The sequence below is a fragment of the Nerophis ophidion genome, linkage group LG23 (genome assembly GCF_033978795.1).
Source record: "Nerophis ophidion isolate RoL-2023_Sa linkage group LG23, RoL_Noph_v1.0, whole genome shotgun sequence".
Taxonomy (NCBI): Eukaryota; Metazoa; Chordata; class Actinopteri; order Syngnathiformes; family Syngnathidae; genus Nerophis; species Nerophis ophidion.
In genome coordinates this window covers 23853109-23925197 of record NC_084633.1, presented here as the reverse complement: position 1 = coordinate 23925197, position 72089 = coordinate 23853109, and positions in this window count along the sequence as shown.

Here is a 72089-nt window from a genome sequence, read left to right as displayed (position 1 = left end):
AAAAATGTATTCCAACATAATTCCTAATCCAAACGTGCAAAGTGTCTAAAAATGCCTGTGATATTGAATACATGTGAGTTTTACTAGATACAGTTGTTTTTCTATGGTTTGCAAATACAAAAATGAGGTATTACTCAATATGACTGTATACTGTAACACTCAATATGACAGTTATTTAAACATAACTCCTACACCACACATGGAAAATGGCTAATAATGCCTGAAATAATGCATCTTTGGGAGTTTTACTCGAAACATATGCTTTTTTAAATCTTGCAAATGCAAAAAGTAGTTTTTTACTCAATATGACTATAATGTTCTTAGAATCCTGAGATAATGCGAAAAAAGCAATAAAAATGTATTCAAACATAACTTCTAAACAACACATGCAAAATGGCTAATAATGCCTAGAGATATGTATTTTTGTTAGTAGTACTAGAAAAATGATCTTTTGTAAGGTTTCTAAAGACACAAGTTAGCTTTTTTATTCAATATAACAGTGTGACTGTCAACCTAAATATGAAAGGTTTATAATCATAACTCCAAAACCAAACATGAACTTTGTCTAAAAAAGCCTGTAATATTGAATTTATGTGAGTTTGACCTGAATCAGGTATTTTGGAAAGGTTCAAAAATACAAAAATCAGGTTTTACTCGCCTCATATTGGTCAAACTCAAAATGTCAGTTTATGAAACATAACTCCAAAAAGACACATGCAATATGTCTAATAATGCCTGAAGAAATGCATCTTTGAGAGTTTTCCTGAAAAAAAAACATTTGGTACCGTTTGCAAAAACAAAAAGTAATGTTTTACTCAATTTGACAGTAATGTACTTAGAATCCTGAGATAATGCGAATAAAGCAATAAAAATGTATTCCAACATAATTCCTAATCCAAACGTGCAAAGTGTCTAAAAATGCCTGTGATATTGAATACATGTGAGTTTTACTAGATACAGTTGTTTTTCTATGGTTTGCAAATACAAAAATGAGGTATTACTCAATATGACTGTATACTGTAACACTCAATATGACAGTTATTTAAACATAACTCCTACACCACACATGGAAAATGGCTAATAATGCCTGAAATAATGCATCTTTGGGAGTTTTACTGGAAACATATGCTTTTTTAAATCTTGCAAATGCAAAAAGTAGTTTTTTACTCAATATGACTATAATGTTCTTAGAATCCTGAGATAATGCGAAAAAAGCAATAAAAATGTATTCAAACATAACTTCTAAACAACACATGCAAAATGGCTAATAATGCCTAGAGATATGTATTTTTGTTAGTAGTACTAGAAACATGATCTTTTGTAAGGTTTCTAAAGACACAAAGTAGCTTTTTTATTCAATATAACAGTGTGACTGTCAACCTAAATATGAAAGGTTTATAATCATAACTCCAAAACCAAACATGAACTTTGTCTAAAAAAGCCTGTAATATTGAATTAATGTGAGTTTGACCTGAATCAGGTATTTTGGAAAGGTTCAAAAATACAAAAATCAGGTTTTACTCGCCTCATATTGGTCAAACTCAAAATGTCAGTTTATGAAACATAACTCCAAAAAGACACATGCAATATGTCTAATAATGCCTGAAGAAATGCATCTTTGAGAGTTTTCCTGAAAAAAAAACATTTGGTACCGTTTGCAAAAACAAAAAGTAATGTTTTACTCAATTTGACAGTAATGTACTTAGAATCCTGAGATAATGCGAATAAAGCAATAAAAATGTATTCCAACATAATTCCTAATCCAAACGTGCAAAGTGTCTAAAAATGCCTGTGATATTGAATACATGTGAGTTTTACCAGATACAGTTGTTTTTCTATGGTTTGCAAATACAAAAATGAGGTATTACTCAATATGACTGTATACTGTAACACTCAATATGACAGTTATTTAAACATAACTCCTACACCACACATGGAAAATGGCTAATAATGCCTGAAATAATGCATCTTTGGGAGTTTTACTGGAAACATATGCTTTTTTAAATCTTGCAAATGCAAAAAGTAGTTTTTTACTCAATATGACTATAATGTTCTTAGAATCCTGAGATAATGCGAAAAAAGCAATAAAAATGTATTCAAACATAACTTCTAAACAACACATGCAAAATGGCTAATAATGCCTAGAGATATGTATTTTTGTTAGTAGTACTAGAAAAATGATCTTTTGTAAGGTTTCTAAAGACACAAGTTAGCTTTTTTATTCAATATAACAGTGTGACTGTCAACCTAAATATGAAAGGTTTATAATCATAACTCCAAAACCAAACATGAACTTTGTCTAAAAAAGCCTGTAATATTGAATTTATGTGAGTTTGACCTGAATCAGGTATTTTGGAAAGGTTCAAAAATACAAAAATCGGGTTTTACTGGCCTCATATTGGTCAAACTCAAAATGTCAGTTTATGAAACATAACTCCAAAAAGACACATGCAATATGTCTAATAATGCCTGAAGAAATGCATCTTTGAGAGTTTTCCTGAAAAAAAAACATTTGGTACCGTTTGCAAAAACAAAAAGTAATGTTTTACTCAATTTGACAGTAATGTACTTAGAATCCTGAGATAATGCGAATAAAGCAATAAAAATGTATTCCAACATAATTCCTAATCCAAACGTGCAAAGTGTCTAAAAATGCCTGTGATATTGAATACATGTGAGTTTTACTAGATACAGTTGTTTTTCTATGGTTTGCAAATACAAAAATGAGGTATTACTCAATATGACTGTATACTGTAACACTCAATATGACAGTTATTTAAACATAACTCCTACACCACACATGGAAAATGGCTAATAATGCCTGAAATAATGCATCTTTGGGAGTTTTACTGGAAACATATGCTTTTTTAAATCTTGCAAATGCAAAAAGTAGTTTTTTACTCAATATGACTATAATGTTCTTAGAATCCTGAGATAATGCGAAAAAAGCAATAAAAATGTATTCAAACATAACTTCTAAACAACACATGCAAAATGGCTAATAATGCCTAGAGATATGTATTTTTGTTAGTAGTACTAGAAAAATGATCTTTTGTAAGGTTTCTAAAGACACAAGTTAGCTTTTTTATTCAATATAACAGTGTGACTGTCAACCTAAATATGAAAGGTTTATAATCATAACTCCAAAACCAAACATGAACTTTGTCTAAAAAAGCCTGTAATATTGAATTAATGTGAGTTTGACCTGAATCAGGTATTTTGGAAAGGTTCAAAAATACAAAAATCAGGTTTTACTCGCCTCATATTGGTCAAACTCAAAATGTCAGTTTATGAAACATAACTCCAAAAATACACATGCAATATGTCTAATAATGCCTGAAGAAATGCATCTTTGAGAGTTTTCCTGAAAAAAAAACATTTGGTACCGTTTGCAAAAACAAAAAGTAATGTTTTACTCAATTTGACAGTAATGTACTTAGAATCCTGAGATAATGCGAATAAAGCAATAAAAATGTATTCCAACATAATTCCTAATCCAAACGTGCAAAGTGTCTAAAAATGCCTGTGATATTGAATACATGTGAGTTTTACTAGATACAGTTGTTTTTCTATGGTTTGCAAATACAAAAATGAGGTATTACTCAATATGACTGTATACTGTAACACTCAATATGACAGTTATTTAAACATAACTCCTACACCACACATGGAAAATGGCTAATAATGCCTGAAATAATGCATCTTTGGGAGTTTTACTGGAAACATATGCTTTTTTAAATCTTGCAAATGCAAAAAGTAGTTTTTTACTCAATATGACTATAATGTTCTTAGAATCCTGAGATAATGCGAAAAAAGCAATAAAAATGTATTCAAACATAACTTCTAAACAACACATGCAAAATGGCTAATAATGCCTAGAGATATGTATTTTTGTTAGTAGTACTAGAAAAATGATCTTTTGTAAGGTTTCTAAAGACACAAGTTAGCTTTTTTATTCAATATAACAGTGTGACTGTCAACCTAAATATGAAAGGTTTATAATCATAACTCCAAAACCAAACATGAACTTTGTCTAAAAAAGCCTGTAATATTGAATTTATGTGAGTTTGACCTGAATCAGGTATTTTGGAAAGGTTCAAAAATACAAAAATCAGGTTTTACTCGCCTCATATTGGTCAAACTCAAAATGTCAGTTTATGAAACATAACTCCAAAAAGACACATGCAATATGTCTAATAATGCCTGAAGAAATGCATCTTTGAGAGTTTTCCTGAAAAAAAAACATTTGGTACCGTTTGCAAAAACAAAAAGTAATGTTTTACTCAATTTGACAGTAATGTACTTAGAATCCTGAGATAATGCGAATAAAGCAATAAAAATGTATTCCAACATAATTCCTAATCCAAACGTGCAAAGTGTCTAAAAATGCCTGTGATATTGAATACATGTGAGTTTTACCAGATACAGTTGTTTTTCTATGGTTTGCAAATACAAAAATGAGGTATTACTCAATATGACTGTATACTGTAACACTCAATATGACAGTTATTTAAACATAACTCCTACACCACACATGGAAAATGGCTAATAATGCCTGAAATAATGCATCTTTGGGAGTTTTACTGGAAACATATGCTTTTTTAAATCTTGCAAATGCAAAAAGTAGTTTTTTACTCAATATGACTATAATGTTCTTAGAATCCTGAGATAATGCGAAAAAAGCAATAAAAATGTATTCAAACATAACTTCTAAACAACACATGCAAAATGGCTAATAATGCCTAGAGATATGTATTTTTGTTAGTAGTACTAGAAAAATGATCTTTTGTAAGGTTTCTAAAGACACAAGTTAGCTTTTTTATTCAATATAACAGTGTGACTGTCAACCTAAATATGAAAGGTTTATAATCATAACTCCAAAACCAAACATGAACTTTGTCTAAAAAAGCCTGTAATATTGAATTTATGTGAGTTTGACCTGAATCAGGTATTTTGGAAAGGTTCAAAAATACAAAAATCAGGTTTTACTCGCCTCATATTGGTCAAACTCAAAATGTCAGTTTATGAAACATAACTCCAAAAAGACACATGCAATATGTCTAATAATGCCTGAAGAAATGCATCTTTGAGAGTTTTCCTGAAAAAAAAACATTTGGTACCGTTTGCAAAAACAAAAAGTAATGTTTTACTCAATTTGACAGTAATGTACTTAGAATCCTGAGATAATGCGAATAAAGCAATAAAAATGTATTCCAACATAATTCCTAATCCAAACGTGCAAAGTGTCTAAAAATGCCTGTGATATTGAATACATGTGAGTTTTACTAGATACAGTTGTTTTTCTATGGTTTGCAAATACAAAAATGAGGTATTACTCAATATGACTGTATACTGTAACACTCAATATGACAGTTATTTAAACATAACTCCTACACCACACATGGAAAATGGCTAATAATGCCTGAAATAATGCATCTTTGGGAGTTTTACTGGAAACATATGCTTTTTTAAATCTTGCAAATGCAAAAAGTAGTTTTTTACTCAATATGACTATAATGTTCTTAGAATCCTGAGATAATGCGAAAAAAGCAATAAAAATGTATTCAAACATAACTTCTAAACAACACATGCAAAATGGCTAATAATGCCTAGAGATATGTATTTTTGTTAGTAGTACTAGAAAAATTATCTTTTGTAAGGTTTCTAAAGACACAAGTTAGCTTTTTTATTCAATATAACAGTGTGACTGTCAACCTAAATATGAAAGGTTTATAATCATAACTCCAAAACCAAACATGAACTTTGTCTAAAAAAGCCTGTAATATTGAATTTATGTGAGTTTGACCTGAATCAGGTATTTTGGAAAGGTTCAAAAATACAAAAATCAGGTTTTACTCGCCTCATATTGGTCAAACTCAAAATGTCAGTTTATGAAACATAACTCCAAAAAGACACATGCAATATGTCTAATAATGCCTGAAGAAATGCATCTTTGAGAGTTTTCCTGAAAAAAAAACATTTGGTACCGTTTGCAAAAACAAAAAGTAATGTTTTACTCAATTTGACAGTAATGTACTTAGAATCCTGAGATAATGCGAATAAAGCAATAAAAATGTATTCCAACATAATTCCTAATCCAAACGTGCAAAGTGTCTAAAAAATTCCTGTGATATTGAATACATGTGAGTTTTACTAGATACAGTTGTTTTTCTATGGTTTGCAAATACAAAAATGAGGTATTACTCAATATGACTGTATACTGTAACACTCAATATGACAGTTATTTAAACATAACTCCTACACCACACATGGAAAATGACTAATAATGCCTGAAATAATGCATCTTTGGGAGTTTTACTGGAAACATATGCTTTTTTAAATCTTGCAAATGCAAAAAGTAGTTTTTTACTCAATATGACTATAATGTTCTTAGAATCCTGAGATAATGCGAAAAAAGCAATAAAAATGTATTCAAACATAACTTCTAAACAACACATGCAAAATGGCTAATAATGCCTAGAGATATGTATTTTTGTTAGTAGTACTAGAAAAATGATCTTTTGTAAGGTTTCTAAAGACACAAGTTAGCTTTTTTATTCAATATAACAGTGTGACTGTCAACCTAAATATGAAAGGTTTATAATCATAACTCCAAAACCAAACATGAACTTTGTCTAAAAAAGCCTGTAATATTGAATTAATGTGAGTTTGACCTGAATCAGGTATTTTGGAAAGGTTCAAAAATACAAAAATCAGGTTTTACTCGCCTCATATTGGTCAAACTCAAAATGTCAGTTTATGAAACATAACTCCAAAAAGACACATGCAATATGTCTAATAATGCCTGAAGAAATGCATCTTTGAGAGTTTTCCTGAAAAAAAAACATTTGGTACCGTTTGCAAAAACAAAAAGTAATGTTTTACTCAATTTGACAGTAATGTACTTAGAATCCTGAGATAATGCGAATAAAGCAATAAAAATGTATTCCAACATAATTCATAATCCAAACGTGCAAAGTGTCTAAAAATGCCTGTGATATTGAATACATGTGAGTTTTACCAGATACAGTTGTTTTTCTATGGTTTGCAAATACAAAAATGAGGTATTACTCAATATGACTGTATACTGTAACACTCAATATGACAGTTATTTAAACATAACTCCTACACCAGACATGGAAAATGGCTAATAATGCCTGAAATAATGCATCTTTGGGAGTTTTACTGGAAACATATGCTTTTTTAAATCTTGCAAATGCAAAAAGTAGTTTTTTACTCAATATGACTATAATGTTCTTAGAATCCTGAGATAATGCGAAAAAAGCAATAAAAATGTATTCAAACATAACTTCTAAACAACACATGCAAAATGGCTAATAATGCCTAGAGATATGTATTTTTGTTAGTAGTACTAGAAAAATGATCTTTTGTAAGGTTTCTAAAGACACAAGTTAGCTTTTTTATTCAATATAACAGTGTGACTGTCAACCTAAATATGAAAGGTTTATAATCATAACTCCAAAACCAAACATGAACTTTGTCTAAAAAAGCCTGTAATATTGAATTTATGTGAGTTTGACCTGAATCAGGTATTTTGGAAAGGTTCAAAAATACAAAAATCAGGTTTTACTCGCCTCATATTGGTCAAACTCAAAATGTCAGTTTATGAAACATAACTCCAAAAAGACACATGCAATATGTCTAATAATGCCTGAAGAAATGCATCTTTGAGAGTTTTCCTGAAAAAAAAACATTTGGTACCGTTTGCAAAAACAAAAAGTAATGTTTTACTCAATTTGACAGTAATATACTTAGAATCCTGAGATAATGCGAATAAAGCAATAAAAATGTATTCCAACATAATTCCTAATCCAAACGTGCAAAGTGTCTAAAAATGCCTGTGATATTGAATACATGTGAGTTTTACCAGATACAGTTGTTTTTCTATGGTTTGCAAATACAAAAATGAGGTATTACTCAATATGACTGTATACTGTAACACTCAATATGACAGTTATTTAAACATAACTCCTACACCACACATGGAAAATGGCTAATAATGCCTGAAATAATGCATCTTTGGGAGTTTTACTGGAAACATCCATCCATCCATCCATTTTCTACCGCTTATTCCCTTTCGGGGTCACGGGGGGCGCTGGCGCCTATCTCAGCTACAATCGGGCGGAAGGCGGGGTACACCCTGGACAAGTCGCCACCTCATCATATGCTTTTTTAAATCTTGCAAATGCAAAAAGTAGTTTTTTACTCAATATGACTATAATGTTCTTAGAATCCTGAGATAATGCGAAAAAAGCAATAAAAATGTATTCAAACATAACTTCTAAACAACACATGCAAAATGGCTAATAATGCCTAGAGATATGTATTTTTGTTAGTAGTACTAGAAAAATGATCTTTTGTAAGGTTTCTAAAGACACAAGTTAGCTTTTTTATTCAATATAACAGTGTGACTGTCAACCTAAATATGAAAGGTTTATAATCATAACTCCAAAACCAAACATGAACTTTGTCTAAAAAAGCCTGTAATATTGAATTTATGTGAGTTTGACCTGAATCAGGTATTTTGGAAAGGTTCAAAAATACAAAAATCAGGTTTTACTCGCCTCATATTGGTCAAACTCAAAATGTCAGTTTATGAAACATAACTCCAAAAAGACACATGCAATATGTCTAATAATGCCTGAAGAAATGCATCTTTGAGAGTTTTCCTGAAAAAAAAACATTTGGTACCGTTTGCAAAAACAAAAAGTAATGTTTTACTCAATTTGACAGTAATGTACTTAGAATCCTGAGATAATGCGAATAAAGCAATAAAAATGTATTCCAACATAATTCCTAATCCAAACGTGCAAAGTGTCTAAAAATGCCTGTGATATTGAATACATGTGAGTTTTACTAGATACAGTTGTTTTTCTATGGTTTGCAAATACAAAAATGAGGTATTACTCAATATGACTGTATACTGTAACACTCAATATGACAGTTATTTAAACATAACTCCTACACCACACATGGAAAATGGCTAATAATGCCTGAAATAATGCATCTTTGGGAGTTTTACTGGAAACATATGCTTTTTTAAATCTTGCAAATGCAAAAAGTAGTTTTTTACTCAATATGACTATAATGTTCTTAGAATCCTGAGATAATGCGAAAAAAGCAATAAAAATGTATTCAAACATAACTTCTAAACAACACATGCAAAATGGCTAATAATGCCTAGAGATATGTATTTTTGTTAGTAGTACTAGAAAAATGATCTTTTGTAAGGTTTCTAAAGACACAAGTTAGCTTTTTTATTCAATATAACAGTGTGACTGTCAACCTAAATATGAAAGGTTTATAATCATAACTCCAAAACCAAACATGAACTTTGTCTAAAAAAGCCTGTAATATTGAATTTATGTGAGTTTGACCTGAATCAGGTATTTTGGAAAGGTTCAAAAATACAAAAATCAGGTTTTACTCGCCTCATATTGGTCAAACTCAAAATGTCAGTTTATGAAACATAACTCCAAAAAGACACATGCAATATGTCTAATAATGCCTGAAGAAATGCATCTTTGAGAGTTTTCCTGAAAAAAAAACATTTGGTACCGTTTGCAAAAACAAAAAGTAATGTTTTACTCAATTTGACAGTAATGTACTTAGAATCCTGAGATAATGCGAATAAAGCAATAAAAATGTATTCCAACATAATTCCTAATCCAAACGTGCAAAGTGTCTAAAAATGCCTGTGATATTGAATACATGTGAGTTTTACTAGATACAGTTGTTTTTCTATGGTTTGCAAATACAAAAATGAGGTATTACTCAATATGACTGTATACTGTAACACTCAATATGACAGTTATTTAAACATAACTCCTACACCACACATGGAAAATGGCTAATAATGCCTGAAATAATGCATCTTTGGGAGTTTTACTGGAAACATATGCTTTTTTAAATCTTGCAAATGCAAAAAGTAGTTTTTTACTCAATATGACTATAATGTTCTTAGAATCCTGAGATAATGCGAAAAAAGCAATAAAAATGTATTCAAACATAACTTCTAAACAACACATGCAAAATGGCTAATAATGCCTAGAGATATGTATTTTTGTTAGTAGTACTAGAAAAATGATCTTTTGTAAGGTTTCTAAAGACACAAGTTAGCTTTTTTATTCAATATAACAGTGTGACTGTCAACCTAAATATGAAAGGTTTATAATCATAACTCCAAAACCAAACATGAACTTTGTCTAAAAAAGCCTGTAATATTGAATTTATGTGAGTTTGACCTGAATCAGGTATTTTGGAAAGGTTCAAAAATACAAAAATCAGGTTTTACTCGCCTCATATTGGTCAAACTCAAAATGTCAGTTTATGAAACATAACTCCAAAAAGACACATGCAATATGTCTAATAATGCCTGAAGAAATGCATCTTTGAGAGTTTTCCTGAAAAAAAAACATTTGGTACCGTTTGCAAAAACAAAAAGTAATGTTTTACTCAATTTGACAGTAATGTACTTAGAATCCTGAGATAATGCGAATAAAGCAATAAAAATGTATTCCAACATAATTCCTAATCCAAACGTGCAAAGTGTCTAAAAATGCCTGTGATATTGAATACATGTGAGTTTTACCAGATACAGTTGTTTTTCTATGGTTTGCAAATACAAAAATGAGGTATTACTCAATATGACTGTATACTGTAACACTCAATATGACAGTTATTTAAACATAACTCCTACACCACACATGGAAAATGGCTTAATGCCCGAAATAATGCATCTTTGGGAGTTTTACTCGAAACATATGCTTTTTTAAATCTTGCAAATGCAAAAAGTAGTTTTTTACTCAATATGACTATAATGTTCTTAGAATCCTGAGATAATGCGAAAAAAGCAATAAAAATGTATTCAAACATAACTTCTAAACAACACATGCAAAATGGCTAATAATGCCTAGAGATATGTATTTTTGTTAGTAGTACTAGAAAAATGATCTTTTGTAAGGTTTCTAAAGACACAAGTTAGCTTTTTTATTCAATATAACAGTGTGACTGTCAACCTAAATATGAAAGGTTTATAATCATAACTCCAAAACCAAACATGAACTTTGTCTAAAAAAGCCTGTAATATTGAATTTATGTGAGTTTGACCTGAATCAGGTATTTTGGAAAGGTTCAAAAATACAAAAATCAGGTTTTACTGGCCTCATATTGGTCAAACTCAAAATGTCAGTTTATGAAACATAACTCCAAAAATACACATGCAATATGTCTAATAATGCCTGAAGAAATGCATCTTTGAGAGTTTTCCTGAAAAAAAAACATTTGGTACCGTTTGCAAAAACAAAAAGTAATGTTTTACTCAATTTGACAGTAATGTACTTAGAATCCTGAGATAATGCGAATAAAGCAATAAAAATGTATTCCAACATAATTCCTAATCCAAACGTGCAAAGTGTCTAAAAATGCCTGTGATATTGAATACATGTGAGTTTTACTAGATACAGTTGTTTTTCTATGGTTTGCAAATACAAAAATGAGGTATTACTCAATATGACTGTATACTGTAACACTCAATATGACAGTTATTTAAACATAACTCCTACACCACACATGGAAAATGGCTAATAATGCCTGAAATAATGCATCTTTGGGAGTTTTACTCGAAACATATGCTTTTTTAAATCTTGCAAATGCAAAAAGTAGTTTTTTACTCAATATGACTATAATGTTCTTAGAATCCTGAGATAATGCGAAAAAAGCAATAAAAATGTATTCAAACATAACTTCTAAACAACACATGCAAAATGGCTAATAATGCCTAGAGATATGTATTTTTGTTAGTAGTACTAGAAAAATGATCTTTTGTAAGGTTTCTAAAGACACAAGTTAGCTTTTTTATTCAATATAACAGTGTGACTGTCAACCTAAATATGAAAGGTTTATAATCATAACTCCAAAACCAAACATGAACTTTGTCTAAAAAAGCCTGTAATATTGAATTTATGTGAGTTTGACCTGAATCAGGTATTTTGGAAAGGTTCAAAAATACAAAAATCAGGTTTTACTGGCCTCATATTGGTCAAACTCAAAATGTCAGTTTATGAAACATAACTCCAAAAATACACATGCAATATGTCTAATAATGCCTGAAGAAATGCATCTTTGAGAGTTTTCCTGAAAAAAAAACATTTGGTACCGTTTGCAAAAACAAAAAGTAATGTTTTACTCAATTTGACAGTAATGTACTTAGAATCCTGAGATAATGCGAATAAAGCAATAAAAATGTATTCCAACATAATTCCTAATCCAAACGTGCAAAGTGTCTAAAAATGCCTGTGATATTGAATACATGTGAGTTTTACTAGATACAGTTGTTTTTCTATGGTTTGCAAATACAAAAATGAGGTATTACTCAATATGACTGTATACTGTAACACTCAATATGACAGTTATTTAAACATAACTCCTACACCACACATGGAAAATGGCTAATAATGCCTGAAATAATGCATCTTTGGGAGTTTTACTGGAAACATATGCTTTTTTAAATCTTGCAAATGCAAAAAGTAGTTTTTTACTCAATATGACTATAATGTTCTTAGAATCCTGAGATAATGCGAAAAAAGCAATAAAAATGTATTCAAACATAACTTCTAAACAACACATGCAAAATGGCTAATAATGCCTAGAGATATGTATTTTTGTTAGTAGTACTAGAAAAATGATCTTTTGTAAGGTTTCTAAAGACACAAGTTAGCTTTTTTATTCAATATAACAGTGTGACTGTCAACCTAAATATGAAAGGTTTATAATCATAACTCCAAAACCAAACATGAACTTTGTCTAAAAAAGCCTGTAATATTGAATTTATGTGAGTTTGACCTGAATCAGGTATTTTGGAAAGGTTCAAAAATACAAAAATCAGGTTTTACTGGCCTCATATTTGGTCAAACTCAAAATGTCAGTTTATGAAACATAACTCCAAAAATACACATGCAATATGTCTAATAATGCCTGAAGAAATGCATCTTTGAGAGTTTTCCTGAAAAAAAAACATTTGGTACCGTTTGCAAAAACAAAAAGTAATGTTTTACTCAATTTGACAGTAATGTACTTAGAATCCTGAGATAATGCGAATAAAGCAATAAAAATGTATTCCAACATAATTCCTAATCCAAACGTGCAAAGTGTCTAAAAATGCCTGTGATATTGAATACATGTGAGTTTTACTAGATACAGTTGTTTTTCTATGGTTTGCAAATACAAAAATGAGGTATTACTCAATATGACTGTATACTGTAACACTCAATATGACAGTTATTTAAACATAACTCCTACACCACACATGGAAAATGGCTAATAATGCCTGAAATAATGCATCTTTGGGAGTTTTACTCGAAACATATGCTTTTTTAAATCTTGCAAATGCAAAAAGTAGTTTTTTACTCAATATGACTATAATGTTCTTAGAATCCTGAGATAATGCGAAAAAAGCAATAAAAATGTATTCAAACATAACTTCTAAACAACACATGCAAAATGGCTAATAATGCCTAGAGATATGTATTTTTGTTAGTAGTACTAGAAAAATGATCTTTTGTAAGGTTTCTAAAGACACAAATTAGCTTTTTTATTCAATATAACAGTGTGACTGTCAACCTAAATATGAAAGGTTTATAATCATAACTCCAAAACCAAACACCAACTTTCCTAAAAAAGCCTGTAATATTGAATTTATGTGAGTTTGACCTGAATCAGGTATTTTGGAAAGGTTCAAAAATACAAAAATCAGGTTTTACTGGCCTCATATTTGGTCAAACTCAAAATGTCAGTTTATGAAACATAACTCCAAAAATACACATGCAATATGTCTAATAATGCCTGAAGAAATGCATCTTTGAGAGTTTTCCTGAAAAAAAAACATTTGGTACCGTTTGCAAAAACAAAAAGTAATGTTTTACTCAATTTGACAGTAATGTACTTAGAATCCTGAGATAATGCGAATAAAGCAATAAAAATGTATTCCAACATAATTCCTAATCCAAACGTGCAAAGTGTCTAAAAATGCCTGTGATATTGAATACATGTGAGTTTTACTAGATACAGTTGTTTTTCTATGGTTTGCAAATACAAAAATGAGGTATTACTCAATATGACTGTATACTGTAACACTCAATATGACAGTTATTTAAACATAACTCCTACACCACACATGGAAAATGGCTAATAATGCCTGAAATAATGCATCTTTGGGAGTTTTACTCGAAACATATGCTTTTTTAAATCTTGCAAATGCAAAAAGTAGTTTTTTACTCAATATGACTATAATGTTCTTAGAATCCTGAGATAATGCGAAAAAAGCAATAAAAATGTATTCAAACATAACTTCTAAACAACACATGCAAAATGGCTAATAATGCCTAGAGATATGTATTTTTGTTAGTAGTACTAGAAAAATGATCTTTTGTAAGGTTTCTAAAGACACAAGTTAGCTTTTTTATTCAATATAACAGTGTGACTGTCAACCTAAATATGAAAGGTTTATAATCATAACTCCAAAACCAAACATGAACTTTGTCTAAAAAAGCCTGTAATATTGAATTTATGTGAGTTTGACCTGAATCAGGTATTTTGGAAAGGTTCAAAAATACAAAAATCAGGTTTTACTGGCCTCATATTTGGTCAAACTCAAAATGTCAGTTTATGAAACATAACTCCAAAAATACACATGCAATATGTCTAATAATGCCTGAAGAAATGCATCTTTGAGAGTTTTCCTGAAAAAAAAACATTTGGTACCGTTTGCAAAAACAAAAAGTAATGTTTTACTCAATTTGACAGTAATGTACTTAGAATCCTGAGATAATGCGAATAAAGCAATAAAAATGTATTCCAACATAATTCCTAATCCAAACGTGCAAAGTGTCTAAAAATGACTGTGATATTGAATACATGTGAGTTTTACTAGATACAGTTGTTTTTCTATGGTTTGCAAATACAAAAATGAGGTATTACTCAATATGACTGTATACTGTAACACTCAATATGACAGTTATTTAAACATAACTCCTACACCACACATGGAAAATGGCTAATAATGCCTGAAATAATGCATCTTTGGGAGTTTTACTGGAAACATATGCTTTTTTAAATCTTGCAAATGCAAAAAGTAGTTTTTTACTCAATATGACTATAATGTTCTTAGAATCCTGAGATAATGCGAAAAAAGCAATAAAAATGTATTCAAACATAACTTCTAAACAACACATGCAAAATGGCTAATAATGCCTAGAGATATGTATTTTTGTTAGTAGTACTAGAAAAATGATCTTTTGTAAGGTTTCTAAAGACACAAGTTAGCTTTTTTATTCAATATAACAGTGTGACTGTCAACCTAAATATGAAAGGTTTATAATCATAACTCCAAAACCAAACATGAACTTTGTCTAAAAAAGCCTGTAATATTGAATTTATGTGAGTTTGACCTGAATCAGGTATTTTGGAAAGGTTCAAAAATACAAAAATCAGGTTTTACTGGCCTCATATTGGTCAAACTCAAAATGTCAGTTTATGAAACATAACTCCAAAAATACACATGCAATATGTCTAATAATGCCTGAAGAAATGCATCTTTGAGAGTTTTCCTGAAAAAAAAACATTTGGTACCGTTTGCAAAAACAAAAAGTAATGTTTTACTCAATTTGACAGTAATGTACTTAGAATCCTGAGATAATGCGAATAAAGCAATAAAAATGTATTCCAACATAATTCCTAATCCAAACGTGCAAAGTGTCTAAAAATATCTGTGATATTGAATACATGTGAGTTTTACTAGATACAGTTGTTTTTCTATGGTTTGCAAATACAAAAATGAGGTATTACTCAATATGACTGTATACTGTAACACTCAATATGACAGTTATTTAAACATAACTCCTACACCACACATGGAAAATGGCTAATAATGCCTGAAATAATGCATCTTTGGGAGTTTTACTCGAAACATATGCTTTTTTAAATCTTGCAAATGCAAAAAGTAGTTTTTTACTCAATATGACTATAATGTTCTTAGAATCCTGAGATAATGCGAAAAAAGCAATAAAAATGTATTCAAACATAACTTCTAAACAACACATGCAAAATGGCTAATAATGCCTAGAGATATGTATTTTTGTTAGTAGTACTAGAAAAATGATCTTTTGTAAGGTTTCTAAAGACACAAGTTAGCTTTTTTATTCAATATAACAGTGTGACTGTCAACCTAAATATGAAAGGTTTATAATCATAACTCCAAAACCAAACATGAACTTTGTCTAAAAAAGCCTGTAATATTGAATTTATGTGAGTTTGACCTGAATCAGGTATTTTGGAAAGGTTCAAAAATACAAAAATCAGGTTTTACTGGCCTCATATTGGTCAAACTCAAAATGTCAGTTTATGAAACATAACTCCAAAAATACACATGCAATATGTCTAATAATGCCTGAAGAAATGCATCTTTGAGAGTTTTCCTGAAAAAAAATCATTTGGTACCGTTTGCAAAAACAAAAAGTAATGTTTTACTCAATTTGACAGTAATGTACTTAGAATCCTGAGATAATGCGAATAAAGCAATAAAAATGTATTCCAACATAATTCCTAATCCAAACGTGCAAAGTGTCTAAAAATGCCTGTGATATTGAATACATGTGAGTTTTACTAGATACAGTTGTTTTTCTATGGTTTGCAAATACAAAAATGAGGTATTACTCAATATGACTGTATACTGTAACACTCAATATGACAGTTATTTAAACATAACTCCTACACCACACATGGAAAATGGCTAATAATGCCTGAAATAATGCATCTTTGGGAGTTTTACTGGAAACATATGCTTTTTTAAATCTTGCAAATGCAAAAAGTAGTTTTTTACTCAATATGACTATAATGTTCTTAGAATCCTGAGATAATGCGAAAAAAGCAATAAAAATGTATTCAAACATAACTTCTAAACAACACATGCAAAATGGCTAATAATGCCTAGAGATATGTATTTTTGTTAGTAGTACTAGAAAAATGATCTTTTGTAAGGTTTCTAAAGACACAAGTTAGCTTTTTTATTCAATATAACAGTGTGACTGTCAACCTAAATATGAAAGGTTTATAATCATAACTCCAAAACCAAACATGAACTTTGTCTAAAAAAGCCTGTAATATTGAATTTATGTGAGTTTGACCTGAATCAGGTATTTTGGAAAGGTTCAAAAATACAAAAATCAGGTTTTACTGGCCTCATATTGGTCAAACTCAAAATGTCAGTTTATGAAACATAACTCCAAAAATACACATGCAATATGTCTAATAATGTCTGAAGAAATGCATCTTTGAGAGTTTTCCTGAAAAAAAAACATTTGGTACCGTTTGCAAAAACAAAAAGTAATGTTTTACTCAATTTGACAGTAATGTACTTAGAATCCTGAGATAATGCGAATAAAGCAATAAAAATGTATTCCAACATAATTCCTAATCCAAACGTGCAAAGTGTCTAAAAATGCCTGTGATATTGAATACGTGTGAGTTTTACTAGATACAGTTGTTTTTCTATGGTTTGCAAATACAAAAATGAGGTATTACTCAATATGACTGTATACTGTAACACTCAATATGACAGTTATTTAAACATAACTCCTACACCACACATGGAAAAGGGCTAATAATGCCTGAAATAATGCATCTTTGGGAGTTTTACTGAAAACATATGCTTTTTTAAATCTTGCAAATGCAAAAAGTAGTTTTTTACTCAATATGACTATAATGTTCTTAGAATCCTGAGATAATGCGAAAAAAGCAATAAAAATGTATTCAAACATAACTTTTAAACAACACATGCAAAATGGCTAATAATGCCTAGAGATATGTATTTTTGTTAGTAGTACTAGAAAAATGATCTTTTGTAAGGTTTCTAAAGACACAAGTTAGTTTTTTTATTCAATATAACAGTGTGACTGTCAACCTAAATATGAAAGGTTTATAATCATAACTCCAAAACCAAACATGAACTTTGTCTAAAAAAGCCTGTAATATTGAATGTATGTGAGTTTGACCTGAATCAGGTATTTTGGAAAGGTTCAAAAATACAAAAATCAGGTTTTACTGGCCTCATATTGGTCAAACTCAAAATGTCAGTTTATGAAACATAACTCCAAAAATACACATGCAATATGTCTAATAATGCCTGAAGAAATGCATCTTTGAGAGTTTTCCTGAAAAAAAAAAACATTTGGTACCGTTTGCAAAAACAAAAAGTAATGTTTTACTCAATTTGACAGTAATGTACTTAGAATCCTGAGATAATGCGAATAAAGCAATAAAAATGTATTCCAACATAATTCCTAATCCAAACGTGCAAAGTGTCTAAAAATGCCTGTGATATTGAATACATGTGAGTTTTACTAGATACAGTTGTTTTTCTATGGTTTGCAAATACAAAAATGAGGTATTACTCAATATGACTGTATACTGTAACACTCAATATGACAGTTATTTAAACATAACTCCTACACCACATTGAAAATGGCTAATAATGCCTGAAATAATGCATCTTTGGGAGTTTTACTCGAAACATATGCTTTTTTAAATCTTGCAAATGCAAAAAGTAGTTTTTTACTCAATATGACTATAATGTTCCTTAGAATCCTGAGATAATGCGAAAAAAGCAATAAAAATGTATTCAAACATAACTTCTAAACAACACATGCAAAATGGCTAATAATGCCTAGAGATATGTATTTTTGTTATTAGTACTAGAAAAATGATCTTTTGTAAGGTTTCTAAAGACACAAGTTAGTTTTTTTATTCAATATAACAGTGTGACTGTCAACCTAAATATGAAAGGTTTATAATCATAACTCCAAAACCAAACATGAAATTTGTCTAAAAAAGCCTGTAATATTGAATTTATGTGAGTTTGACCTGAATCAGGTATTTTGGAAAGGTTCAAAAATACAAAAATCAGGTTTTACTGGCCTCGTATTGGTCAAACTCAAAATGTCAGTTTATGAAACATAACTCCAAAAATACACATGCAATATGTCTAATAATGCCTGAAGAAATGCATCTTTGAGAGTTTTCCTGAAAAAAAAACATTTGGTACCGTTTGCAAAAACAAAAAGTAATGTTTTACTCAATTTGACAGTAATGTACTTAGAATCCTGAGATAATGCGAATAAAGCAATAAAATGTATTCCAACATAATTCCTAATCCAAACGTGCAATGCGTCTAAAATGCCTGTGATATTGAATACATGTGAGTTTTACTAGATACAGTTGTTTTTCTATGGTTTGCAAATAAAAAAATGAGGTATTACTCAATATGACTGTATACTGTAACACTCAATATGACAGTTATTTAAACATAACTCCTACACCACACATGGAAAATGGCTAATAATGCCTGAAATAATGCATCTTTGGGAGTTTTACTGGAAACATATACTTTTTTAAATCTTGCAAATGCAAATAGTAGTTTTTTAATCAATATGACTATGATGTTCTTAGAATCCTGAGATAATGCAAAAAAAGCAATAAAAATGTATTCAAACATAACTTCTAAACAACACATGCAAAATGGCTAATAATGCCTAGAGATATGTATTTTTGTTAGTAGTACTAGAAAAATGATCTTTTGTAAGGTTTCTAAAGACACAAGTTAGTTTTTTTATTCAATATAACAGTGTGACTGTCAACCTAAATATGAAAGGTTTATAATCATAACTCCAAAACCAAACATGAAATTTGTCTAAAAAAGCCTGTAATATTGAATTTATGTGAGTTTGACCTGAATCAGGTATTTTGGAAAGGTTCAAAAATACAAAAATCAGGTTTTACTGGCCTCATATTGGTCAAGCTCAAAATGTCAGTTTATGAAACATAACTCCAAAAATACACATGCAATATGTCTAATAATGCCTGAAGAAATGCATCTTTGAGAGTTTTCCTGAAAAAAAAAACATTTGGTACCGTTTGCAAAAACAAAAAGTAATGTTTTACTCAATTTGACAGTAATGTACTTAGAACCCTGAGATAATGCGAATAAAGCAATAAAAATGTATTCCAACATAATTCCTAATCCAAACGTGCAAAGTGTCTAAAAATGCCTGTGATATTGAATACATTTGAGTTTTACTAGATACAGTTGTTTTTCTATGGTTTGCAAATACAAAATGAGGTATTACTCAATATGACTGTATACTGTAACACTCAATATGACAGTTATTTAAACATAACTCCTACACCACACATGGAAAATGGCTAATAATGCCTGAAATAATGTATCTTTGGGAATTTTACTGGAAACATATGCTTTTTTAAATCTTGCAAATGCAAAAAGTAGTTTTTTAATCAATATGACTATAATGTTCTTAGAATCCTGAGATAATGCGAAAAAAGCAATAAAAATGTATTCAAACATAACTTCTAAACAACACATGCAAAATGGCTAATAATGCCTAGAGATAGGTATTTTGTGTTAGTAATACTAGAAAAATGATCTTTTGTAAGGTTTCTAAAGACACAAGTTAGTTTTTTTATTCAATATAACAGTGTGACTGTCAACCTAAATATGAAAGGTTTATAATCATAACTCCAAAACCAAACATGAAATTTGTCTAAAAAAGCCTGTAATATTGAATTTATGTGAGTTTGACCTGAATCAGGTATTTTGGAAAGGTTCAAAAATACAAAAATCAGGTTTTACTGGCCTCATATTGGTCAAGCTCAAAATGTCAGTTTATGAAATATAACTCCAAAAATACACATGCAATATGTCTAATAATGCCTGAAGAAATGCATCTTTGAGAGTTTTCTGAAAAAAAACAACATTTGGTACCGTTTGCAAAAACAAAAAGTAATGTTTTACTCAATTTGACAGTAATGTACTTAGAATCCTGAGATAATGCTAATAAAGCAATACAAATGTATTCCAACATAATTCCTAATCCAAACGTGCAAAGTGTCTAAAAATGCCTGTGATATTGAATACATGTGAGTTTTACTAGATACAGTTGTTTTTCTATGGTTTGCAAATACAAAATTGAGGTATTACTCAATATGACTGTATACTGTAACACTCAATATGACAGTTATTTAAACATAACTCCTACACCACACATGGAAAATGGCTAATAATGCCTGAAATAATGCATCTTTGGGAGTTTTACTGGAAACATATGCTTTTTTAAATCTTGCAAATGCAAAAAGTAGTTTTTTACTCAATATGACTATAATGTTCTTAGAATCCTGAGATAATGCGAAAAAAGCAATAAAAATGTATTCAAACATAACTTCTAAACAACACATGCAAAATGGCTAATAATGCCTAGAGATATGTATTTTTGTTAGTAGTACTAGAAAAATGATCTTTTGTAAGGTTTCTAAAGACACAAGTTTGTTTTTTTATTCAATAAAACAGTGTGACTGTCAACCTAAATATGAAACGTTTATAATCATAACTCCAAAACCAACATGAAATTTGTCTAAAAAAGCCTGTAATATTGAATTTATGTGAGTTTGACCTGAATCAGGTATTTTGGAAAGGTTCAAAAATACAAAAATCAGGTTTTACTGGCCTCATATTGGTCAAACTCAAAATGTCAGTTTATGAAACATAACTCCAAAAATACACATGCAATATGTCTAATAATGCCTGAAGAAATGCATCTTTGAGAGTTTTCCTGAAAAAAACAACATTTGGTACCGTTTGCAAAAACAAAAAGTAATGTTTTACTCAATTTGACAGTAATGTACTTAGAATCCTGAGATAATGCGAATAAAGCAATAAAAATGTATTCCAACATAATTCCTAATCCAAACGTGCAAAGTGTCTAAAAATGCCTGTGATATTGAATACATGTGAGTTTTACTAGATACAGTTGTTTTTCTATGGTTTGCAAATACAAAAATGAGGTATTACTCAATATGACTGTATACTGTAACACTCAATATGACAGTTATTTAAACATAACTCCTACACCACACATGGAAAATGGCTAATAATGCCTGAAATAATGCATCTTTGGGAGTTTTACTGGAAACATATGCTTTTTTAAATCTTGCAAATGCAAAAAGTAGTTTTTTACTCAATATGACTATAATGTTCTTAGAATCCTGAGATAATGCGAAAAAAGCAATAAAAATGTATTCAAACATAACTTCTAAACAACACATGCAAAATGGCTAATAATGCCGAGAGATATGTATTTTTGTTAGTAGTACTAGAAAAATGATCTTTTGTAAGGTTTCTAAAGACACAAGTGCGTTTTTTTATTCAATATAACAGTGTGACTGTCCACCTAAATATGAAAGGTTTATAATCATAACTCCAAAACCAAACATGAAATTTGTCTAAAAAAGCCTGTAATATTGAATTTATGTGAGTTTGACCTGAATCAGGTATTTTGGAAAGGTTCAAAAATACAAAAATCAGGTTTTACTGGCCTCATATTGGTCAACCTCAAAATGTCAGTTTATGAAACATAACTCCAAAAATACACATGCAATATGTCTAATAATGCCTGAAGAAATGCATCTTTGAGAGTTTTCCTGAAAAAAAACAACATTTGGTACCGTTTGCAAAAACAAAAAGTAATGTTTTACTCAATTTGACAGTAATGTACTTAGAATCCTGAGATAATGCTAATAAAGCAATACAAATGTATTCCAACATAATTCCTAATCCAAACGTGCAAAGTGTCTAAAAATGCCTGTGATATTGAATACATGTGAGTTTTACTAGATACAGTTGTTTTTCTATGGTTTGCAAATACAAAATTGAGGTATTACTCAATATGACTGTATACTGTAACACTCAATATGACAGTTATTTAAACATAACTCCTACACCACACATGGAAAATGGCTAATAATGCCTGAAATAATGCATCTTTGGGAGTTTTACTGGAAACATATGCTTTTTTAAATCTTGCAAATGCAAAAAGTAGTTTTTTACTCAATATGACTATAATGTTCTTAGAATCCTGAGATAATGCGAAAAAAGCAATAAAAATGTATTCAAACATAACTTCTAAACAACACATGCAAAATGGCTAATAATGCCTAGAGATATGTATTTGTGTTAGTAGTACTAGAAAAATGATCTTTTGTAAGGTTTCTAAAGACACAAGTTTGTTTTTTTATTCAATAAAACAGTGTGACTGTCAACCTAAATATGAAACGTTTATAATCATAACTCCAAAACCAAACATGAAATTTGTCTAAAAAAGCCTGTAATATTGAATTTATGTGAGTTTGACCTGAATCAGGTATTTTGGAAAGGTTCAAAAATACAAAAATCAGGTTTTACTGGCCTCATATTGGTCAAACTCAAAATGTCAGTTTATGAAACATAACTCCAAAAATACACATGCAATATGTCTAATAATGCCTGAAGAAATGCATCTTTGAGAGTTTTCCTGAAAAAAACAACATTTGGTACCGTTTGCAAAAACAAAAAGTAATGTTTTACTCAATTTGACAGTAATGTACTTAGAATCCTGAGATAATGCGAATAAAGCAATAAAAATGTATTCCAACATAATTCCTAATCCAAACGTGCAAAGTGTCTAAAAATGCCTGTGATATTGAATACATGTGAGTTTTACTAGATACAGTTGTTTTTCTATGGTTTGCAAATACAAAAATGAGGTATTACTCAATATGACTGTATACTGTAACACTCAATATGACAGTTATTTAAACATAACTCCTACACCACACATGGAAAATGGCTAATAATGCCTGAAATAATGCATCTTTGGGAGTTTTACTGGAAACATATGCTTTTTTAAATCTTGCAAATGCAAAAAGTAGTTTTTTACTCAATATGACTATAATGTTCTTAGAATCCTGAGATAATGCGAAAAAAGCAATAAAAATGTATTCAAACATAACTTCTAAACAACACATGCAAAATGGCTAATAATGCCGAGAGATATGTATTTTTGTTAGTAGTACTAGAAAAAATGATCTTTTGTAAGGTTTCTAAAGACACAAGTGCGTTTTTTATTCAATATAACAGTGTGACTGTCCACCTAAATATGAAAGGTTTATAATCATAACTCCAAAACCAAACATGAAATTTGTCTAAAAAAGCCTGTAATATTGAATTTATGTGAGTTTGACCTGAATCAGGTATTTTGGAAAGGTTCAAAAATACAAAAATCAGGTTTTACTGGCCTCATATTGGTCAACCTCAAAATGTCAGTTTATGAAACATAACTCCAAAAATACACATGCAATATGTCTAATAATGCCTGAAGAAATGCATCTTTGAGAGTTTTCCTGAAAAAAAAAACATTTGGTACCGTTTGCAAAAACAAAAAGTAATGTTTTACTCAATTTGACAGTAATGTACTTAGAATCCTGAGATAATGCGAATAAAGCAATAAAAATGTATTCCAACATAATTCCTAATCCAAACGTGCAAAGTGTCTAAAAATGCCTGTGATATTGAATACATTTGAGTTTTACTAGATACAGTTGTTTTTCTATGGTTTGCAAATACAAAAATGAGGTATTACTCAATATGACTGTATACTGTAACACTCAATATGACAGTTATTTAAACATAACTCCTACACCACACATGGAAAATGGCTAATAATGCCTGAAATAATGTATCTTTGGGAGTTTTACTGGAAACATATGCTTTTTTAAATCTTGCAAATGCAAAAAGTAGTTTTTTAATCAATATGACTATAATGTTCTTAGAATCCTGAGATAATGCGAAAAAAGCAATAAAAATGTATTCAAACATAACTTCTAAACAACACATGCAAAATGGGCTTATAATGCCTAGAGATATGTATTTTTGTTAGTAGTACTAGAAAAATGATCTTTTGTAAGGTTTCTAAAGACACAAGTTTGTTTTTTTATTCAATATAACAGTGTGACTGTCAACCTAAATATGAAACGTTTATAATCATAACTCCAAAACCAAACATGAAATTTGTCTAAAAAACCCTGTAATATTGAATTTATGTGAGTTTGACCTGAATCAGGTATTTTGGAAAGGTTCAAAAATACAAAAATCAGGTTTTACTGGCTTCATATTGGTCAAACTCAAAATGTCAGTTTATGAAACATAACTCCAAAAATACACATGCAATATGTCTAATAATGCCTGAAGAAATGCATCTTTGAGAGTTTTCCTGAAAAAAAAAACATTTGGTACCGTTTGCAAAAACAAAAAGTAATGTTTTACTCAATTTGACAGTAATGTACTTAGAATCCTGAGATAATGCGAATAAAGCAATAAAAATGTATTCCAACATAATTCCTAATCCAAACGTGCAAAGTGTCTAAAAATGCCTGTGATATTGAATACATGTGAGTTTTACTAGATACAGTTGTTTTTCTATGGTTTGCAAATACAAAAATGAGGTATTACTCAATATGACTGTATACTGTAACACTCAATATGACAGTTATTTAAACATAACTCCTACACCACACATGGAAAATGGCTAATAATGCCTGAAATAATGCATCTTTGGGAGTTTTACTGGAAACATATACTTTTTTAAATCTTGCAAATGCAAAAAGTAGTTTTTTAATCAATATGACTATGATGATCTTAGAATCCTGAGATAATGCAAAAAAAGCAATAAAAATGTATTCAAACATAACTTCTAAACAACACATGCAAAATGGCTAATAATGCCTAGAGATATGTATTTTTGTTAGTAGTACTAGAAAAATGATCTTTTGTAAGGTTTCTAAAGACACAAGTTAGTTTTTTTATTCAATATAACAGTGTGACTGTCAACCTAAATATGAAAGGTTTATAATCATAACTCCAAAACCAAACATGAAATTTGTCTAAAAAAGCCTGTAATGTTTAATTTATGTGAGTTTGACCTGAATCAGGTATTTTGGAAAGGTTCAAAAATACAAAAATCAGGTTTTACTGGCCTCATATTGGTCAAACTCAAAATGTCAGTTTATGAAACATAACTCCAAAAATACACATGCAATATGTCTAATAATGCCTGAAGAAATGCATCTTTGAGAGTTTCCCTGAAAAAAAAACATTTGGTACCGTTTGCAAAAACAAAAAGTAATGTTTTACTCAATTTGACAGTAATGTACTTAGAATACTGAGATAATGCGAATAAAGCAATACAAATGTATTCCAACATAATTCCTAATCCAAACGTGCAAAGTGTCTAAAAATGCCTGTGATATTGAATACATGTGAGTTTTACTAGATACAGTTGTTTTTCTATGGTTTGCAAATACAAAATTGAGGTATTACTCAATATGACTGTATACTGTAACACTCAATATGACAGTTATTTAAACATAACTCCTACACCACACATGGAAAATGGCTAATAATGCCTGAAATAATGCATCTTTGGGAGTTTTACTGGAAACATATGCTTTTTTAAATCTTGCAAATGCAAAAAGTAGTTTTTTACTCAATATGACTATAATGTTCTTAGAATCCTGAGATAATGCGAAAAAGCAATAAAAATGTATTCAAACATAACTTCTAAACAACACATGCAAAATGGCTAATAATGCCTAGAGATATGTATTTTGGTTAGTAGTACTAGAAAAATGATCTTTTGTAAGGTTTCTAAAGACACAAGTTTGTTTTTTTATTCAATAAAACAGTGTGACTGTCAACCTAAATATGAAACGTTTATAATCATAACTCCAAAACCAAACATGAAATTTGTCTAAAAAAGCCTGTAATATTGAATTTATGTGAGTTTGACCTGAATCAGGTATTTTGGAAAGGTTCAAAAATACAAAAATCAGGTTTTACTGGCCTCATATTGGTCAAACTCAAAATGTCAGTTTATGAAACATAACTCCAAAAATACACATGCAATATGTCTAATAATGCCTGAAGAAATGCATCTTTGAGAGTTTTCCTGAAAAAAAAAACATTTGGTACCGTTTGCAAAAACAAAAAGTAATGTTTTACTCAATTTGACAGTAATGTACTTAGAATCCTGAGATAATGCGAATAAAGCAATAAAAATGTATTCCAACATAATTCCTAATCCAAACGTGCAAAGTGTCTAAAAATGCCTGTGATATTGAATACATGTGAGTTTTACTAGATACAGTTGTTTTTCTATGGTTTGCAAATACAAAAATGAGGTATTACTCAATATGACTGTATACTGTAACACTCAATATGACAGTTATTTAAACATAACTCCTACACCACACATGGAAAATGGCTAATAATGCCTGAAATAATGCATCTTTGGGAGTTTTACTGGAAACATATGCTTTTTTAAATCTTGCAAATGCAAAAAGTAGTTTTTTACTCAATATGACTATAATGTTCTTAGAATCCTGAGATAATGCGAAAAAAAGCAATAAAAATGTATTAAACATAACTTCTAAACAACACATGCAAAATGGCTAATAATGCCGAGAGATATGTATTTTTGTTAGTAGTACTAGAAAAATGATCTTTTGTAAGGTTTCTAAAGACACAAGTTAGTTTTTTTATTCAATATAACAGTGTGACTGTCAACCTAAATATGAAAGGTTTATAATCATAACTCCAAAACCAAACATGAAATTTGTCTAAAAAAGCCTGTAATATTGAATTTATGTGAGTTTGACCTGAATCAGGTATTTTGGAAAGGTTCAAAAATACAAAAATCAGGTTTTACTGGCCTCATATTGGTCAAGCTCAAAATGTCAGTTTATGAAACATAACTCCAAAAATACACATGCAATATGTCTAATAATGCCTGAAGAAATGCATCTTTGAGAGTTTCCCTGAAAAAAAAAAACATTTGGTACCGTTTGCAAAAACAAAAAGTAATGTTTTACTCAATTTGACAGTAATGTACTTAGAATCCTGAGATAAAGCGAATAAAGCAATAAAAATGTATTCCAACATAATTCCTAATCCAAACGTGCAAAGTGTCTAAAAATGCCTGTGATATTGAATACATGTGAGTTTTACTAGATACAGCTGTTTTTCTATGGTTTGCAAATACAAAAATGAGGTATTACTCAATATGACTGTATACTGTAACACTCAATATGACAGTTATTTAAACATAACTCCTACACCACACATGGAAAATGGCTAATAATGCCTGAAATAATGTATCTTTGGGAGTTTTACTGGAAACATATGCTTTTTTAAATCTTGCAAATGCAAAAAGTAGTTTTTTAATCAATATGACTATAATGTTTTTAGAATCCTGAGATAATGCGAAAACAGCAATAAAAATGTATTCAAACATAACTTCTAAACAACACATGCAAAATGGCTTATAATGCCTAGAGATATGTATTTTTGTTAGTAGTACTAGAAAAATGATCTTTTGTAAGGTTTCTAAAGACACAAGTTTGTTTTTTATTCAATATAACAGTGTGACTGTCAACCTAAATATGAAAGGTTTATAATCATAACTCCAAAACCAAACATGAAATTTGTCTAAAAAAGCCTGTAATATTGAATTTATATGAGTTTGACCTGAATCAGGTATTTTGGAAAGGTTCAAAAATACAAAAATCAGGTTTTACTGGCCTCATATTGGTCAAACTCAAAATGTCAGTTTATGAAACATAACTCCAAAAATACACATGCAATATGTCTAATGATGCCTGAAGAAATGCATTTTTGAGAGTTTTCCTGAAAAAAAACAACATTTGGTACCGTTTGCAAAAACAAAAAGTAATGTTTTACTCAATTTGACAGTAATGTACTTAGAATCCTGAGATAATGCGAATAAAGCAATACAAATGTATTCCAACATAATTCCTAATCCAAACGTGCAAAGTGTCTAAAAATGCCTGTGATATTGAATACATGTGAGTTTTACTAGATACAGTTGTTTTTCTATGGTTTGCAAATACAAAAATGAGGTATTACTCAATATGACTGTATACTGTAACACTCAATATGACAGTTATTTAAACATAACTCCTACACCACACATGGAAAATGGCTAATAATGCCTGAAATAATGCATCTTTGGGAGTTTTACTGGAAACATATGCTTTTTTAAATCTTGCAAATGCAAAAAGTAGTATTTTACTCAATATGACTATAATGTTCTTAGAATCCTGAGATAATGCGAAAAAAGCAATAAAAATGTATTCAAACATAACTTCTAAACAACACATGCAAAATGGCTAATAATGCCGAGAGATATGTATTTTTGTTAGTAGTACTAGAAAAATGATCTTTTGTAAGGTTTCTAAAGACACAAGTGCGTTTTTTTATTCAATATAACAGTGTGACTGTCAACCTAAATATGAAAGGTTTATAATCATAACTCCAAAACCAAACATGAAATTTGTCTAAAAAAGCCTGTAATATTGAATTTATGTGAGTTTGACCTGAATCAGGTATTTTGGAAAGGTTCAAAAATGCAAAAATCAGGTTTTACTGGCCTCATATTGGTCAACCTCAAAATGTCAGTTTATGAAACATAACTCCAAAAATACACATGCAATATGTCTAATAATGCCTGAAGAAATGCATCTTTGAGAGTTTCCCTGAAAAAAAACATTTGGTACCGTTTGCAAAAACAAAAAGTAATGTTTTACTCAATTTGACAGTAATGTACTTAGAATACTGAGATAATGCGAATAAAGCAATAAAAATGTATTCCAACATAATTCCTAATCCAAACGTGCAAAGTGTCTAAAAATGCCTGTGATAATGAATACATGTGAGTTTTACTAGATACAGTTGTTTTTCTATGGTTTGCAAATACAAAAATGAGGTATTACTCAATATGACTGTATACTGTAACACTCAATATGACAGTTATTTAAACATAACTCCTACACCACACATGGAAAATGGCTAATAATGCCTGAAATAATGCATCTTTGGGAGTTTTACTGGAAACATATGCTTTTTTAATCTTGCAAATGCAAAAAGTAGTTTTTTAATCAATATGACTATAATGTTCTTAGAATCCTGAGATAATGCGAAAAAAGCAATAAAAATGTATTCAAACATAACTTCTAAACAACACATGCAAAATGGCTAATAATGCCTGGAGATATGTATTTTTGTTAGTAGTACTAGAAAAATGATCTTTTGTAAGGTTTCTAAAGACACAAGTTAGTTTTTTTATTCAATATAACAGTGTGACTGTCAACCTAAATATGAAAGGTTTATAATCATAACTCCAAAACCAAACATGAAATTTGTCTAAAAAAGCCTGTAATATTGAATTTATGTGAGTTTGACCTGAATCAGGTATTTTGGAAAGGTTCAAAAATACAAAAATCAGGTTTTACTGGCCTCATATTGGTCAACCTCAAAATGTCAGTTTATGAAACATAACTCCAAAAATACACATGCAATATGTCTAATAATGCCTGAAGAAATGCATCTTTGAGAGTTTCCCTGAAAAAAAAACATTTGGTACCGTTTGCAAAAACAAAAAGTAATGTTTTACTCAATTTGACAGTAATGTACTTAGAATCCTGAGATAATGCGAATAAAGCAATAAAAATGTATTCATACATAATTCCTAATCCAAACGTGCAAAGTGTCTAAAAATGCCTGTGATATTGAATACATGTGAGTTTTACTAGATACAGTTGTTTTTCTATGGTTTGCAAATACAAAATTGAGGTATTACTCAATATGACTGTATACTGTAACACTCAATATGACAGTTATTTAAACATAACTCCTACACCACACATGGAAAATGGCTAATAATGCCTGAAATAATGCATCTTTGGGAGTTTTACTGGAAACATATGCTTTTTTAAATCTTGCAAATGCAAAAAGTAGTTTTTTACTCAATATGACTATAATGTTCTTAGAATCCTGAGATAATGCGAAAAAAGCAATAAAAATGTATTCAAACATAACTTCTAAACAACACTTGCAAAATGGCTAATAATGCCTAGAGATATGTATTTTTGTTAGTAGTACTAGAAAAATGATCTTTTGTAAGGTTTCTAAAGACACAAGTTAGTTTTTTTATTCAATATAACAGTGTGACTGTCAACCTAAATATGAAAGGTTTATAATCATAACTCCAAAACCAAACATGAAATTTGTCTAAAAAAGCCTGTAATATTGAATTTATGTGAGTTTGACCTGAATCAGGTATTTTGGAAAGGTTCAAAAATACAAAAATCAGGTTTTACTGGCCTCATATTGGTCAAACTCAAAATGTCAGTTTATGAAACATAACTCCAAAAATACACATGCAATATGTCTAATAATGCCTGAAGAAATGCATCTTTGAGAGTTTTCCTGAAAAAAAAAACATTTGGTACCGTTTGCAAAAACAAAAAGTAATGTTTTACTCAATTTGGCAGTAATGTACTTAGAATCCTGAGATAATGCGAATAAAGCAATAAAAATGTATTCCAACATTATTCCTAATCCAAACGTGCAAAGTGTCTAAAAATGCCTGTGATATTGAATACATGTGAGTTTTACTAGATACAGTTGTTTTTCTATGGTTTGCAAATACAAAAATGAGGTATTACTCAATATGACTGTATACTGTAACACTCAATATGACAGTTATTTAAACATAACTCCTACACCACACATGGAAAATGGCTAATAATGCCTGAAATAATGCATCTTTGGGAGTTTTACTGGAAACATATGCTTTTTTAAATCTTGCAAACGCAAAAAGTAGTTTTTTACTCAATATGACTATAATGTTCTTAGAATCCTGAGATAATGCGAAAAAAGCAATAAAAATGTATTCAAACATAACTTCTAAACAACACATGCAAAATGGCTAATAATTGCCTAGAGATATGTATTTGTGTTAGTAGTACTAGAAAAATGATCTTTTGTAAGGTTTCTAAAGACACAAGTTAGTTTTTTTATTCAATATAATAGTGTGACTGTCAACCTAAATATGAAAGGTTTATAATCATAACTCCAAAACCAAACATGAAATTTGTCTAAAAAAGCCTGTAATATTGAATTTATGTGAGTTTGACCTGAATCAGGTATTTTGGAAAGGTTCAAAAATACAAAAATCAGGTTTTACTGGCCTCATATTGGTCAAACTCAAAATGTCAGTTTATGAAACATAACTCCAAAAATACACATGCAATATGTCTAATAATGCCTGAAGAAATGCATCTTTGAGAGTTTTCCTGAAAAAAAAACATTTGGTACCGTTTGCAAAAACAAAAAGTAATGTTTTACTCAATTTGGCAGTAATTTACTTAGAATCCTGAGATAATGCGAATAAAGCAATAAAAATGTATTCAACATAATTCCTAATCCAAACGTGCAAAGTGTCTAAAAATGCCTGTGATATTGAATACATGTGAGTTTTACTAGATACAGTTGTTTTTCTATGGTTTGCAAATACAAAAATGAGGTATTACTCAATATGACTGTATACTGTAACACTCAATATGACAGTTATTTAAACATAACTCCTACACCACACATGGAAAATGGCTAATAATGCCTGAAATAATGCATCTTTGGGAGTTTTACTGGAAACATATGCTTTTTTAAATCTTGCAAATGCAAAAAGTAGTTTTTTACTCAATATGACTATAATGTTCTTAGAATCCTGAGATAATGCGAAAAAAGCAATAAAAATGTATTCAAACATAACTTCTAAACAACACATGCAAAATGGCTAATAATGCCTAGAGATATGTATTTGTGTTAGTAGTACTAGAAAAATGATCTTTTGTAAGGTTTCTAAAGACACAAGTTAGTTTTTTTATTCAATATAATAGTGTGACTGTCAACCTAAATATGAAAGGTTTATAATCATAACTCCAAAACCAAACATGAAATTTGTCTAAAAAAGCCTGTAATATTGAATTTATGTGAGTTTGACCTGAATCAGGTATTTTGGAAAGGTTCAAAAATACAAAAATCAGGTTTTACTGGCCTCATATTGGTCAAACTCAAAATGTCAGTTTATGAAACATAACTCCAAAAATACACATGCAATATGTCTAATAATGCCTGAAGAAATGCATCTTTGAGAGTTTTCCTGAAAAAAAAACATTTGGTACCGTTTGCAAAAACAAAAAGTAATGTTTTACTCAATTTGACAGTAATGTACTTAGAATCCTGAGATAATGCGAATAAAGCAATAAAAATGTATTCCAACATAATTCCTAATCCAAACGTGCAAAGTGTCTAAAAATGCCTGTGATATTGAATACATGTGAGTTTTACTAGATACAGTTGTTTTTCTATGGTTTGCAAATACAAAAATGAGGTATTACTCATATGACTGTATACTGTAACACTCAATATGACAGTTATTTAAACATAACTCCTACACCACACATGGAAAATGGCTAATAATGCCTGAAATAATGCATCTTTGGGAGTTTTACTGGAAACATATACTTTTTTAAATCTTGCAAATGCAAAAAGTAGTTTTTTAATCAATTTGACTATGATGTTCTTAGAATCCTGAGATAATGCGAAAAAAGCAATAAAAATGTATTCAAACATAACTTCTAAACAACACATGCAAAATGGCTAATAATGCCTAGAGATATGTATTTTTGTTAGTAGTACTAGAAAAATGATCTTTTGTAAGGTTTCTAAAGACACAAGTTAGTTTTTTTATTCAATATAACAGTGTGACTGTCAACCTAAATATGAAAGGTTTATAATCATAACTCCAAAACCAAACATGAAATTTGTCTAAAAAAGCCTGTAATATTGAATTTATGTGAGTTTGACCTGAATCAGGTATTTTGGAAAGGTTCAAAAATACAAAAATCAGGTTTTACTGGCCTCATATTGGTCAAACTCAAAATGTCAGTTTATGAAACATAACTCCAAAATACACATGCAATATTTCTAATAATGCCTGAAGAAATGCATCTTTGAGAGTTTTCCTGAAAAAAAAAACATTTGGTACCGTTTGCAAAAACAAAAAGTAATGTTTTACTCAATTTGACAGTAATGTACTTAGAATCCTGAGATAATGCGAATAAAGCAATAAAAATGTATTCCAACATAATTCCTAATCCAAACGTGCAAAGTGTCTAAAAATGCCTGTGATATTGAATACATGTGAGTTTTACTAGATACAGTTGTTTTTCTATGGTTTGCAAATACAAAAATGAGGTATTACTCAATATGACTGTATACTGTAACACTCAATATGACAGTTATTTAAACATAACTCCTACACCACACATAGAAAATGGCTAACAATGCCTGAAATAATGCATCTTGGGAGTTTTACTGGAAACATATACTTTTTAAATCTTGCAAATGCAAAAAGTAGTTTTTTAATCAATATGACTATGATGTTCTTAGAATCCTGAGATAATGCGAAAAAAGCAATAAAAATGTATTCAAACATAACTTCTAAACAACACATGCAAAATGGCTAATAATGCCTAGAGATATGTATTTTTGTTAGTAGTACTAGAAAAATGATCTTTTGTAAGGTTTCTAAAGACACAAGTTTGTTTTTTTATTCAATATAACAGTGTGACTGTCAACCTAAATATGAAAGGTTTATAATGATAAATCCAAAACCAAACATGAAATTTGTCTAAAAAAGCCTGTAATATTGAATTTATGTGAGTTTGACCTGAATCAGGTATTTTGGAAAGGTTCAAAAATACAAAAATCAGGTTTTACTGGCCTCATATTGGTCAAACTCAAAATGTCAGTTTATGAAACATAACTCCAAAAATACACATGCAAAAGTCTAATAATGCCTGAAGAAATGCATCTTTGAGAGTTTTCCTGAAAAAAAACTTTTGGTACCGTTTGCAAAAACAAAAAGTAATGTTTTACTCAATTTGACAGTAATGTACTTAGAATCCTGAGATAATGCGAATAAAGCAATAAAAATGTATTCCAACATAATTCCTAATCCAAACGTGCAAAGTGTCTAAAAATGCCTGTGATATTGAATACATGTGAGTTTTACTAGATACAGTTGTTTTTCTATGGTTTGCAAATACAAAAATGAGGTATTACTCAATATGACTGTATACTGTAACACTCAATATGACAGTTATTTAAACATAACTCCTACACCACACATGGAAAATGGCTAATAATGCCTGAAATAATGCATCTTTGGGAGTTTTACTCGAAACATATACTTTTTTAAATCTTGCAAATGCAAAAAGTAGTTTTTTAATCAATATGACTATGATGTTCTTAGAATCCTGAGATAATGCGAAAAAAGCAATAAAAATGTATTCAAACATAACTTCTAAACAACACTTGCAAAATGGCTAATAATGCCTAGAGACATGTATTTTTGTTAGTAGTACTAGAAAAATGATCTTTTGTAAGGTTTCTAAAGACACAAGTTAGTTTTTTTATTCAATATAACAGTGTGACTGTCAACCTAAATATGAAAGGTTTATAATCATAACTCCAAAACCAAACATGAAATTTGTCTAAAAAAGCCTGTAATATTGAATTTATGTGAGTTTGACCTGAATCAGGTATTTTGGAAAGGTTCAAAAATACAAAAATCAGGTTTTACTGGCCTCATATTGGTCAAACTCAAAATGTCAGTTTATGAAACATAACTCCAAAAATACACATGCAATATTTCTAATAATGCCTGAAGAAATGCATCTTTGAGAGTTTTCCTGAAAAAAAAACCATTTTGTACCGTTTGCAAAAACAAAAAGTAATGTTTTACTCAATTTGACAGTAATGTACTTAGAATCGTGAGATAAGGCGAATAAAGCAATACAAATGTATTCCAACATAATTCCTAATCCAAACGTGCAAAGTGTCTAAAAATGCCTGTGATATTGAATACATGTGAGTTTTACTAGATACAGTTGTTTTTCTATGGTTTGCAAATACAAAAATGAGGTATTACTCAATATGACTGTATACTGTAACACTCAATATGACAGTTATTTAAACATAACTCCTACACCACACATAGAAAATGGCTAATAATGCCTGAAATAATGCATCTTTGGGAGTTTTACTGGAAACATATACTTTTTTAAATCTTGCAAATGCAAAAAGTAGTTTTTTAATCAATATGACTATGATGTTCTTAGAATCCTGAGATAATGCGAAAAAAGCAATAAAAATGTATTCAAACATAACTTCTAAACAACACATGCAAAATGGCTAATAATGCCTAGAGATATGTATTTTTGTTAGTAGTACTAGAAAAATGATCTTTTGTAAGGTTTCTAAAGACACAAGTTTGTTTTTTTATTCAATATAACAGTGTGACTGTCAACCTAAATATGAAAGGTTTATAATGATAACTCCAAAACCAAACATGAAATTTGTCTAAAAAAGCCTGTAATATTGAATTTTTTTGAGTTTCACCTGAATCAGGTATTTTGGAAAGGTTCAAAAATACAAAAATCAGGTTTTACTGGCCTCATATTGGTCAAACTCAAAATGTCAGTTTATGAAACATAACTCCAAAAATACACATGCAATATGTCTAATAATGCCTGAAGAAATGCATCTTTGAGAGTTTTCCTGAAAAAAAAAACATTTGGTACCGTTTGCAAAAACAAAAAGTAATGTTTTACTCAATTTGACAGTAATGTACTTAGAATCCTGAGATAATGCGAATAAAGCAATAAAAATGTATTCCAACATAATTCCTAATCCAAACGTGCAAAGTGTCTAAAAATGCCTGTGATATTGAATACATGTGAGTTTTACTAGATACAGTTGTTTTTCTATGGTTTGCAAATACAAAAATGAGGTATTACTCAATATGACTGTATACTGTAACACTCAATATGACAGTTATTTAAACATAACTCCTACACCACACATGGAAAATGGCTAATAATGCCTGAAATAATGCATCTTTGGGAGTTTTATTGGAAACATATACTTTTTTAAATCTTGCAAAGGCAAAAAGTAGTTTTTTAATCAATATGACTATGATGTTCTTAGAATCCTGAGATAATGCGAAAAAAGCAATAAAAATGTATTCAAACATAACTTCTAAACAACACATGCAAAATGGCTAATAATGCCTAGAGATATGTATTTTTGTTAGTAGTACTAGAAAAAAGATCTTTTGTAAGGTTTCTAAAGACACAAGTTTGTTTTTTTATTCAATATAACAGTGTGACTGTCAACCTAAATATGAAAGGTTTATAATGATAACTCCAAAACCAAACATGAAATTTGTCTAAAAAAGCCTGTAATATTGAATTTATGTGAGTTTGACCTGAATCAGGTATTTTGGAAAGGTTCAAAAATACAAAAATCAGGTTTTACTGGCCTCATATTGGTCAAACTCAAAATGTCAGTTTATGAAACATAACTCCAAAAATACACATGCAATATTTCTAATAATGCCTGAAGAAATGCATCTTTGAGAGTTTTCCTGAAAAAAAAAACATTTGGTACTGTTTGCAAAAACAAAAAGTAATGTTTTACTCAATTTGACAGTAATGTACTTAGAATCCTGAGATAATGCGAATAAAGCAATAAAAATGTATTCCAACATAATTCCTAATCCAAACGTGCAAAGTGTCTACAAATGCCTGTGATATTGAATACATGTGAGTTTTACTAGATACAGTTGTTTTTCTATGGTTTGCAAATACAAAATTGAGGTATTACTCAATATGACTGTATACTGTAACACTCAATATGACAGTTATTTAAACATAACTCCTACACCACACATGGAAAATGGCTAATAATGCCTGAAATAATGCATCTTTGGGAGTTTTACTGGAAACATATGCTTTTTTAAATCTTGCAAATGCAAAAAGTAGTTTTTTACTCAATATGACTATAATGTTCTTAGAATCCTGAGATAATGCGAAAAAAGCAATAAAAATGTATTCAAACATAACTTCTAAACAACACATGCAAAATGGCTAATAATGCCTAGAGATATGTATTTTTGTTAGTAGTACTAGAAAAATTATCTTTTGTAAGGTTTCTAAAGACACAAGTTTGTTTTTTTATTCAATATAACAGTGTGACTGTCAACCTAAATATGAAAGGTTTATAATCATAACTCCAAAACCAAACATGAAAGTTGTCTAAAAAAGCCTGTAATATTGAATTTATGTGAGTTTGACCTGAATCAGGTATTTTGGAAAGGTTCAAAAATACAAAAATCAGGTTTTACTGGCCTCATATTGGTCAAACTCAAAATGTCAGTTTATGAAACATAACTCCAAAAATACACATGCAATATGTCTAATAATGCCTGAAGAAATGCATCTTTGAGAGTTTTCCTGAAAAAAAAAACATTTGATACCGTTTGCAAAAACAAAAAGTAATGTTTTACTCAATTTGGCAGTAATGTACTTAGAATCCTGAGATAATGCAAATAAAGCAATAAAAATGTATTCCAACATAATTCCTAATCCAAACGTGCAAAGTGTCTAAAAATGCCTGTGATATTGAATACATGTGAGTTTTACTAGATACAGTTGTTTTTCTATGGTTTGCAAATACAAAAATGAGGTATTGCTCAATATGACTGTATACTGTAACACTCAATATGACAGTTATTTAAACATAACTCCTACACCACACATGGAAAATGGCTAATAATGCCTGAAATAATGCATCTTTGGGAGTTTTACTGGAAACATATGCTTTTTTAAATCTTGCAAATGCAAAAAGTAGTTTTTTACTCAATATGACTATAATGTTCTTAGAATCCTGAGATAATGCGAAAAAAGCAATAAAAATGTATTCAAACATAACTTCTAAACAACACATGCAAAATGGCTAATAATGCCTAGAGATATGTATTTTTGTTAGTAGTACTAGAAAAATGATCTTTTGTAAGGTTTCTAAAGACACAAGTTAGTTTTTTTATTCAATATAACAGTGTGACTGTCAACCTAAATATGAAAGGTTTATAATCATAACTCCAAAACCAAACATGAAATTTGTCTAAAAAAGCCTGTAATATTGAATTTATGTGAGTTTGACCTGAATCAGGTATTTTGGAAAGGTTCAAAAATACAAAAATCAGGTTTTACTGGCCTCATATTGGTCAAACTCAAAATGTCAGTTTATGAAACATAACTCCAAAAATACACATGCAATATGTCTAATAATGCCTGAAGAAATGCATCTTTGAGAGTTTTCCTGAAAAAAAACTTTTGGTACCGTTTGCAAAAACAAAAAGTAATGTTTTACTCAATTTGACAGTAATGTACTTAGAATCCTGAGATAATGCGAATAAAGCAATAAAAATGTATTCCAACATAATTCCTAATCCAAACGTGCAAAGTGTCTAAAAATGCCTGTGATATTGAATACATGTGAGTTTTACTAGATACAGTTGTTTTTCTATGGTTTGCAAATACAAAAACGAGGTATTACTCAATATGACTGTATACTGTAACACTCAATATGACAGTTATTTAAACATAACTCCTACACCACACATGGAAAATGGCTAATAATGCCTGAAATAATGCATCTTTGGGAGTTTTACTCGAAACATATGCTTTTTTAAATCTTGCAAATGCAAAAAGTAGTTTTTTACTCAATATGACTATAATGTTCTTAGAATCCTGAGATAATGCGAAAAAAGCAATAAAAATGTATTCAAACATAACTTCTAAACAACACATGCAAAATGGCTAATAATGCCTAGAGATATGTATTTTTGTTAGTAGTACTAGAAAAATGATCTTTTGTAAGGTTTCTAAAGACACAAGTTAGTTTTTTTTATTCAATATAACAGTGTGACTGTCAACCTAAATATGAAAGGTTTATAATCATAACTCCAAAACCAAACATGAAATTTGTCTAAAAAAGCCTGTAATATTGAATTTATGTGAGTTTGACCTGAATCAGGTATTTTGGAAAGGTTCAAAAATACAAAAATCAGGTTTTACTGGCCTCATATTGGTCAAACTCAAAATGTCAGTTTATGAAACATAACTCCAAAAATACACATGCAATATGTCTAATAATGCCTGAATAAATGCATCTTTGAGAGTTTTCCTGAAAAAAAAAACATTTGGTACCGTTTGCAAAAACAAAAAGTAATGTTTTACTCAATTTGACAGTAATGTACTTAGAATCCTGAGATAATGCGAATAAAGCAATAAAAATGTATTCCAACATAATTCCTAATCCAAACGTGCAAAGTGTCTACAAATGCCTGTGATATTGAATACATGTGAGTTTTACTAGATACAGTTGTTTTTCTATGGTTTGCAAATACAAAAATGAGGTATTACTCAATATGACTGTATACTGTAACACTCAATATGACAGTTATTTAAACATAACTCCTACACCACACATGGAAAATGGCTAATAATGCCTGAAATAATGCATCTTTGGGAGTTTTACTGGAAACATATGCTTTTTTAAATCTTGCAAATGCAAAAAGTAGTTTTTTACTCAATATGACTATAATGTTCTTAGAATCCTGAGATAATGCGAAAAAAGCAATAAAAATGTATTCAAACATAACTTCTAAACAACACATGCAAAATGGCTAATAATGCCTAGAGATATGTATTTTTGTTAGTAGTACTAGAAAAATGATCTTTTGTAAGGTTTCTAAAGACACAAGTTTGTTTTTTTATTCAATATAACAGTGTGACTGTCAACCTAAATATGAAAGGTTTATAATCATAACTCCAAAACCAAACATGAAAGTTGTCTAAAAAAGCCTGTAATATTGAATTTATGTGAGTTTGACCTGAATCAGGTATTTTGGAAAGGTTCAAAAATACAAAAATCAGGTTTTACTGGCCTCATATTGGTCAAACTCAAAATGTCAGTTTATGAAACATAACTCCAAAAATACACATGCAATATGTCTAATAATGCCTGAAGAAATGCATCTTTGAGAGTTTTCCTGAAAAAAAAAACATTTGGTACCGTTTGCAAAAACAAAAAGTAATGTTTTACTGAATTTGATAGTAATGTACTTAGAATCCTGAGATAATGCGAATAAAGCAATAAAAATGTATTCCAACATAATTCCTAATCCAAACGTGCAAAGTGTCTAAAAATGCCTGTGATATTGAATACATGTGAGTTTTACTAGATACAGTTGTTTTTCTATGGTTTGCAAATACAAAAATGAGGTATTACTCAATATGACTGTATACTGTAACACTCAATATGACAGTTATTTAAACATAACTCCTACACCACACATGGAAAATGGCTAATAATGCCTGAAATAATGCATCTTTGGGAGTTTTACTGGAAACATATGCTTTTTTAAATCTTGCAAATGCAAAAAGTAGTTTTTTACTCAATATGACTATAATGTTCTTAGAATCCTGAGATAATGCGAAAAAAGCAATAAAAATGTATTCAAACATAACTTCTAAACAACACATGCAAAATGGCTAATAATGCCTAGAGATATGTATTTTTGTTAGTAGTACTAGAAAAATGATCTTTTGTAAGGTTTCTAAAGACACAAGTTAGTTTTTTTATTCAATATAACAGTGTGACTGTCAACCTAAATATGAAAGGTTTATAATCATAACTCCAAAACCAAACATGAAATTTGTCTAAAAAAGCCTGTAATATTGAATTTATGTGAGTTTGACCTGAATCAGGTATTTTGGAAAGGTTCAAAAATACAAAAATCAGGTTTTACTGGCCTCATATTGGTCAAACTCAAAATGTCAGTTTATGAAACATAACTCCAAAAATTCACATGCAATATGTCTAATAATGCCTGAAGAAATGCATCTTTGAGAGTTTTCCTGAAAAAAAACTTTTGGTACCGTTTGCAAAAACAAAAAGTAATGTTTTACTCAATTTGACAGTAATGTACTTAGAATCCTGAGATAATGCGAATAAAGCAATAAAAATGTATTCCAACATAATTCCTAATCCAAACGTGCAAAGTGTCTAAAAATGCCTGTGATATTGAATACATGTGAGTTTTACTAGATACAGTTGTTTTTCTATGGTTTGCAAATACAAAAATGAGGTATTACTCAATATGACTGTATACTGTAACACTCAATATGACAGTTATTTAAACATAACTCCTACACCACACATGGAAAATGGCTAATAATGCCTGAAATAATGCATCTTTGGGAGTTTTACTCGAAACATATACTTTTTTAAATCTTGCAAATGCAAAAAGTAGTTTTTTAATCAATATGACTATGATGTTCTTAGAATCCTGAGATAATGCGAAAAAAGCAATAAAAATGTATTCAAACATAACTTCTAAACAACACATGCAAAATGGCTAATAATGCCTAGAGATATGTATTTTTGTTAGTAGTACTAGAAAAATGATCTTTTGTAAGGTTTCTAAAGACACAAGTTAGTTTTTTTATTCAATATAACAGTGTGACTGTCAACCTAAATATGAAAGGTTTATAATCATAACTCCAAAACCAAACATGAAATTTGTCTAAAAAAGCCTGTAATATTGAATTTATGTGAGTTTGACCTGAATCAGGTATTTTGGAAAGGTTCAAAAATACAAAAATCAGGTTTTACTGGCCTCATATTGGTCAAACTCAAAATGTCAGTTTATGAAACATAACTCCAAAAATACACATGCAATATTTCTAATAATGCCTGAAGAAATGCATCTTTGAGAGTTTTCCTGAAAAAAAAAACCATTTTGTACCGTTTGCAAAAACAAAAAGTAATGTTTTACTCAATTTGACAGTAATGTACTTAGAATCGTGAGATAAGGCGAATAAAGCAATACAAATGTATTCCAACATAATTCCTAATCCAAACGTGCAAAGTGTCTAAAAATGCCTGTGATATTGAATACATGTGAGTTTTACTAGATACAGTTGTTTTTCTATGGTTTGCAAATACAAAAATGAGGTATTACTCAATATGACTGTATACTGTAACACTCAATATGACAGTTATTTAAACATAACTCCTACACCACACATAGAAAATGGCTAATAATGCCTGAAATAATGCATCTTTGGGAGTTTTACTGGAAACATTTACTTTTTTAAATCTTGCAAATGCAAAAAGTAGTTTTTTAATCAATATGACTATGATGTTCTTAGAATCCTGAGATAATGCGAAAAAAGCAATAAAAATGTATTCAAACATAACTTCTAAACAACACATGCAAAATGGCTAATAATGCCTAGAGATATGTATTTTTGTTAGTAGTACTAGAAAAATGATCTTTTGTAAGGTTTCTAAAGACACAAGTTTGTTTTTTTATTCAATATAACAGTGTGACTGTCAACCTAAATATGAAAGGTTTATAATGATAACTCCAAAACCAAACATGAAATTTGTCTAAAAAAGCCTGTAATATTGAATTTTTTTGAGTTTGACCTGAATCAGGTATTTTGGAAAGGTTCAAAAATACAAAAATCAGGTTTTACTGGCCTCATATTGGTCAAACTCAAAATGTCAGTTTATGAAACATAACTCCAAAAATACACATGCAATATGTCTAATAATGCCTGAAGAAATGCATCTTCGAGAGTTTTCCTGAAAAAAAAACATTTGGTACCGTTTGCAAAAACAAAAAGTAATGTTTTACTCAATTTGACAGTAATGTACTTAGAATCCTGAGATAATGCGAATAAAGCAATAAAAATGTATTCCAACATAATTCCTAATCCAAACGTGCAAAGTGTCTAAAAATGCCTGTGATATTGAATACATGTGAGTTTTACTAGATACAGTTGTTTTTCTATGGTTTGCAAATACAAAAATGAGGAATTACTCAATATGACTGTATACTGTAACACTCAATATGACAGTTATTTAAACATAACTCCTACACCACACATGGAAAATGGCTAATAATGCCTGAAATAATGCATCTTTGGGAGTTTTACTGGAAACATATACTTTTTTAAATCTTGCAAATGCAAAAAGTAGTTTTTTAATCAATATGACTATGATGTTCTTAGAATCCTGAGATAATGCGAAAAAAGCAATAAAAATGTATTCAAACATAACTTCTAAACAACACATGCAAAATGGCTAATAATGCCTAGAGATATGTATTTTTGTTAGCAGTACTAGAAAAATGATCTTTTGTAAGGTTTCTAAAGACACAAGTTAGTTTTTTTATTCAATATAACAGTGTGACTGTCAACCTAAATATGAAAGGTTTATAATCATAACTCCAAAACCAAACATGAAATTTGTCTAAAAAAGCCTGTAATATTGAATTTATGTGAGTTTGACCTGAATCAGGTATTTTGGAAAGGTTCAAAAATACAAAAATCAGGTTTTACTGGCCTCATATTGGTCAAACTCAAAATGTCAGTTTATGAAACATAACTCCAAAAATACACATGCAATATTTCTAATAATGCCTGAAGAAATGCATCTTTGAGAGTTTTCCTGAAAAAAAAACCATTTGGTACCGTTTGCAAAAACAAAAAGTAATGTTTTACTGAATTTGATAGTAATGTACTTAGAATCCTGAGATAATGCGAATAAAGCAATAAAAATGTATTCCAACATAATTCCTAATCCAAACGTGCAAAGTGTCTAAAAATGCCTGTGATATTGAATACATGTGAGTTTTACTAGATACAGTTGTTTTTCTATGGTTTGCAAATACAAAAATGAGGTATTACTCAATATGACTGTATACTGTAACACTCAATATGACAGTTATTTAAACATAACTCCTACACCACACATAGAAAATGGCTAATAATGCCTGAAATAATGCATCTTTGGGAGTTTTATTGGAAACATATACTTTTTTAAATCTTGCAAAGGCAAAAAGTAGTTTTTTAATCAATATGACTATGATGTTCTTAGAATCCTGAGATAATGCGAAAAAAGCAATAAAAATGTATTCAAACATAACTTCTAAACAACACATGCAAAATGGCTAATAATGCCTAGAGATATGTATTTTTGTTAGTAGTACTAGAAAAATGATCTTTTGTAAGGTTTCTAAAGACACAAGTTTGTTTTTTTATTCAATATAACAGTGTGACTGTCAACCTAAATATGAAAGGTTTATAATGATAACTCCAAAACCAAACATGAAATTTGTCTAAAAAAGCCTGTAATATTGAATTTATGTGAGTTTGACCTGAATCAGGTATTTTGGAAAGGTTCAAAAATACAAAAATCAGGTTTTACTGGCCTCATATTGGTCAAACTCAAAATGTCAGTTTATGAAACATAACTCCAAAAAATACACATGCAATATTTCTAATAATGCCTGAAGAAATGCATCTTTGAGAGTTTTCCTGAAAAAAAAAACATTTGGTACTGTTTGCAAAAACAAAAAGTAATGTTTTACTCAATTTGACAGTAATGTACTTAGAATCCTGAGATAATGCGAATAAAGCAATAAAAATGTATTCCAACATAATTCCTAATCCAAACGTGCAAAGTGTCTACAAATGCCTGTGATATTGAATACATGTGAGTTTTACTAGATACAGTTGTTTTTCTATGGTTTGCAAATACAAAATTGAGGTATTACTCAATATGACTGTATACTGTAACACTCAATATGACAGTTATTTAAACATAACTCCTACACCACACATGGAAAATGGCTAATAATGCCTGAAATAATGCATCTTTGGGAGTTTTACTGGAAACATATGCTTTTTTAAATCTTGCAAATGCAAAAAGTAGTTTTTTACTCAATATGACTATAATGTTCTTAGAATCCTGAGATAATGCGAAAAAAGCAATAAAAATGTATTCAAACATAACTTCTAAACAACACATGCAAAATGGCTAATAATGCCTGGAGATATGTATTTTTGTTAGTAGTACTAGAAAAATGATCTTTTGTAAGGTTTCTAAAGACACAAGTTAGTTTTTTTATTCAATATAACAGTGTGACTGTCAACCTAAATATGAAAGGTTTATAATCATAACTCCAAAACCAAACATGAAATTTGTCTAAAAAAGCCTGTAATATTGAATTTATGTGAGTTTGACCTGAATCAGGTATTTTGGAAAGGTTCAAAAATACAAAAATCAGGTTTTACTGGCCTCATATTGGTCAAACTCAAAATGTCAGTTTATGAAACATAACTCCAAAAATACACATGCAATATGTCTAATAATGCCTGAAGAAATGCATCTTTGAGAGTTTTCCTGAAAAAAAAACATTTGGTACCGTTTGCAAAAACAAAAAGTAATGTTTTACTCAATTTGACAGTAATGTACTTAGAATCCTGAGATAATGCGAATAAAGCAATAAAAATGTATTCCAACATAATTCCTAATCCAAACGTGCAAAGTGTCTAAAAATGCCTGTGATATTGAATACATGTGAGTTTTACTGGATACAGTTGTTTTTCTATGGTTTGCAAATACAAAAATGAGGTATTACTCAATATGACTGTATACTGTAACACTCAATATGACAGTTATTTAAACATAACTCCTACACCACACATGGAAAATGGCTATTAATGCCTGAAATAATGCATCTTTGGGAGTTTTACTGGAAACATATACTTTTTTAAATCTTGCAAATGCAAAAAGTAGTTTTTTAATCAATATGACTATGATGTTCTTAGAATCCTGAGATAATGCGAAAAAAGCAATAAAAATGTATTCGAACATAACTTCTAAACAACACATGCAAAATGGCTAATAATGCCTAGAGATATGTATTTTTGTTAGTAGTACTAGAAAAATTATCTTTTGTAAGGTTTCTAAAGACACAAGTTAGTTTTTTTATTCAATATAACAGTGTGACTGTCAACCTAAATATGAAAGGTTTATAATCATAACTCCAAAACCAAACATGAAATTTGTCTAAAAAAGCCTGTAATATTGAATTTATGTGAGTTTGACCTGAATCAGGTATTTTGGAAAGGTTCAAAAATACAAAAATCAGGTTTTACTGGCCTCATATTGGTCAAACTCAAAATGTCAGTTTATGAAACATAACTCCAAAAATACACATGCAATATGTCTATTAATGCCTGAAGAAATGCATATTTGAGAGTTTTCCTGAAAAAAAAAACATTTGGTACCGTTTGCAAAAACAAAAAGTAATGTTTTACTCAATTTGACAGTAATGTACTTAGAATCCTGAGATAATGCGAATAAAGCAATAAAAATGTATTCCAACATAATTCCTAATCCAAACGTGCAAAGTGTCTAAAAATGCCTGTGATATTGAATACATGTGAGTTTTACTAGATACAGTTGTTTTTCTATGGTTTGCAAATACAAAAATGAGGTATTACTCAATATGACTGTATACTGTAACACTCAATATGACAGTTATTTAAACATAACTCCTACACCACACATGGAAAATGGCTAATAATGCCTGAAATAATGCATCTTTGGGAGTTTTACTGGAAACATATGCTTTTTTAAATCTTGCAAATGCAAAAAGTACTTTTTTACTCAATATGACTATAATGTTCTTAGAATCCTGAGATAATGCGAAAAAAGCAATAAAAATGTATTCAAACATAACTTCTAAATAACACATGCAAAATGGCTTATAATGCCTAGAGATATGTATTTTTGTTAGTAGTACTAGAAAAATTATCTTTTGTAAGGTTTCTAAAGACACAAGTTAGTTTTTTTTATTCAATATAACAGTGTGACTGTCAACCTAAATATGAAAGGTTTATAATCATAACTCCAAAACTAAACATGAAATTTGTCTAAAAAAGCCTGTAATATTGAATTTATGTGAGTTTGACCTGAATCAGGTATTTTGGAAAGGTTCAAAAATACAAAAATCAGGTTTTACTGGCCTCATATTGGTCAAACTCAAAATGTCAGTTTATGAAACATAACTCCAAAAATACACATGCAATATGTCTAATAATGCCTGAAGAAATGCATCTTTGAGAGTTTCCCTGAAAAAAAAAAAACATTTGGTACCGTTTGCAAAAACAAAAAGTAATGTTTTACTCAATTTGACAGTAATGTACTTAGAATACTGAGATAATGCGAATAAAGCAATAAAAATGTATTCCAACATAATTCCTAATCCAAACGTGCAAAGTGTTTAAAAATGCCTGTGATATTGAATACATGTGAGTTTTACTAAATACAGTTGTTTTTCTATGGTTTGCAAATACAAAAATGAGGTATTACTCAATATGACTGTATACTGTAACACTCAATATGACAGTTATTTAAACATAACTCCTACACCACACATGGAAAATGGCTAATAATGCCTGAAATAATGCATCTTTGGGAGTTTTATTGGAAACATATGCTTTTTTAAATCTTGCAAATGCAAAAAGTAGTTTTTTACTCAATATGACTATAATGTTCTTAGAATCCTGAGATAATGCGAAAAAAGCAATAAAAATGTATTCAAACATAACTTCTAAACAACACATGCAAAATGGCTAATAATGCCTAGAGATATGTATTTTTGTTAGTAGTACTAGAAAAATGATCTTTTGTAAGGTTTCTAAAGACACAAGTTTGTTTTTTTATTGAATATAACAGTGTGATTGTCAACCTAAATATGAAACGTTTATAATCATAACTCCAAAACCAAACATGAAATTTGTCTAAAAAAGCCTGTAATATTGAATTTATGTGAGTTTGACCTGAATCAGGTATTTTGGAAAGGTTCAAAAATACAAAAATCAGGTTTTACTGGCCTCATATTGGTCAAACTCAAAATGTCAGTTTATGAAACATAACTCCAAAAATACAAATGCAATATGTTTAATAATGCCTGAAGAAATGCATCTTTGAGAGTTTTCCTGAAAAAAAACATTTGGTACCGTTTGCAAAAACAAAAAGTAATGTTTTACTCAATTTGACAGTCATGTACTTAGAATCCTGAGATAATGCGAATAAAGCAATAAAAATGTATTCCAACATAATTCCTAATCCAAACGTGCAAAGTGTCTAAAAATGCCTGTGATATTGAATACATGTGAGTTTTACTAGATACAGTTGTTTTTCTATGGTTTGCAAATACAAAAATGAGGTATTACTCAATATGACTGTATACTGTAACACTCAATATGACAGTTATTTAAACATAACTCCTACACCACACATGGAAAATGGCTAATAATGCCTGAAATAATGCATCTTTGGGAGTTTTACTGGAAACATATGCTTTTTTAAATCTTGCAAATGCAAAAAGTAGTTTTTTAATCAATATGACTATAATGTTCTTAGAATCCTGAGATAATGCGAAAAAAGCAATAAAAATGTATTCAAACATAACTTCTAAACAACACATGCAAAATGGCTAATAATGCCTAGAGATATGTATTTTTGTTAGTAGTACTAGAAAAATGATCTTTTGTAAGGTTTCTAAAGACACAAGTTTGTTTTTTTATTCAATATAACAGTGTGACTGTCAACCTAAATATGAAAGGTTTATAATCATAACTCCAAAACCAAACATGAAATTTGTCTAAAAAAGCCTGTAATATTGAATTTATGTGAGTTTGACCTGAATCAGGTATTTTGGAAAGGTTCAAAAATACAAAAATCAGGTTTTACTGGCCTCATATTGGTCAACCTCAAAATGTCAGTTTATGAAACATAACTCCAAAAATACACATGCAATATGTCTAATAATGCCTGAAGAAATGCATCTTTGAGAGTTTCCCTGAAAAAAAAACATTTGGTACCGTTTGCAAAAACAAAAAGTAATGTTTTACTCAATTTGACAGTAATGTACTTAGAATACTGAGATAATGCGAATAAAGCAATACAAATGTATTCCAACATAATTCCTAATCCAAACGTGCAACGTGTCTAAAAATGCCTGTGATATTGAATACATGTGAGTTTTACTAGATACAGTTGTTTTTCTATGGTTTGCAAATACAAAATTGAGGTATTACTCAATATGACTGTATACTGTAACACTCAATATGACAGTTATTTAAACATAACTCCTACACCACACATGGAAAATGGCTAATAATGCCTGAAATAATGCATCTTTGGGAGTTTTACTGGAAACATATGCTTTTTTAAATCTTGCAAATGCAAAAAGTAGTTTTTTACTCAATATGACTATAATGTTCTTAGAATCCTGAGATAATGCGAAAAAAGCAATAAAAATGTATTCAAACATAACTTCTAAACAACACATGCAAAATGGCCAATAATGCCTAGAGATATGTATTTTTGTTAGTAGTACTAGAAAAATGATCTTTTGTAAGGTTTCTAAAGACACAAGTTTGTTTTTTTATTCAATATAACAGTGTGACTGTCAACCTAAATATGAAAGGTTTATAATCATAACTCCAAAACCAAACATGAAATTTGTCTAAAAAAGCCTGTAATATTGAATTTATGTGAGTTTGACCTGAATCAGGTATTTTGGAAAGGTTCAAAAATACAAAAATCAGGTTTTACTGGCCTCATATTGGTCAAACTCAAAATGTCAGTTTATGAAACATAACTCCAAAAATACACATGCTATATGTCTAATAATGCCTGAAGAAATGCATCTTTGAGAGTTTTCCTGAAAAAAAAAACATTTTGTACCGTTTGCAAAAACAAAAAGTAATGTTTTACTCAATTTGACAGTAATGTACTTAGAATCGTGAGATAAGGCGAATAAAGCAATACAAATGTATTCCAACATAATTCCTAATCCAAACGTGCAAAGTGTCTAAAAATGCCTGTGATATTGAATACATGTGAGTTTTACTAGATACAGTTGTTTTTCTATGGTTTGCAAATACAAAAATGAGGTATTACTCAATATGACTGTATACTGTAACACTCAATATGACAGTTATTTAAACATAACTCCTACACCACACATAGAAAATGGCTAATAATGCCTGAAATAATGCATCTTTGGGAGTTTTACTGGAAACATATACTTTTTTAAATCTTGCAAATGCAAAAAGTAGTTTTTTAATCAATATGACTATGATGTTCTTAGAATCCTGAGATAATGCGAAAAAAGCAATAAAAATGTATTCAAACATAACTTCTAAACAACACATGCAAAATGGCTAATAATGCCTAGAGATATGTATTTTTGTTAGTAGTACTAGAAAAATGATCTTTTGTAAGGTTTCTAAAGACACAAGTTTGTTTTTTTATTCAATATAACAGTGTGACTGTCAACCTAAATATGAAAGGTTTATAATGATAACTCCAAAACCAAACATGAAATTTGTCTAAAAAAGCCTGTAATATTGAATTTTTTTGAGTTTGACCTGAATCAGGTATTTTGGAAAGGTTCAAAAATACAAAAATCAGGTTTTACTGGCCTCATATTGGTCAAACTCAAAATGTCAGTTTATGAAACATAACTCCAAAAATACACATGCAATATGTCTAATAATGCCTGAAGAAATGCATCTTTGAGAGTTTTCCTGAAAAAAAAACATTTGGTACCGTTTGCAAAAACAAAAAGTAATGTTTTACTCAATTTGACAGTAATGTACTTAGAATCCTGAGATAATGCGAATAAAGCAATAAAAATGTATTCCAACATAATTCCTAATCCAAACGTGCAAAGTGTCTAAAAATGCCTGTGATATTGAATACATGTGAGTTTTACTAGATACAGTTGTTTTTCTATGGTTTGCAAATACAAAAATGAGGAATTACTCAATATGACTGTATACTGTAACACTCAATATGACAGTTATTTAAACATAACTCCTACACCACACATGGAAAATGGCTAATAATGCCTGAAATAATGCATCTTTGGGAGTTTTACTGGAAACATATACTTTTTTAAATCTTGCAAATGCAAAAAGTAGTTTTTTAATCAATATGACTATGATGTTCTTAGAATCCTTAGATAATGCGAAAAAAGCAATAAAAATGTATTCAAACATAACTTCTAAACAACACATGCAAAATGGCTAATAATGCCTAGAGATATGTATTTTTGTTAGTAGTACTAGAAAAATGATCGTTTGTAAGGTTTCTAAAGACACAAGTTAGTTTTTTTATTCAATATAACAGTGTGACTGTCAACCTAAATATGAAAGGTTTATAATCATAACTCCAAAACCAAACATGAAATTTGTCTAAAAAAGCCTGTAATATTGAATTTATGTGAGTTTGACCTGAATCAGGTATTTTGGAAAGGTTCAAAAATACAAAAATCAGGTTTTACTGGCCTCATATTGGTCAAACTCAAAATGTCAGTTTATGAAACATAACTCCAAAAATACACATGCAATATTTCTAATAATGCCTGAAGAAATGCATCTCCTAGAGTTTTCCTGAAAAAAAAAACATTTGGTACCGTTTGCAAAAACAAAAAGTAATGTTTTACTGAATTTGATAGTAATGTACTTAGAATCCTGAGATAATGCGAATAAAGCAATAAAAATGTATTCCAACATAATTCCTAATCCAAACGTGCAAAGTGTCTAAAAATGCCTGTGATATTGAATACATGTGAGTTTTACTAGATACAGTTGTTTTTCTATGGTTTGCAAATACAAAAATGAGGTATTACTCAATATGACTGTATACTGTAACACTCAATATGACAGTTATTTAAACATAACTCCTACACCACACATAGAAAATGGCTAATAATGCCTGAAATAATGCATCTTTGGGAGTTTTATTGGAAACATATACTTTTTTAAATCTTGCAAAGGCAAAAAGTAGTTTTTTAATCAATATGACTATGATGTTCTTAGAATCCTGAGATAATGCGAAAAAAGCAATAAAAATGTATTCAAACATAACTTCTAAAAAACACATGCAAAATGGCTAATAATGCCTAGAGATATGTATTTTTGTTAGTAGTACTAGAAAAATGATCTTTTGTAAGGTTTCTAAAGACACAAGTTTGTTTTTTTATTCAATATAACAGTGTGACTGTCAACCTAAATATGAAAGGTTTATAATCATAACTCCAAAACCAAACATGAAATTTGTCTAAAAAAGCCTGTAATATTGAATTTATGTGAGTTTGACCTGAATCAGGTATTTTGGAAAGGTTCAAAAATACAAAAATCAGGTTTTACTGGCCTCATATTGGTCAAACTCAAAATGTCAGTTTATGAAACATAACTCCAAAAATACACATGCAATATTTCTAATAATGCCTGAAGAAATGCATCTTTGAGAGTTTTCCTGAAAAAAAAAACATTTGGTACTGTTTGCAAAAACAAAAAGTAATGTTTTACTCAATTTGACAGTAATGTACTTAGAATCCTGAGATAATGCGAATAAAGCAATAAAAATGTATTCCAACATAATTCCTAATCCAAACGTGCAAAGTGTCTACAAATGCCTGTGATATTGAATACATGTGAGTTTTACTAGATACAGTTGTTTTTCTATGGTTTGCAAATACAAAATTGAGGTATTACTCAATATGACTGTATACTGTAACACTCAATATGACAGTTATTTAAACATAACTCCTACACCACACATGGAAAATGGCTAATAATGCCTGAAATAATGCATCTTTGGGAGTTTTACTGGAAACATATGCTTTTTTAAATCTTGCAAATGCAAAAAGTAGTTTTTTACTCAATATGACTATAATGTTCTTAGAATCCTGAGATAATGCGAAAAAAGCAATAAAAATGTATTCAAACATAACTTCTAAACAACACATGCACAATGGCTAATAATGCCTGGAGATATGTATTTTTGTTAGTAGTACTAGAAAAATGATCTTTTGTAAGGTTTCTAAAGACACAAGTTAGTTTTTTTATTCAATATAACAGTGTGACTGTCAACCTAAATATGAAAGGTTTATAATCATAACTCCAAAACCAAACATGAAATTTGTCTAAAAAAGCCTGTAATATTGAATTTATGTGAGTTTGACCTGAATCAGGTATTTTGGAAAGGTTCAAAAATACAAAAATCAGGTTTTACTGGCCTCATATTGGTCAAACTCAAAATGTCAGTTTATGAAACATAACTCCAAAAATACACATGCAATATGTCTAATAATGCCTGAAGAAATGCATCTTTGAGAGTTTTCCTGAAAAAAAAACATTTGGTACCGTTTGCAAAAACAAAAAGTAATGTTTTACTCAATTTGACAGTAATGTACTTAGAATCCTGAGATAATGCGAATAAAGCAATAAAAATGTATTCCAACATAATTCCTAATCCAAACGTGCAAAGTGTCTAAAAATGCCTGTGATATTGAATACATGTGAGTTTTACTAGATACAGTTGTTTTTCTATGGTTTGCAAATACAAAAATGAGGTATTACTCAATATGACTGTATACTGTAACACTCAATATGACAGTTATTTAAACATAACTCCTACACCACACATGGAAAATGGCTATTAATGCCTGAAATAATGCATCTTTGGGAGTTTTACTGGAAACATATACTTTTTTAAATCTTGCAAATGCAAAAAGTCGTTTTTTAATCAATATGACTATGATGTTCTTAGAATCCTGAGATAATGCGAAAAAAGCAATAAAAATGTATTCAAACATAACTTCTAAACAACACATGCAAAATGGCTAATAATGCCTAGAGATATGTATTTTTGTTAGTAGTACTAGAAAAATGATCTTTTGTAAGGTTTCTAAAGACACAAGTTAGTTTTTTTATTCAATATAACAGTGTGACTGTCAACCTAAATATGAAAGGTTTATAATCATAACTCCAAAACCAAACATGAAATTTTTCTAAAAAAGCCTGTAATATTGAATTTATGTGAGTTTGACCTGAATCAGGTATTTTGGAAAGGTTCAAAAATACAAAAATCAGGTTTTACTGGCCTCATATTGGTCAAACTCAAAATGTCAGTTTATGAAACATAACTCCAAAAATACACATGCAATATGTCTAATAATGCCTGAAGAAATGCATCTTTGAGAGTTTTCCTGAAAAAAAAAACATTTGGTACCGTTTGCAAAAACAAAAAGTAATGTTTTACTCAATTTGACAGTAATGTACTTAGAATCCTGAGATAATGCAAATAAAGCAATAAAAATGTATTCCAACATAATTCCTAATCCAAACGTGCAAAGTGTCTAAAAATGCCTGTGATATTGAATACATGTGAGTTTTACTAGATACAGTTGTTTTTCTATGGTTTGCAAATACAAAAATGAGGTATTACTCAATATGACTGTATACTGTAACACTCAATATGACAGTTATTTAAACATAACTCCTACACCACACATAGAAAATGGCTAATAATGCCTGAAATAATGCATCTTTGGGAGTTTTACTGGAAACATATACTTTTTTAAATCTTGCAAATGCAAAAAGTAGTTTTTTAATCAATATGACTATGATGTTCTTAGAATCCTGAGATAATGCGAAAAAAGCAATAAAAATGTATTCGAACATAACTTCTAAACAACACATGCAAAATGGCTAATAATGCCTAGAGATATGTATTTTTGTTAGTAGTACTAGAAAAATTATCTTTTGTAAGGTTTCTAAAGACACAAGTTAGTTTTTTTATTCAATATAACAGTGTGACTGTCAACCTAAATATGAAAGGTTTATAATCATAACTCCAAAACCAAACATGAAATTTGTCTAAAAAAGCCTGTAATATTGAATTTATGTGAGTTTGACCTGAATCAGGTATTTTGGAAAGGTTCAAAAATACAAAAATCAGGTTTTACTGGCCTCATATTGGTCAAACTCAAAATGTCAGTTTATGAAACATAACTCCAAAAATACACATGCAATATGTCTATTAATGCCTGAAGAAATGCATATTTGAGAGTTTTCCTGAAAAAAAAAACATTTGGTACCGTTTGCAAAAACAAAAAGTAATGTTTTACTCAATTTGACAGTAATGTACTTAGAATCCTGAGATAATGCGAATAAAGCAATAAAAATGTATTCCAACATAATTCCTAATCCAAACGTGCAAAGTGTCTACAAATGCCTGTGATATTGAATACATGTGAGTTTTACTAGATACAGTTGTTTTTCTATGGTTTGCAAATACAAAATTGAGGTATTACTCAATATGACTGTATACTGTAACACTCAATATGACAGTTATTTAAACATAACTCCTACACCACACATGGAAAATGGCTAATAATGCCTGAAATAATGCATCTTTGGGAGTTTTACTGGAAACATATGCTTTTTTAAATCTTGCAAATGCAAAAAGTAGTTTTTTACTCAATATGACTATAATGTTCTTAGAATCCTGAGATAATGCGAAAAAAGCAATAAAAATGTATTCAAACATAACTTCTAAACAACACATGCAAAATGGCTAATAATGCCTGGAGATATGTATTTTTGTTAGTAGTACTAGAAAAATGATCTTTTGTAAGGTTTCTAAAGACACAAGTTAGTTTTTTTATTCAATATAACAGTGTGACTGTCAACCTAAATATGAAAGGTTTATAATCATAACTCCAAAACCAAACATGAAATTTGTCTAAAAAAGCCTGTAATATTGAATTTATGTGAGTTTGACCTGAATCAGGTATTTTGGAAAGGTTCAAAAATACAAAAATCAGGTTTTACTGGCCTCATATTGGTCAAACTCAAAATGTCAGTTTATGAAACATAACTCCAAAAATACACATGCAATATGTCTAATAATGCCTGAAGAAATGCATCTTTGAGAGTTTTCCTGAAAAAAAAACATTTGGTACCGTTTGCAAAAACAAAAAGTAATGTTTTACTCAATTTGACAGTAATGTACTTAGAATCCTGAGATAATGCGAATAAAGCAATAAAAATGTATTCCAACATAATTCCTAATCCAAACGTGCAAAGTGTCTAAAAATGCCTGTGATATTGAATACATGTGAGTTTTACTAGATACAGTTGTTTTTCTATGGTTTGCAAATACAAAAATGAGGTATTACTCAATATGACTGTATACTGTAACACTCAATATGACAGTTATTTAAACATAACTCCTACACCACACATGGAAAATGGCTATTAATGCCTGAAATAATGCATCTTTGGGAGTTTTACTGGAAACATATACTTTTTTAAATCTTGCAAATGCAAAAAGTCGTTTTTTAATCAATATGACTATGATGTTCTTAGAATCCTGAGATAATGCGAAAAAAGCAATAAAAATGTATTCAAACATAACTTCTAAACAACACATGCAAAATGGCTAATAATGCCTAGAGATATGTATTTTTGTTAGTAGTACTAGAAAAATGATCTTTTGTAAGGTTTCTAAAGACACAAGTTTGTTTTTTTATTCAATATAACAGTGTGACTGTCAACCTAAATATGAAAGGTTTATAATCATAACTCCAAAACCAAACATGAAATTTTTCTAAAAAAGCCTGTAATATTGAATTTATGTGAGTTTGACCTGAATCAGGTATTTTGGAAAGGTTCAAAAATACAAAAATCAGGTTTTACTGGCCTCATATTGGTCAAACTCAAAATGTCAGTTTATGAAACATAACTCCAAAAATACACATGCAATATGTCTAATAATGCCTGAAGAAATGCATCTTTGAGAGTTTTCCTGAAAAAAAAAACATTTGGTACCGTTTGCAAAAACAAAAAGTAATGTTTTACTCAATTTGACAGTAATGTACTTAGAATCCTGAGATAATGCAAATAAAGCAATAAAAATGTATTCCAACATAATTCCTAATCCAAACGTGCAAAGTGTCTAAAAATGCCTGTGATATTGAATACATGTGAGTTTTACTAGATACAGTTGTTTTTCTATGGTTTGCAAATACAAAAATGAGGTATTACTCAATATGACTGTATACTGTAACACTCAATATGACAGTTATTTAAACATAACTCCTACACCACACATAGAAAATGGCTAATAATGCCTGAAATAATGCATCTTTGGGAGTTTTACTGGAAACATATACTTTTTTAAATCTTGCAAATGCAAAAAGTAGTTTTTTAATCAATATGACTATGATGTTCTTAGAATCCTGAGATAATGCGAAAAAAGCAATAAAAATGTATTCGAACATAACTTCTAAACAACACATGCAAAATGGCTAATAATGCCTAGAGATATGTATTTTTGTTAGTAGTACTAGAAAAATTATCTTTTGTAAGGTTTCTAAAGACACAAGTTAGTTTTTTTATTCAATATAACAGTGTGACTGTCAACCTAAATATGAAAGGTTTATAATCATAACTCCAAAACCAAACATGAAATTTGTCTAAAAAAGCCTGTAATATTGAATTTATGTGAGTTTGACCTGAATCAGGTATTTTGGAAAGGTTCAAAAATACAAAAATCAGGTTTTACTGGCCTCATATTGGTCAAACTCAAAATGTCAGTTTATGAAACATAACTCCAAAAATACACATGCAATATGTCTATTAATGCCTGAAGAAATGCATATTTGAGAGTTTTCCTGAAAAAAAAAACATTTGGTACCGTTTGCAAAAACAAAAAGTAATGTTTTACTCAATTTGACAGTAATGTACTTAGAATCCTGAGATAATGCGAATAAAGCAATAAAAATGTATTCCAACATAATTCCTAATCCAAACGTGCAAAGTGTCTAAAAATGCCTGTGATATTGAATACATGTGAGTTTTACTAGATACAGTTGTTTTTCTATGGTTTGCAAATACAAAAATGAGGTATTACTCAATATGACTGTATACTGTAACACTCAATATGACAGTTATTTAAACATAACTCCTACACCACACATGGAAAATGGCTAATAATGCCTGAAATAATGCATCTTTGGGAGTTTTACTGGAAACATATGCTTTTTTAAATCTTGCAAATGCAAAAAGTACTTTTTTACTCAATATGACTATAATGTTCTTAGAATCCTGAGATAATGCGAAAAAAGCAATAAAAATGTATTCAAACATAACTTCTAAATAACACATGCAAAATGGCTTATAATGCCTAGAGATATGTATTTTTGTTAGTAGTACTAGAAAAATTATCTTTTGTAAGGTTTCTAAAGACACAAGTTAGTTTTTTTTATTCAATATAACAGTGTGACTGTCAACCTAAATATGAAAGGTTTATAATCATAACTCCAAAACTAAACATGAAATTTGTCTAAAAAAGCCTGTAATATTGAATTTATGTGAGTTTGACCTGAATCAGGTATTTTGGAAAGGTTCAAAAATACAAAAATCAGGTTTTACTGGCCTCATATTGGTCAAACTCAAAATGTCAGTTTATGAAACATAACTCCAAAAATACACATGCAATATGTCTAATAATGCCTGAAGAAATGCATCTTTGAGAGTTTCCCTGAAAAAAAAAAACATTTGGTACCGTTTGCAAAAACAAAAAGTAATGTTTTACTCAATTTGACAGTAATGTACTTAGAATCCTGAGATAATGCGAATAAAGCAATAAAAATGTATTCCAACATAATTCCTAATCCAAACGTGCAAAGTGTCTAAAAATGCCTGTGATATTGAATACATGTGAGTTTTACTAGATACAGTTGTTTTTCTATGGTTTGCAAATACAAAAATGAGGAATTACTCAATATGACTGTATACTGTAACACTCAATATGACAGTTATTTAAACATAACTCCTACACCACACATGGAAAATGGCTAATGATGCCTGAAATAATGCATCTTTGGGAGTTTTACTGGAAACATATACTTTTTTAAATCTTGCAAATGCAAAAAGTAGTTTTTTAATCAATATGACTATGATGTTCTTAGAATCCTTAGATAATGCGAAAAAAGCAATAAAAATGTATTCAAACATAACTTCTAAACAACACATGCAAAATGGCTAATAATGCCTAGAGATATGTATTTTTGTTAGTAGTACTAGAAAAATGATCTTTTGTAAGGTTTCTAAAGACACAAGTTAGTTTTTTTATTCAATATAACAGTGTGACTGTCAACCTAAATATGAAAGGTTTATAATCATAACTCCAAAACCAAACATGAAATTTGTCTAAAAAAGCCTGTAATATTGAATTTATGTGAGTTTGACCTGAATCAGGTATTTTGGAAAGGTTCAAAAATACAAAAATCAGGTTTTACTGGCCTCATATTGGTCAAACTCAAAATGTCAGTTTATGAAACATAACTCCAAAAATACACATGCAATATTTCTAATAATGCCTGAAGAAATGCATCTTCTAGAGTTTTCCTGAAAAAAAAAACATTTGGTACCGTTTGCAAAAACAAAAAGTAATGTTTTACTGAATTTGATAGTAATGTACTTAGAATCCTGAGATAATGCGAATAAAGCAATAAAAATGTATTCCAACATAATTCCTAATCCAAACGTGCAAAGTGTCTAAAAATGCCTGTGATATTGAATACATGTGAGTTTTACTAGATACAGTTGTTTTTCTATGGTTTGCAAATACAAAAATGAGGTATTACTCAATATGACTGTATACTGTAACACTCAATATGACAGTTATTTAAACATAACTCCTACACCACACATAGAAAATGGCTAATAATGCCTGAAATAATGCATCTTTGGGAGTTTTATTGGAAACATATACTTTTTTAAATCTTGCAAAGGCAAAAAGTAGTTTTTTAATCAATATGACTATGATGTTCTTAGAATCCTGAGATAATGCGAAAAAAGCAATAAAAATGTATTCAAACATAACTTCTAAACAACACATGCAAAATGGCTAATAATGCCTAGAGATATGTATTTTTGTTAGTAGTACTAGAAAAATGATCTTTTGTAAGGTTTCTAAAGACACAAGTTTGTTTTTTTATTCAATATAACAGTGTGACTGTCAACCTAAATATGAAAGGTTTATAATCATAACTCCAAAACCAAACATGAAATTTGTCTAAAAAAGCCTGTAATATTGAATTTATGTGAGTTTGACCTGAATCAGGTATTTTGGAAAGGTTCAAAAATACAAAAATCAGGTTTTACTGGCCTCATATTGGTCAAACTCAAAATGTCAGTTTATGAAACATAACTCCAAAAATACACATGCAATATTTCTAATAATGCCTGAAGAAATGCATCTTTGAGAGTTTTCCTGAAAAAAAAAACATTTGGTACTGTTTGCAAAAACAAAAAGTAATGTTTTACTCAATTTGACAGTAATGTACTTAGAATCCTGAGATAATGCGAATAAAGCAATAAAAATGTATTCCAACATAATTCCTAATCCAAACGTGCAAAGTGTCTACAAATGCCTGTGATATTGAATACATGTGAGTTTTACTAGATACAGTTGTTTTTCTATGGTTTGCAAATACAAAATTGAGGTATTACTCAATATGACTGTATACTGTAACACTCAATATGACAGTTATTTAAACATAACTCCTACACCACAAATGGAAAATGGCTAATAATGCCTGAAATAATGCATCTTTGGGAGTTTTACTGGAAACATATGCTTTTTTAAATCTTGCAAATGCAAAAAGTAGTTTTTTACTCAATATGACTATAATGTTCTTAGAATCCTGAGATAATGCGAAAAAAGCAATAAAAATGTATTCAAACATAACTTCTAAACAACACATGCAAAATGGCTAATAATGCCTAGAGATATGTATTTTTGTTAGTAGTACTAGAAAAATGATCTTTTGTAAGGTTTCTAAAGACACAAGTTTGTTTTTTTATTGAATATAACAGTGTGACTGTCAACCTAAATATGAAACGTTTATAATCATAACTCCAAAACCAAACATGAAATTTGTCTAAAAAAGCCTGTAATATTGAATTTATGTGAGTTTGACCTGAATCAGGTATTTTGGAAAGGTTCAAAAATACAAAAATCAGGTTTTACTGGCCTCATATTGGTCAAACTCAAAATGTCAGTTTATGAAACATAACTCCAAAAATACACATGCAATATGTCTAATAATGCCTGAATAAATGCATCTTTTAGAGTTTTCCTGAAAAAAAAACATTTGGTACCGTTTGCAAAAACAAAAAGTAATGTTTTACTCAATTTGACAGTAATGTACTTAGAATCCTGAGATAATGCGAATAAAGCAATAAAAATGTATTCCAACATAATTCCTAATCCAAACGTGCAAAGTGTCTAAAAATGCCTGTGATATTGAATACATGTGAGTTTTACTAGATACAGTTGTTTTTCTATGGTTTGCAAATACAAAAATGAGGTATTACTTAATATGACTGTATACTGTAACACTCAATATGACAGTTATTTAAACATAACTCCTACACCACACATGGAAAATGGCTAATAATGCCTGAAATAATGCATCTTTGGGAGTTTTACTCGAAACATATGCTTTTTTAAATCTTGCAAATGCAAAAAGTAGTTTTTTACTCAATATGACTATAATGTTCTTAGAATCCTGAGATAATGCGAAAAAAGCAATAAAAATGTATTCAAACATAACTTCTAAACAACACATGCAAAATGGCTAATAATGCCTAGAGATATGTATTTTTGTTAGTAGTACTAGAAAAATGATCTTTTGTAAGGTTTCTAAAGACACAAGTTTGTTTTTTTATTCAATATAACAGTGTGACTGTCAACCTAAATATGAAAGGTTTATAATCATAACTCCAAAACCAAACATGAAAGTTGTCTAAAAAAGCCTGTAATATTGAATTTATGTGAGTTTGACCTGAATCAGGTATTTTGGAAAGGTTCAAAAATACAAAAATCAGGTTTTACTGGCCTCATATTGGTCAAACTCAAAATGTCAGTTTATGAAACATAACTCCAAAAATACACATGCAATATGTCTAATAATGCCTGAAGAAATGCATCTTTGAGAGTTTTCCTGAAAAAAAAAACATTTGATACCGTTTGCAAAAACAAAAAGTAATGTTTTACTCAATTTGGCAGTAATGTACTTAGAATCCTGAGATAATGCAAATAAAGCAATAAAAATGTATTCCAACATAATTCCTAATCCAAACGTGCAAAGTGTCTAAAAATGCCTGTGATATTGAATACATGTGAGTTTTACTAGATACAGTTGTTTTTCTATGGTTTGCAAATACAAAAATGAGGTATTACTCAATATGACTGTATACTGTAACACTCAATATGACAGTTATTTAAACATAACTCCTACACCACACATGGAAAATGGCTAATAATGCCTGAAATAATGCATCTTTGGGAGTTTTACTGGAAACATATGCTTTTTTAAATCTTGCAAATGCAAAAAGTAGTTTTTTACTCAATATGACTATAATGTTCTTAGAATCCTGAGATAATGCGAAAAAAGCAATAAAAATGTATTCAAACATAACTTCTAAACAACACATGCAAAATGGCTAATAATGCCTAGAGATATGTATTTTTGTTAGTAGTACTAGAAAAATGATCTTTTGTAAGGTTTCTAAAGACACAAGTTAGTTTTTTTATTCAATATAACAGTGTGACTGTCAACCTAAATATGAAAGGTTTATAATCATAACTCCAAAACCAAACATGAAATTTGTCTAAAAAAGCCTGTAATATTGAATTTATGTGAGTTTGACCTGAATCAGGTATTTTGGAAAGGTTCAAAAATACAAAAATCAGGTTTTACTGGCCTCATATTGGTCAAACTCAAAATGTCAGTTTATGAAACATAACTCCAAAAATACACATGCAATATGTCTAATAATGCCTGAAGAAATGCATCTTTGAGAGTTTTCCTGAAAAAAAAAACATTTGGTACCGTTTGCAAAAACAAAAAGTAATGTTTTACTCAATTTGACAGTAATGTACTTAGAATCCTGAGATAATGCGAATAAAGCAATAAAAATGTATTCCAACATAATTCCTAATCCAAACGTGCAAAGTGTCTAAAAATGCCTGTGATATTGAATACATGTGAGTTTTACTAGATACAGTTATTTTTCTATGGTTTGCAAATACAAAAATGAGGTATTACTCAATATGACTGTATACTGTAACACTCAATATGACAGTTATTTAAACATAACTCCTACACCACACATGGAAAATGGCTAATAATGCCTGAAATAATGCATCTTTGGGAGTTTTACTGGAAACATATGCTTTTTTAAATCTTGCAAATGCAAAAAGTAGTTTTTTAATCAATATGATTATGATGTTCTTAGAATCCTGAGATAATGCGAAAAAAAGCAATAAAAATGTATTCAAACATAACTTCTAAACAACACATGCAAAATGGCTAATAATGCCTAGAGATATGTATTTTTGTTAGTAGTACTAGAAAAATGATCTTTTGTAAGGTTTCTAAAGACACAAGTTTGTTTTTTTATTCAATATAACAGTGTGACTGTCAACCTAAATATGAAAGGTTTATAATCATAACTCCAAAACCAAACATGAAATTTGTCTAAAAAAGCCTGTAATATTGAATTTATGTGAGTTTGACCTGAATCAGGTATTTTGGAAAGGTTCAAAAATACAAAAATCAGGTTTTACTGGCCTCATATTGGTCGAACTCAAAATGTCAGTTTATGAAACATAACTCCAAAAATAAACATGCAATATGTCTAATAATGCCTGAAAAAATGCATCTTTGAGAGTTTTCCTGAAAAAAAAAACATTTGGTACCGTTTGCAAAAACAAAAAGTAATGTTTTACTCAATTTGACAGTAATGTACTTAGAATCCTGAGATAATGCGAATAAAGCAATAAAAATGTATTCCAACATAATTCCTAATCCAAACGTGCAAAGTGTCTAAAAATGCCTGTGATATTGAATACATGTGAGTTTTACTAGATACAGTTGTTTTTCTATGGTTTGCAAATACAAAAATGAGGTATTACTCAATATGACTGTATACTGTAACACTCAATATGACAGTTATTTAAACATAACTCCTACACCACACATGGAAAATGGCTAATAATGCCTGAAATAATGCATCTTTGGGAGTTTTACTGGAAACATATGCTTTTTTAAATCTTGCAAATGCAAAAAGTAGTTTTTTACTCAATATGACTATAATGTTCTTAGAATCCTGAGATAATGCGAAAAAAGCAATAAAAATGTATTCAAACATAACTTCTAAACAACACATGCAAAATGGCTAATAATGCCTAGAGATATGTATTTTTGTTAGTAGTACTAGAAAAATGATCTTTTGTAAGGTTTCTAAAGACACAAGTTTGTTTTTTTATTGAATATAACAGTGTGACTGTCAACCTAAATATGAAAGGTTTATAATCATAACTCCAAAACCAAACATGAAATTTGTCTAAAAAAGCCTGTAATATTGAATTTATGTGAGTTTGACCTGAATCAGGTATTTTGGAAAGGTTCAAAAATACAAAAATCAGGTTTTACTGGCCTCATATTGGTCAAACTCAAAATGTCAGTTTATGAAACATAACTCCAAAAATACACATGCAATATGTCTAATAATGCCTGAAGAAATGCATCTTTGAAAGTTTTCCTGAAAATAAAAAACATTTGGTACCGTTTGCAAAAACAAAAAGTAATGTTTTACTCAATTTGACAGTAATGTACTTAGAATCCTGAGATAATGCGAATAAAGCAATAAAAATGTATTCCAACATAATTCCTAATCCAAACGTGCAAAGTGTCTAAAAATGCCTGTGATATTGAATACATGTGAGTTTTACTAGATTCAGTTGTTTTTCTATGGTTTGCAAATACAAAAATGAGGTATTACTCAATATGACTGTATACTGTAACACTCAATATGACAGTTATTTAAACATAACTCCTACACCACACATGGAAAATGGCTAATAATGCCTGAAATAATGCATCTTTGGGAGTTTTACTGGAAACATATGCTTTTTTAAATCTTGCAAATGCAAAAAGTAGTTTTTTACTCAATATGACTATAATGTTCTTAGAATCCTGAGATAATGCGAAAAAAGCAATAAAAATGTATTCAAACATAACTTCTAAACAACACATGCAAAATGGCTAATAATGCCTGGAGATATGTATTTTTGTTAGTAGTACTAGAAAAATGATCTTTTGTAAGGTTTCTAAAGACACAAGTTAGTTTTTTTATTCAATATAACAGTGTGACTGTCAACCTAAATATGAAAGGTTTATAATCATAACTCCAAAACCAAACATGAAATTTGTCTAAAAAACCTGTAATATTGAATTTATGTGAGTTTGACCTGAATCAGGTATTTTGGAAAGGTTCAAAAATACAAAAATCAGGTTTTACTGGCCTCATATTGGTCAAACTCAAAATGTCAGTTTATGAAACATAACTCCAAAAATACACATGCAATATGTCTAATAATGCCTGAAGAAATGCATCTTTGAGAGTTTTCCTGAAAAAAAAACATTTGGTACCGTTTGCAAAAACAAAAAGTAATGTTTTACTCAATTTGACAGTAATGTACTTAGAATCCTGAGATAATGCGAATAAAGCAATAAAAATGTATTCCAACATAATTCCTAATCCAAACGTGCAAAGTGTCTAAAAATGCCTGTGATATTGAATACATGTGAGTTTTACTAGATACAGTTGTTTTTCTATGGTTTGCAAATACAAAAATGAGGTATTACTCAATATGACTGTATACTGTAACACTCAATATGACAGTTATTTAAACATAACTCCTACACCACACATGGAAAATGGCTATTAATGCCTGAAATAATGCATCTTTGGGAGTTTTACTGGAAACATATACTTTTTTAAATCTTGCAAATGCAAAAAGTCGTTTTTTAATCAATATGACTATGATGTTCTTAGAATCCTGAGATAATGCGAAAAAAGCAATAAAAATGTATTCAAACATAACTTCTAAACAACACATGCAAAATGGCTAATAATGCCTAGAGATATGTATTTTTGTTAGTAGTACTAGAAAAATGATCTTTTGTAAGGTTTCTAAAGACACAAGTTAGTTTTTTTATTCAATATAACAGTGTGACTGTCAACCTAAATATGAAAGGTTTATAATCATAACTCCAAAACCAAACATGAATTTTTTCTAAAAAAGCCTGTAATATTGAATTTATGTGAGTTTGACCTGAATCAGGTATTTTGGAAAGGTTCAAAAATACAAAAATCAGGTTTTACTGGCCTCATATTGGTCAAACTCAAAATGTCAGTTTATGAAACATAACTCCAAAAATACACATGCAATATGTCTAATAATGCCTGAAGAAATGCATCTTTGAGAGTTTTCCTGAAAAAAAAACATTTGGTACCGTTTGCAAAAACAAAAAGTAATGTTTTACTCAATTTGACAGTAATGTACTTAGAATCCTGAGATAATGCAAATAAAGCAATAAAAATGTATTCCAACATAATTCCTAATCCAAACGTGCAAAGTGTCTAAAAATGCCTGTGATATTGAATACATGTGAGTTTTACTAGATACAGTTGTTTTTCTATGGTTTGCAAATACAAAAATGAGGTATTACTCAATATGACTGTATACTGTAACACTCAATATGACAGTTATTTAAACATAACTCCTACACCACACATAGAAAATGGCTAATAATGCCTGAAATAATGCATCTTTGGGAGTTTTACTGGAAACATATACTTTTTTAAATCTTGCAAATGCAAAAAGTAGTTTTTTAATCAATATGACTATGATGTTCTTAGAATCCTGAGATAATGCGAAAAAAGCAATAAAAATGTATTCGAACATAACTTCTAAACAACACATGCAAAATGGCTAATAATGCCTAGAGATATGTATTTTTGTTAGTAGTACTAGAAAAATTATCTTTTGTAAGGTTTCTAAAGACACAAGTTAGTTTTTTTATTCAATATAACAGTGTGACTGTCAACCTAAATATGAAAGGTTTATAATCATAACTCCAAAACCAAACATGAAATTTGTCTAAAAAAGCCTGTAATATTGAATTTATGTGAGTTTGACCTGAATCAGGTATTTTGGAAAGGTTCAAAAATACAAAAATCAGGTTTTACTGGCCTCATATTGGTCAAACTCAAAATGTCAGTTTATGAAACATAACTCCAAAAATACACATGCAATATGTCTATTAATGCCTGAAGAAATGCATATTTGAGAGTTTTCCTGAAAAAAAAAACATTTGGTACCGTTTGCAAAAACAAAAAGTAATGTTTTACTCAATTTGACAGTAATGTACTTAGAATCCTGAGATAATGCGAATAAAGCAATAAAAATGTATTCCAACATAATTCCTAATCCAAACGTGCAAAGTGTCTAAAAATGCCTGTGATATTGAATACATGTGAGTTTTACTAGATACAGTTGTTTTTCTATGGTTTGCAAATACAAAAATGAGGTATTACTCAATATGACTGTATACTGTAACACTCAATATGACAGTTATTTAAACATAACTCCTACACCACACATGGAAAATGGCTAATAATGCCTGAAATAATGCATCTTTGGGAGTTTTACTGGAAACATATGCTTTTTTAAATCTTGCAAATGCAAAAAGTACTTTTTTACTCAATATGACTATAATGTTCTTAGAATCCTGAGATAATGCGAAAAAAGCAATAAAAATGTATTGAAACATAACTTCTAAATAACACATGCAAAATGGCTTATAATGCCTAGAGATATGTATTTTTGTTAGTAGTACTAGAAAAATGATCTTTTGTAAGGTTTCTAAAGACACAAGTTAGTTTTTTTTATTCAATATAACAGTGTGACTGTCAACCTAAATATGAAAGGTTTATAATCATAACTCCAAAACTAAACATGAAATTTGTCTAAAAAAGCCTGTAATATTGAATTTATGTGAGTTTGACCTGAATCAGGTATTTTGGAAAGGTTCAAAAATACAAAAATCAGGTTTTACTGGCCTCATATTGGTCAACCTCAAAATGTCAGTTTATGAAACATAACTCCAAAAATACACATGCAATATGTCTAATAATGCCTGAAGAAATGCATCTTTGAGAGTTTCCCTGAAAAAAAAAAACATTTGGTACCGTTTGCAAAAACAAAAAGTAATGTTTTACTCAATTTGACAGTAATGTACTTAGAATACTGAGATAATGCGAATAAAGCAATAAAAATGTATTCCAACATAATTCCTAATCCAAACGTGCAAAGTGTTTAAAAATGCCTGTGATATTGAATACATGTGAGTTTTACTAAATACAGTTGTTTTTCTATGGTTTGCAAATACAAAAATGAGGTATTACTCAATATGACTGTATACTGTAACACTCAATATGACAGTTATTTAAACATAACTCCTACACCACACATGGAAAATGGCTAATAATGCCTGAAATAATGCATCTTTGGGAGTTTTATTGGAAACATATGCTTTTTTAAATCTTGCAAATGCAAAAAGTAGTTTTTTACTCAATATGACTATAATGTTCTTAGAATCCTGAGATAATGCGAAAAAAGCAATAAAAATGTATTCAAACATAACTTCTAAACAACACATGCAAAATGGCTAATAATGCCTAGAGATATGTATTTTTGTTAGTAGTACTAGAAAAATGATCTTTTGTAAGGTTTCTAAAGACACAAGTTTGTTTTTTTATTGAATATAACAGTGTGATTGTCAACCTAAATATGAAACGTTTATAATCATAACTCCAAAACCAAACATGAAATTTGTCTAAAAAAGCCTGTAATATTGAATTTATGTGAGTTTGACCTGAATCAGGTATTTTGGAAAGGTTCAAAAATACAAAAATCAGGTTTTACTGGCCTCATATTGGTCAAACTCAAAATGTCAGTTTATGAAACATAACTCCAAAAATACAAATGCGATATGTTTAATAATGCCTGAAGAAATGCATCTTTGAGAGTTTTCCTGAAAAAAAAACATTTGGTACCGTTTGCAAAAACAAAAAGTAATGTTTTACTCAATTTGACAGTCATGTACTTAGAATACTGAGATAATGCGAATAAAGCAATACAAATGTATTCCAACATAATTCCTAATCCAAACGTGCAACGTGTCTAAAAATGCCTGTGATATTGAATACATGTGAGTTTTACTAGATACAGTTGTTTTTCTATGGTGCAAATACAAAATTGAGGTATTACTCAATATGACTGTATACTGTAGCACTCAATATGACAGTTATTTAAACATAACTCCTACACCACACATGGAAAATGGCTAATAATGCCTGAAATAATGCATCTTTGGGAGTTTTACTGGAAACATATGCTTTTTTAAATCTTGCAAATGCAAAAAGTAGTTTTTTTACTCAATATGACTATAATGTTCTTAGAATCCTGAGATAATGCGAAAAAAGCAATAAAAATGTATTCAAACATAACTTCTAAACAACACATGCAAAATGGCTAATAATGCCTAGAGATATGTATTTTTGTTAGTAGTACTAGAAAAATGATCTTTTGTAAGGTTTCTAAAGACACACGTTTGTTTTTTTATTCAATATAACAGTGTGACTGTCAACCTAAATATGAAAGGTTTATAATCATAACTCCAAAACCAAACATGAAATTTGTCTAAAAAAGCCTGTAATATTGAATTTATGTGAGTTTGACCTGAATCAGGTATTTTGGAAAGGTTCAAAAATACAAAAATCAGGTTTTACTGGCCTCATATTGGTCAAACTCAAAATGTCAGTTTATGAAACATAACTCCAAAAATACACATGCTATATGTCTAATAATGCCTGAAGAAATGCATCTTTGAGAGTTTTCCTGAAAAAAAAACATTTGGTACCGTTTGCAAAAACAAAAAGTAATGTTTTACTCAATTTGGCAGTAATGTACTTAGAATCCTGAGATAATGCGAATAAAGCAATAAAAATGTATTCCAACATAATTCCTAATCCAAACGTGCAAAGTGTCTAAAAATGCCTGTGATATTGAATACATGTGAGTTTTACTAGATACAGTTGTTTTTCTATGGTTTGCAAATACAAAAATGAGGTATTACTCAATATGACTGTATACTGTAACACTCAATATGACAGTTATTTAAACATAACTCCTACACCACACATGGAAAATGGCTAATAATGCCTGAAATAATGCATCTTTGGGAGTTTTACTGGAAACATATGCTTTTTTTAAATCTTGCAAATGCAAAAAGTAGTTTTTTACTCAATGTGACTATAATGTTGTTAGAATCCTGAGATAATGCGAAAAAAGCAATAAAAATGTATTCAAACATAACTTCTAAACAACACATGCAAAATGGCTAATAATGCCTAGAGATATGTATTTTTGTTAGTAGTACTAGAAAAATGATCTTTTGTAAGGTTTCTAAAGACACAAGTTAGTTTTTTTATTCAATATAACAGTGTGACTGTCAACCTAAATATGAAAGGTTTATAATCATAACTCCAAAACCAAACATTAAATTTGTCTAAAAAAGCCTGTAATATTGAATTTATGTGAGTTTGACCTGAATCAGGTATTTTGGAAAGGTTTAAAAATACAAAAATCAGGTTTTACTGGCCTCATATTGGTCAAACTCAAAATGTCAGTTTATGAAACATAACTCCAAAAATACACATGCAATATGTCTAATAATGCCTGAAGAAATGCATCTTTGAGAGTTTTCCTGAAAAAAAAACATTTGATACCGTTTGCAAAAACAAAAAGTAATGTTTTACTCAATTTGGCAGTAATGTACTTAGAATCCTGAGATAATGCGAATAAAGCAATACAAATGTATTCCAACATAATTCCTAATCCAAAAGTGCAAAGTGTCTAAAAATGCCTGTGATATTGAATTCATGTGAGTTTTACTAGATACAGTTGTTTTTCTATGGTTTGCAAATACAAAAATGAGGTATTACTCAATATGACTGTATACTGTAACACTCAATATGACAGTTATTTAAACATAACTCCTACACCACACATGGAAAATGGCTAATAATGCCTGAAATAATGCATCTTTGGGAGTCTTACTGGAAACATATGCTTTTTTAAATCTTGCAAATGCAAAAAGTAGTTTTTTACTCAATATGACTATAATGTTCTTAGAATCCTGAGATAATGCGAAAAAAGCAATAAAAATTTTTCAAGCATAACTTCTAAACAACACATGCAAAATGGCTAATAATGCCTAGAGATATGTATTTTTGTTAGTAGTACTAGAAAAATTATCTTTTGTAAGGTTTCTAAAGACACAAGTTAGTTTTTTTATTCAATATAACAGTGTGACTGTCAACCTAAATATGAAAGGCTTATAATCATAACTCCAAAACCAAACATGAAATTTGTCTAAAAAAGCCTGTAATATTGAATTTATGTGAGTTTGACCTGAATCAGGTATTTTGGAAAGGTTCAAAAATACAAAAATCAGGTTTTACTGGCCTCATATTGGTCAAACTCAAAATGTCAGTTTATGAAACATAACTCCAAAAATACACATGCAACATGTCTAATAATGCCTGAAGAAATGCATCTTTGAGAGTTTTCCTGAAAAAAAAACATTTGGTACCGTTTGCAAAAACAAAAAGTAATGTTTTACTCAATTTGGCAGTAATGT